Raw genomic sequence first — 71,382 nt, 5'->3', positions numbered from 1 at the left:
ACCACGAATGCCGTCCAAGGTGCAAGGATTATCAGCAGACAGATTGTGCTTACTTGTGTTTCCATTCTCACTTCCGATTTCCATTCTACCATTTTCTAAAATGATACCTGAGGTTTCAGCCATTACAACCATTTCTGATTCAACAGGCATAGATGCAGATGCAGAGGTCTTGTTATAAACGGTATTGTCAGGGGATCTTTTGGAAATAACAGTAGGCGCAATATCGATATCATGGCTGTGATTACCATTAGGATTGGTAAATGGGCAATGCTCCACAAAGTCCATTCCGTCCACACTTTCAATTTCCATGCTCTCATTTTCTATGACACCTGAAGCTTGTGGTTCAACAGGCACAGATGAAGATGGGGAGGTATTGTTATATACTGTATTGTCATCACATACTTTTGAAATAACGGCGGGATTGACTTCATGGCTGTGGAGATCATTAGAATGGGGTACTGTGTATTGCTCCACAAACTCCATTGCTGAACAAGGGATATGAAGGGAGAGTGGATCCGTACTCATCACATTTTTTTCACAATTTTCATCTAACATATCATCCTCATATTCACTTGACTTAGCGAGAGGATCATCTGCGGGAAGCAGATCTTCAGTTTCTGTGTTAAACAAGGGCCTCTGTCTGCTTCCTGAGAGGACACCACTAGACACAACGTCATCAACAGAATGTAACCCAGGTGGAGAAATACAGATGGATGATGGGTCAACATCCATCTCAGAAGAAGTGATTTCTTCTCCACAACCCGCATTATATATACCATTTCCACATGCAACCAGACTACTTGTTTCAGTACCCAGTACCCACAGCAACATGCTCATCCGCACAACTATTCTCATTATGAGATAATACTTCTTCACTTACTGGGCCCTCATTTACTAATTCTAGATCTTTATCGGCGAAAGCTGCCTGATCCGTTGTGCTATTGCTGCTTTCCAAATTAGGTCCATTTAACTGGTTCTGTACAAAGACCGCTAAAGAAACAGCGTGATCACGAATTAAAGAATCATGGTGGGCAATGGAGCATATCAAGTAAGGCCCGGTGGAACTGCAGTAAGCTAACAGATGGCACGGAATGACTTCTTTTCCTGCACACTAACTTGAGTATATGCTCACACAGGTTCCCCATGTCTACCCAACTGCAGTTGCAAATACTGAATTGTGAACCAGGGTTCCAAACAACATAAGCCTTTTCTTGATTAAGCTGGTCTGTTACTTTTGCACGTGTACCTTCAATGACAACATTAGAGTCTGGAATCTCCAAAGCTGTTCGCCAAGATGTTAAACCGTTCACCCACTCATCTTTCCAGTATCGTGCAAAATCATCCTTCTCAGAGTATTCATCAAGCCAGAAATAGGAATGCATTTGGGTACCCAGCTTATCAATCAGCCAATCAACTCTTTGGTAGACACTGGGTTTCTTCTCATTCAATAACCTAAGCTTGAGTTGGTTGTGGTAGAATTCCATTGCTGCACATGTTTCCTTGGCTAGCGAGAGGAAGACTTTGTAATGCAGTAGTCCACTTCCCTAAGTCAAAAGAAAATTTCTTGAATGAGTATTCAGGAAAAAAAAAGAAGAAAAAAAAGAGAGGCTCTTAAAAGAGAAGGAGATAAAGAAAACAAAACGACAACAGAAGCCCCACTGTACTTAAAAACCTTGACCCCATACTATAACTTGATCTTTCAAAAACTAAAGATTGCCATATAACCGGCTGCCCAATCCATAGGACATAAGTAAACATAAATACATAGTAAACAGCATTCACGTATGAAGAGACCAAAATATACACACATTCCCACAGTCATTATTATATATGTAATTAAAATGTACGACTGTGCATACATATGTATGCATGTATGCAGGTATATGTACATCAACCTGTATGTATGCAGGTTAATCTTCTGTTTAGTTGGCACGGCACTAAACATGAATTTATGTTGTGATCCAACTACTAGACATGTTAGCTTATATCATAGGGTAAAATTTACCTCTACTTAAGATGATAGTGAGTAGTGACCAACCTATTGTAGGATACCAAGTTGCCTTAGAGTAATCCACAAAATCTGATGCATCAACAAAGACTTCCATGAAATCTGCAAACACACCATCTGTTGCTCGTAGTTGACATATGTTCTCTACTGCCTGATGAAGCCTTCTTGATATTGTAGCTCGCATCTCGTCCTCCAAATATTTCTTTACCAAGTTTTTACGCCATGCATGATGAACCCACCAAAAGCTTATCAGCACTGAGCACTGAAATACATCCCTGCGTTCAATGAAAATAAAGGAATTCCATTAGCTTCAACTCATTGATTGAAACAAGAAAAAGAAATACAGCTCCAGATTAGTTCAAATAGTTGCCTGTATTGCCACTGACCCAAACCCCAAAAGGAAACATCATTAAATAAAGAATGAATATTCTTCAGCTTTCAACTTCAAAACTAAACATCCTTTTACAGGGCAATATATCTTATCAATCTTAAATTATTCATTGACAAAACCATTTGCACTAAAACACACAATCCTGGTGTATCAACTCAAACTCTGAATGAATAAACACCTGGATCCTATTATTTAGCGGGCAAAGAGGAAATCTACAGTTCTAGGAAGTAGTATCTTAAAGTTTCAAGACTGGGCATTGATTTCAAGGACCCAGACCACCTGCTTATCATATCCAAACTGAAAACATATACTTCTCCCTATAAGTAGAAAACTGAAATTGAATACATTGCAACTAGGTTAATCAAGAAATGATAATTGGTTTCACATTGCCACTTTCATAGAAAAAGATCTATGGACTATTTTCTAGGAAACAGAACAGTAGCTTATAAGACCATCTATTGTCAGCTTGAGGTTTAAACAATGACTGAGCACCTGATAGTGTGTACATCAGCCTGAGGATCATCCACTATGAACCCAGCCACCTTCCATGAAGGATCTTTCGTCTGAACTCAATTGCAAAGAGCTCTCATCCATTTATGGGTATCAGAACTGGCAAATTTTGGACTCACTATCCATGCTACCGGAATGGCCTTGTTGTCTTGGTTAAATACAAGGAGACTGTGAACAGAATACTAGATAGCATTCCAACATGAACATGGTCACTTTATCATTTTATTAAAAATACTAATTAACAAGAAAAGGTTACAAACAAAACAGACCTTTAATTTGTTTGTTCCGAATCTTGAATCAGAGGCTATAAGGCTGTGATTGCCAAAGCGAATCATCTGTTGCAGCTGCCAGTCTGTTTGAATGCCCAAAGTGAAAGGGTCCGTCTTGGAAAAATCCTCATAGAAGAAAATGCTATTCTGATGGTTTTCCACCCACATGCTGATGCTAACTGCATCGTCCTCATCCAATTCATATGTAGAACGTCAAATGTTCCTCTCCTGTCTGCAAACATACCTATGGGTTAAGAGGTCATCATGATTACATGGACCACCCTGTCTCTCTACAGATTCAGTGTGTCTCTGCATTATGGTCTCGACGGAGACCCCCACCCCCACATATAGCAAAGATAGCACCACGAAGGCGTAGATCCTCAAAGTTGTATGGGGCAAACATAGTGCGCGTTCCAGCAGCCATCTTATCTTCTGGGCCATGGCATGGCAATCCTTTCTTATCCACATGCTTAACAGAATTATATACAAGAAGTGCTACTGATGGTTCAGCAATTAAGCGTTTCACCATAAAGTGGCAGGTACAACCTCTCTTGGTGTTTGGTCGACCAGAATTTTTCTTCTTTGGGACATAATTAGTCCTACTGGGTCATATAGAGCCGCCCATCCTGTGGTCATCAGGACCAAAAGAACACCAATATCTACACATTGAAAAGAAGACAAAGTTAAGCTGGAAGGATGCAGGACACTGGCTACAATGGACAGAGAGAACAAAAAAATAAGAACTTGCACAATATATTCAAGGATGCCATCAACCTTTGGTTTGCAATTAGTCTTTGCCTGCCGCCGCCGCCTCACTTCCACATGAAATCTTGTTGGACACTTTTTGTTCGAAGATTCACCCCTCACAGAAGCATCAACTCTGGTATAGGGGATTACAGCAACTCTTGTCACGCCAACCTTCCAGCTTCGACCACACAAGATCAGCAGCGGAAAACTCCAAAGTTGGAAGATTCTGTACAGGAAGAGACAGAATCTCATCCCATCTAGCCATCTACAATGCACCCAAGAGAACTAACACATTTAAAAACAGATCACTAATACAAAGTTCATTCTAGTAAAACATTCACCACAAAATCCACAAAAGTTTCCAACTTCAAACTAAAGTAGCTCGGCCTATAATAATACTGAATTCAGCTGAAAATCAAGTAAATCATACAGTCCAACTTGTTGAAATTGGCTGTTCTAATCCTACTCGCAACTCGTATCCCTATCATCTAACAATAGCCAATCGAAAACTCACCAATTTCTTAAAAATTTAAGCAAGCTACCTCAATTGAAGTCACCAATTTCTAAAAAATATACAAGTGAATCGTGTAAGGAAGACCATTAATTAACCACACACACGGTTTTCATTTCCATCTAGCACAGGTTTCCTCATAAGTTCTGACCATCTCTTCGGGAGAAGGCTTGTTATCTCTGGGGAAGTCCATGACGATAAGCCAGTGGTTGTAATCGCAGCCAGTGGTTGTAATCGGAATATAGAATTTCATTCAAAACGTTCGGATATTACATCTAAACAGTAAAATATGACCTCATTAGAAACCTACCCGATCAAAGCAAGTAAAAAAAAAAGCATACCCCCAACCCCCCCAAATATTTAGATTATTCAGGAGAAGAGTATGAAGCCAAGGAGGTCGACCTCTTTCCAAAAACTAGTGATATCAACTGGCTAGCTAGTGAGTGTGCAACTTTATTACAGCTACGAATTACCCTCTTCCAAATTTTTCGCAAGAAAAATCATGGGCCTGATGAGCAAAGACGGCCCATTTAACTTTAGGTTCCAATTTGGGCGTCACAATAGAGAGAAGGTGGCGGGAGAGATGGAAGAGAAGCAGAGAGTAGCCACTGGAATTGCAAATGATATGAGCTTCATCATAGACCAGAACAAGAAGAAGACGACCAAGCCAGAGTACGACGTGCCGTTTATTGAGCGTTGGCCGTCGCTAAAGCCCTTCGTCAATGGCGGACTCGCTGCGTTTCTTCAAGGCTTGACCCTTTATGTTCCTTTCGCTGCTATCTACTACTCCCCATTGTTATCTCCCATTCGCCGAAGTCCCATCTTTTTCACTTTCAGGGTTTTGGGTTTTGAGTTTTGAACAAGAAAGTTAACATCTTGATGTTGAATTCTGACAAGGGCTTTCAAGATTAAACTTGGGTGAATTTCATTGTTGTTTGCAGTCGTGTCCTGATGGGATTGTGATCCGTACTTTATCTACAAGCCTTCAACTTGGATTATTCGAGTAAGTTTTCGAGTCCCCAATGAGCCAAAACATTAAGTATTCACTGTAATTCTTTACCGATTTAGTACTGGTTCTTATGACACATAGAGAAATGCAAATGTTTGTTTTTCGGGTTAATTAGTGATAACCTTTGTTGTTTAATGAGTGTAGATGGCTATTTATCTGGTTCAAGTGTAACTAGTGTTCATCTGATTTAGAATGTCCCTATTTGAATTATGATTTTATTGCCTTTGTGCTATTAGGACTCTAAGAAACAAAGCAATTGCTACCAATGATGGAATGGCATTAACTCTTTATCAGGAAGCTTCTTGCGGGTTGATTGCCGGGGCAGCTGAGGCATACTTCAGTTTTCCATTTGTTTCTGCATGTCTCCCGCGGGTTGATCCCACGACTTTATCAGTAGTGCTGCGTGCCAAATACAGAAACATATTTGATGCTCTCTACTCTATGAGTGCCAATAAAAAAATTTCAGCACTATGGACAAATGCCGGTCCTTATGTGAAGACAAGAATGGGGACTAATGTGGGTATGCTCACATCATATAATCCAAGCCTTTGTTATCTCAGAGACTCATGTGGTTTAAGCGAAACAAGAGCACAGCTGGGTAAAAATCCTCTCACAATTACTTGATTTTTCAGGCATTAATAGCTTAATAAAAACTTATCTGTAGCCTCTATACACTGATCTCACAACACAATTTTGAAACTCCTTAATCACAGCAGAATGACACATATGACATTTACATTTCCAATATCATATAATTTGGTTATTATTTTGTTGTTGGTATTTAGATTGATGACCAACATATGCAGTTCTTACCGTTGTCAAATGGATTTATGCCTTTCCTTGTAGTTGCTCTCCCCCATTGGTTTAGGTGCATAGGTTCTCACCTGTATGTGATAAGGGAAAAGAAAAAAAGGGGAAAAAGAATTATTCATGAAAAGATGGTTAGACTTAACAAAACTGAAACACATAAATCTCCTGAATGTAATTCAAGTTTTCTATTTTTGTTTCTAGAGATCTGAAATTTTAGAATTCTTAATCATAACCCAACCAACTATTTGGACCTGAAGAAGAACACATGGCATGCTAGTTATGTTGCATGTTAAATTTACTGAGCTGTGCCCTTCCAACTAGTAGCTCCTAAGATCTGTCTTGTATTGGTAGATTTCTGATATCTCTACTATATTTATTACATAAAAAAGAATGGTATTATTACAAGTAATATATATGTTTACTTCAAATGTTGGAAGTTTGAATTTGATAATTTTGGCACTTTTTTAACAGTAAACTTCGACGCATTCTAGATATAAAACAGAATGCTCTTGATGGGGTACTTGTTTTCTTGGAATTGGGATAGATTCTGCTCATTTATAAAATTGCATGATCCCACAATATCTTGTTCTTGGTTTATAAGTGATAATAGTGTATTCTTTTATTCAGGTGCAAGTGCGGTTTCAGCGTTCTTCGGTGCAGCATGCTCTGTACCAGTAAAAAATGTTCTAGCACAAGGGAAAAGTGGCTCCTCCCTGGATTGTGCCCTTAAAATTCTAAAATCGAGAGGACCCCTTGCATTCTTTTCAGGATTTTCTAGACAGTTTGCACTTGTTGGACCTCCTATCATGGTACTCCCTCCCTCATAAACACACGCAGACATTTTATTTGTTTCTCTGTTTGCAAGTAATTGGTTATGATATCTTGCTTCATGGTTGCAGATTCTGTGGTTTGCTTATGAAAATGTTCGGAAACTCTAACGATGATGGAATTGGACTGGAGCAATCTAAATTCAAGATATTTAAATGTGAAATTGGTATCCCACAGATGCTGGCCGAACTCTCTGGTTATCGGTTTTATACTTTTATTGATCAACTTCGTTTCTGGCCTCAATATTTTGGGAGTTATGAATGTAAGCAAGCTGTAAATTACATATCCGTTACAAGAAACTACTCTCTGACCTTGTTAATAGGGAGGAGGACCTGACAAGACAATGTAAAGGAGACAATCTTGATGCAGTGTTGACGTGTTGTAATTTTTTTGTTCTGCATACAGTAGCAGCGCTTTGCTATACAATCGCATAATCAGTTTATTATATGGGAGCTACAGAACTGTTGACTATTCTAATTCACAGCTTGTAGGTGACTTTCTGATCCATAAGGATTATAACGAATTGATGACTTATTTAGCTTTAAGCATACAAACTACCAAAGAAATAGGAAATTCTAAAATGTTCATCCATATAACTTATTTAGTTTGAATTATTTTCATTGCGAGCCCTCATTTCCATTTTATAAGCCACAAGTGATCTGATTGTTATGGGACATTTCAAATTTTTGGCAAAGCATAAAGCCATTCCTTGATCACCAGAACAAACTAATGAGATACCTTACAGCTTCAATTGAGTGGTCTTCAATGTTCAAAATCTGGTGGAGTGAACAAAAACCTTATTGTTGTAAATGTATCAATGAATTGAAAATATGCTTCTATAATATATAAGTAATTACTGTTTAAGGATATCTCTATTTGTGTTTGGCCCAAACTCTAGGTTACTTGACCTAATGGTAATAGGATTTAATTAGAAGGATCTAGAATCCTAATCAATGTAGAATTACTTTCCTTGTATGATTGAGATTCTATGCATTGTAATCCTCTATATAAAGAGGCCCCTATTATCAATGAGAAGACAGCAGCAAATTTCTCTCAATTTCAGTTTCTCTACAACACGTTATCAGCACGAAGCTCTAACCCTGAAAACCCTAATTTCGTAACCTTCAAAATCCTGAAACCACCGCCCCACATATCGAAGCTCTATTCCCAAGGAGCCCAGAACCGGCGGCGGAACCACCGGAACCGGCCGGAAACCCCCTGAACCGGCCGTCGGAAAAATCAGACCGGCCCCTGCCTTGTGCCTGCCCCTGCGAGCCCTGCCGAGCAGCTGCCGAGATCTGCCGAGACCTGCCGAGCCCTGTGCCTGCATCTGCCGAGAGCTGCCGAGACATCTGCCGAGACCTGCCGAGAGCTGCCGAGACACCTGCCGAGACCTGTGCCTGCCCCTGTCGACATCTGCCGAAAGCTCCGCATAGCACCTGCCGACACCTGCCGACACCTGCCGAGCACCTGCCAAGCACCTGCCGAGCACCTGCCGAGACCTGCCGAGCACCTGCCGAGACCTGCCGAGCACCTGCCGACACCTGCCGAGCAGCTGCCTACCAGCCCTGCACAGCCCCTGCACAGCCTCCGCATACCTCCTGCACAACCCCTGCAGCAACCCTGCCTAGCTCCGGCCACCAGTTTCCGGCCATTTTTCCGGCCACCTCCGGCAACCTTTTTCCGGCCACCTCCGTCATCTTTTCCGGTCAAGTTTTCCGGCTATTTTTCAAGGTAAACTTTTCTAAAAGTTCCCGTTTTTGAAGTTTTTCAATTTCTTCTTCTTTTTCTCGGGGACTTCCAACATCCCTTCTTCTACCCCCCTTTCTTCTTCATAGGGGAGACCAAAAGCCGAACTGTGGGGGTTCGTGCTCACTCCAAGCTTAGAGCTTGTAGAGTCCTCCAAACTTAGAGTTTGTTGAGAAGAAAACGATCGACCACATACATTGTCGTTTCGATCTAATCCAAAACCCCTCTTGGAAACGGATTTTCTTGGAAGCGACTACGCTCAGAAAATCCCTAATTTCTTGGAAGCGACTACGCTCAGAAATTTTATAGTTTTTCGTGGTAGCCTTTCTCGCTCCGAAACTAACCCTATTTTCTTGTTGTTTTTCAGGATGAGTAACCTGAACAAGTTGAGCTTCGCTCCACTAGAGACAACAGGCGCAGGATACCACAAGTGGGTCCGTGATGTGCGCCAGCATCTTAAGGCTGATGGGATCCTGAGTACGATCCAAGAGCCAAGTCAGGACGTGCGTACTCCTCAACAAGCTGCTGCTTTTGAAGCAAATAGAGCTACGAGAGAGGCGAATGAAGCCAAAGCCATCATTCTCATGACAAGGCACATGAATGACGCGCTCCAAAATGAGTACCTCAATGAGGAAGACCCAAGAAGACTATGGGTAGAACTCGAGCACCGTTTTGGCAACGTCCATGATTCCCTGCTTCCAGACTTAGAAGTGAGATGGTCTAGCCTCCGCTTCTGTGATTTCAAGTCTGTACTTGACTACAATTCAGAAGCACTTCGTATCAAGTCTATGATGGAATTCTGTGGACAGAACATCACTGATACGATGTTGATCGAGAAAACTCTCTCCACCTTCCCCGTCTCTGCATTGATGATAGCCAAAAACTATCGGATTGATGTCAATGCCAGACGCATCACAAGGTTTCATGAGCTAATTGGTGCCTTGAACGTAGCTGAAAAGCACGACAACATACTTGTGAAGAACTATAACTCCAGACCCGTGGGAACCAAGTCAATTCCGGAGTCTAATTATAGTCGCGCCTCCAAGGGAGGACGCAAGGAGCGAAACCCTAAGAGTAGGGATAATTCTGGACGTTCTGGTCCATATTCTCGCCCTAAAGAGGAAGGAAATCGCCAAGATAGGCGTGCACGGAACCGTGGAGGTAAACGTGTGAAGAGAGAGAGAGGCCAAGCCTCCGGTTATGGTGGTAACGCCACCAAAGGCAATAACCGCCAACAAAACACTCCCAGAGCGCCTCGATCAAGGGAACCTGACCATAATGATGCTTGTCTCAGATGTGGATCAAGTGGACATTGGGCAAAGAAGTGTACTGCATCCCAGAACGTTGCAAACGCATACAAGATGTATCGTGAAGCAAGGGAGGCAAATTACATGGAACAAGAAGATCAAGATGGAGATCTCGATCTAAGGGTGGAAGACTACAAGGATCAAGACCCAGAAACTGGCGATTTTGATTAAGTCTTTTTATTTCCAAGAGATGTAGGCAATTGCCATATTATTTTTGTAGTAGATGCCAATGCTATTAGTCTTTCTTCAAAGTAGGCGTACTCAATGTGAGTGTGATGTCTAGGAAGGTTTTGAGATAAGTGGTACTTAAGTGAGCCTCGCTCCACCGACATCTCTCTACTCACCTGGTCACATTTACATTGGAATTACCGAAAGGAGTTAGACGACTACCATTGTTTTGCATTAACTAGTTTATTGGATTAGATTTTCTTTGGTTAAAGAAACGATGATGTAATTCCGTTAGGCTTATTAATAAAAGTTGAGTTCTTTTCTTTATGACTCCTTTTTAATTACGAGCTTTTCTTTTAGGAATGGATGAACTTCAATGTCTTGCGGATAGTGCGACTACGCACACCATTCTACGACATAGGCAATTATTCTTGGAGATGTTGCCTACATATTCATCTGTGACTACGATGGCTGGGCCATCAGGTTTAGTTCAAGGACATGGAATGGCCCAATTCCTTTTGCCTAATGGCACCTTGATTAAAGTCACTGAAGCTCTCTACGCTCCTAAGGCAAATCGAACCTTATTGAGTTTTAAAGATATTAGAGCCAACGGATTCCATGCGGAAACGCATAGTGAGAACGGAATAGAATTCCTTTGCATTACCTCTAATGATTGCGGAAGAAAGCGCATCTTAGAGAAGCTTATGTGTCAATCTAGTGGACTTTATGTCACTACAATTCGACCAATTGAATCCCACAATGTCATAAGAGAAGATCTCTTGGATTCAGACACATATTGGCTTTGGCATGACCGACTAGGACATCCTGGTCGTGATATGATGCTCCGTATACTAAAGACTTCACACGGACATCCATTCTTCAGAGTGAGAAGAAGCAAGAATCAAAAATTGATTCCAGGACTTAGCAAGACCGCAACAATTGCAGCATCTGGAGCTGCAGCCGTCTTGGGGCGCCATAGGGCCGCCCAAGTCCCATGTGATGACGCCATTAATGGCGCCAACCATGAGCATGACGCCATGGTTGTTCCTCCTAGTGGCCATGACGCCACACACACCAATTTCCATGGCTCTAACGCCATAATGGGAGATGTAGTCACACACTTTGCTTCTAATAGCGCTACAGACGCTCAGACCCAATCAAAATCTTCATTGGTTGCTTCTAAGGCCCCTCGCTCTTTCTGCAAAGCCTGTTCCTTCGGGAAATTAGGACCGAGACCGTCCTACGCAAAGGATCCCAAAATACTCATTCCGTTCTTACAGAGAATCCAAGGGGATATCTGTGGACCAATTCAACCACCATGCGGACCCTTTAAATACTTTATGGTATTGGTTGATGTGTCGACACGCTGGTCACATGTCGCGCTACTGTCCACTCGAAATGCTGCTTATGCTAAACTCCTCGCCCAGATTATCCGTCTACGGGCTCACTACCCTGACCATCCTATCAAGTCAATTCGACTTGATAATGCTGGGGAGTTTACATCGAAAACATTCGATGACTATTGCATGTCACTGGGGATTGATGTAGAGCATCCAGTTCCCCATGTTCATACCCAAAATGGTCTCGCAGAAGCCGCTATCAAACGACTCCAGATGATAGCACGGACATTGGTTATGCGCACCAATCTCCCTGTTTCTGCTTGGGGATATGCAATATTGCATGCAGCGACGCTAATTCGTCTACGACCCACTGCCACCCAATCTTACTCTGCGTTACAGCTAGTGACTGGGTACGAGCCCGATATCTCGCACTTACGCATTTTTGGGTGTGCCATTTATGTGCCTATTACGCCGCCACAGCGTACTAAGATGGGTCCACAACGACGAATGGGCATTTATGTTGGATATGAATCTCCAACGATCGTCCGCTACCTTGAACCCTTGACAGGCGATCTCTTTACCGCTAGATTTGCGGATTGTCACTTTGATGAGACAGTCTTCCCATCGTTAGGGGGAGATAAGAACACATCTGTTCAACAGGAACGACAGGAATTGTCGTGGTCTGTCCCCACTATGTCTCATCTCGATCCCCGTACCGCACAGTCCGAACTTGAAGTGCGAAGAATAATCGAGCTCCAGAACGTAGCAGACACTCTGCCTGATGCGTTTTCTGATGTTGCCAAAGTGACGAGATCACACATACCTGCTGCAAACGTGCCTGCAAGGATCGATGTCCCAAATACTGGACATCACGCCTCTCCTGTGACACCAGGAGATGGCGCCATTGCCCAACATGGCAATGATGTGGCATCTATGGCCGCAGGTCCAGCAAGAAAGCGCGGTAGACCGATTGGTTCGAAGGATACTCGCCCTAGAAAGAGAGCGAATGAGGCACAAACAAATCCTTTGATCATCGATACTCAAAATCCGTCCCATGAGAATGTTCCGGATTATGGTTATGTCCAAGAGACATCATTGGGGGACGCCTCAATGTCAGAACCTATCCCTGAGAACGTAGAGATCTCTGTTAATTACACTAGTGTACATGGGACATGGGAAAGAAACTCCATCATCATTGATGATGTATTCGCGTATTCAGTGGCGCGTGAGATTATTGAGACCGATGACATCGAACCACGCTCCGTTGATGAATGCCAACGTAGAGCTGATTGGCCAAAGTGGAAAGATGCGATCCAGGCAAAACTTGATTCTCTAGCGAAAAGAAAGGTATTCGGACCGGTTGTGTCAATACCGCCCAACACCAAACCAGTTGGTCACAAATGGGTATTCGTTAGAAAGCGTAATGAGAAAAACGAGATTGTAAGGTACAAAGCTCGCCTTGTGGCGCAAGGTTTCTCACAACGCCCTGGAATCGACTACAAGGAGACCTATTCTCCCGTAATAGACGTCATAACGTTCCGCTACCTTGTCAGTTTGGTAGTTTCCGAAAAACTGAACATGCAGCTTATGGATGTGGTTACTGCGTATCTATATGGGGATCTAGATACAGAGATATACATGAAGATTCCAGACGGAATTCAGTTACCCAAATCAAGTGGCTCTAAACCACGGAGCGCGTTTGCAATTAGATTGAAACGCTCACTATATGGATTGAAACAATCCGGACGGATGTGGTATAACCGTCTAAGTGACTACTTGATTGGAAAGGGATATGTCAACAATGAACTATGCCCATGTGTGTTCATAAAAAGGACAAGTTCCGGATTTGCAATAGTAGCGGTTTATGTCGATGACATGAACATAATTGGCACCCTTAAAGAGTTAAGGGAAACCGCTGAACACTTGAAATCCGAGTTTGAGATGAAAGATCTTGGGAAAACACGGTTTTGCCTCGGTTTAGAACTTGAGCATCGTAGAGATGGTATCCTGATTCATCAATCAGCTTATACCCAAAAGATGCTTAGGCGTTTCAACACTGATAAGATTAAGCCTTCAAGCACCCCAATGGTCGTCCGTAGTCTTGATCCAAAGAAGGATCAATTTCGTCCAAAAGATGACGATGAAGAAGTGCTAGAGGCAGAGGTGCCCTACCTAAGTGCAATAGGCGCATTATTGTACTTAGCTCAATGCACAAGACCGGATATCTCATTCGCTGTGAACTTGCTAGCTAGATATAGCTCTGCGCCTACACGACGCCATTGGACTGGTGTTAAAGATATCTTTCGATACCTAAGTGGTACGATCGATATGGGCTTGTTCTATCCCTACAGAGAGAAGATGGATTCGGACCCATCAAGTGCCAGGGACGCCACACATGGTGGACTGCGTCCCCTATCCCCATCCCAAAACGATATAAGTGTTTTGGAAGGTTTTGCTGATGCTGGGTACCTCTCTGACCCACACAAAGGTCGCTCCCAAACTGGTTATGTTTTCACCATGGGAAAGACTGCGATATCTTGGAGGTCTACAAAACAGACCTTAGTCGCTACTTCTTCGAATCATGCAGAGATTATTGCTCTTCACGAAGCAGTTCGTGAATGTATATGGCTTCGATCCATAGTTACGCATATTCGAAGAAATTGTGGTTTGAAGTCTACCACAGATGAGCCAACGAGCATTTATGAGGATAATGCTGCTTGCATTGAACAAATGAAGCAAGGCTACATCAAAGGCGACAACACCAAGCATATATCGCCCAAATTCTTCTACAATCAGCAACAACAGAAACTCCTCAAGATCAAAGTGAACCAGGTTCGATCTGAGGACAATGAGGCAGACTTGTTTACTAAGTCATTGCCCAAATCCACGTTCGAGAAACATGTGGCAATAATTGGCTTGCGGAAATTATCTGAACTCCCATGATCGTAGTCATCAGGGGGAGGCGCAGACATCAGGGGGAGATGTCTACATGTTCACCTCGAAACGTGAAGGGTGTGTTGTGCTCTTTTTCCCCTTCGACCGAGGTTATTTTTGTCCCACTGGGTTTTTGTTACTCGGCAAGGTTTTTAATGAGGCAACGAGAGAAGCACCGCGTTTGGACAACACAAAGGGGAGTGTTTAAGGATATCACTATTTGTGTTTGGCCCAAACTCTAGGTTACTTGACCTAGTGGTAATAGGATTTAATTAGAAGGATCTAGAATCCTAATCAATGTAGAATTACTTTCCTTGTATGATTGAGATTCTATGCATTGTAATCCTCTATATAAAGAGGCTCCTATTATCAATGAGAAGACAGCAGCAAATTTATCTCAATTTCAGTTTCTCTACAACAATTACAACAATAATTTATACAATAATATATAGATTACAATACACAACATGTATCTGAGATAAAAGAATTGTAATTGCAAGAGAAACTGACTTGTGATTCGATAGAGGCTTGCAGATTGGCAATGTCCTTTAGACAGAATTTCACCCCTACTCAGTGCTTGTAGTTCGTTAGGCTTCTGTCCACCAGGATACAACTATCGATAATCCAAGAGCCTAGCACCAGACCTTAGATTCTAGCGAACGTACTAAGTGTTTTTCTCTCTGAAGGAAAGGAAGGAAAAATAAATCTGTATATTGGAGAGGAAGACCTGTTGGGTTTATATAATGTTTGAGACACCACTTCAGTTTAAATTGAAGAGGTAAGTTGCCTTTCAATAACCTCTTTAGTTCAAATTCAAAAGGTAAGTTTATCAGACTTGTGCTTTTGAATTCAACCGTCAAAAACTGAATTCTATTCCACCACCGTTTGGAAATCTCATTGAGGAAGATCCAAGTGAGGTGAAAATTCCCTTGAGATGGATCCGAGTGAGGAAGAAAATCTTGGAGAGGTAACATCCCCTTGAGATGGATCCGAGTGAGGAAGAAAATCCCTTTGAGACAGATCTAATCCTCCTCAATAGAAACCGATTTCTATTCAAACTCTAACAATCCCCCACATTTGAATAGAAAGATGAATATAAGGAACTATGGCAGACTTGTACTAATGATGAAACATTTCGAGAGAAATTTGGAATTGATACGCATCAGGAGAGGTGTCTTTTGGACTTGAACCTACCTTAGTGAATACTTATCGGACGTACTTGGTGACGCAGTGGATATAAAATCTTGAACTGTTCACCGTTGTAGTAGGCCAAGACAACAAGCATCACACGTATCACTTCCGACACTTTTCAGTTCATACGTTTGTGTTCATTTTAGTCCTGAACAAATCCCGGATTCATGAGAGCTTTAGAGAATTTAGCCATGTAATTCTCATAAATGCGACCCCACATTTACTCTCGTATAGGTGACACCTAATTTATGAATATCCTGCTATATTCCTCTTGAAATGTAAGAGATTAGTGTCATTAAGAATATTGAATTCAACCTTTCACTTCGTCACAGGTAACACACTTCTCCATCTTAGGAATGAGTTTTGTTGTGTGTTCAAAGTTTTGAATCTCACTCAACTAGTTTGCCTATTGAACCTAGACCATGGGATCTCCAATCAACTAGGTTAGGTTTCCGCCAAGTTTGATTCATTGAATTGGCTTTAAACCCATTCACCTCGATGTATACTTTACTTGCTCTCTAGGTATACCCTTTGTAAGAGGATCTGCAATATTCTCTTTTGATTTAACATAGTCAATGGAAATAGTTCCATTTTTGAGCATTTCCTTGATTGTATTATGCCTACGTCTTATGTGCCTTGATTTCCCATTATATATATGGCTTTTTGCTCTACCTATTGCTGACATGCAGTCACAATGTATGCAAATAGGTGTAAGAGGCTTAGGCCACAATGGAATGTCATCTAAGAAATTGTGAAGCCATTCTGCTTCTTCTCCAGCTTTATTTAAGGCTATAAATTCAGATTCCATTGTTGATCGTGCTATACACGTTTGCTTTGATGATTTCCAAGATACTGCTGCTCCTCCAAGAGTGAAGACATATCCACTTGTGGATTTAGATTCATTGCAATCTGAAATCCAATTAGCATCAGTATAGCCTTCCAATACATGAGGATATCTTGTGTAGTGCAATCCATAATCAATGGTATACTTTAAGTACCTTAGTACTCTTATTAAAGCCTCCCAATGATCTTTTCCAGGATTGTTGGTGTATCTACTAAGCCTACTTATGGAATAAGCTATATCTGGCCTAGTACTATTCATAATGTACATTAAACATCCAATTACTTGGGAATACTCCAATTGTGATACACCTTCACCAACATTTTTCTTTAACTTGCAGTTGGCATCAAAAGGAGTTACGGCAGGATTGCTATCAAAGTGACCAAATTTCTTGAGTACTTTTTCCACATAGTGGGATTGAGTTAAAACATATCCATTTGCACTCCTTTGAATGCGAATGCCAAGAATCACATCAGCTCTTCCCATATCTTTCATATCAAACTTAGAGTTCAACATTTTCTTTGTGGAGTTTATGACATCTAAGTTGGATCCCAAGATGAGCATGTCGTCTACATATAAACATATAATGACACAAGAATTTTTAAAATTCTTTATGTAAACACATTTGTCACATGCATTGATCTTAAAACCATGTGTAGTCATTGTGTGATCAAACTTTTCATGCCATTGTTTGGGAGCTTGTTTAAGTCCGTACAAGGATTTGACAAGTCTACAAACCTTCTTTTCTTGACCTTTTACCACAAACCCTTCCGGTTGCTCCATATATATTTCTTCATCTAATTCACCATTTAAAAATGCAGTCTTCACATCCATTTGGTGAATTTCCAGATTGTACACCGATGCAATTGCAATTAGCATCCTTATAGATGTAATTCTTGTGACCGGTGAATAAGTGTCAAAGAAATCCAACCCTTCTTTTTGACGATATCCTTTTGCAACTAGACGAGCTTTATACTTGTCTATGGTACCATCTGGTTTCAATTTCTTTTTGAAAATCCATTTATATCCAATTGGTTTATTACCAGGAGGTAAGTCAACCAATTCCCAAGTGTTGTTTTGCAAAATGGATTCAACTTCACTATTAATTGCTTCCTTCCAAAAAGGAGCATCTGGAGATGTCATTGCATCTTTGTATGTTTGTGGTTCTGACTCAATTATATAAGTAAGAAATTCGGGTCCAAAGTCCTTGGCAATTTTGATTCTCTTACTCCTTCTTGGTTCCAAGTCTGATTCTTGATCGTCATTATTGATAGCATTTGGTTCCAGGTCATTTCCTTGTACACCAGATGATGTAGCATCATCAATATGACTTGAATCATGTTTCCTTTTATTTGAAGATACTCTAGTTTTGTATGGAAATATATCTTCAAAAAATTCTGCATCCACAGATTCTATAATAGTATTTACATGTATATCAATCACTTCTGATTTAAATACTAAGAATCTATATGCTGCACTGATAGGAGCATAAAATGTGACGTTTATAATGTTTAAACCCTATATTTTGCTAAGCTATTTCCTTTATCTTGATCAATTTAACTTAGTTAGTGTTTTTACAGGTAAAATGGAGTTCTAATGACACTAGGAATCCTGGTGGTGCTAGGAGATGCTATGGCTTCAAGATGACTCAAGATAGCTCAAGAATATTCCAGAATGCACAAGAAATTTCGGCAATTGAAGAATGGGCTTTGAAATTGTCCAATTGAGAAGTCTGGCCCAAAGATTGAAGCATGTGACTTGCACATGAGTTTCTAGACTCTTCTTGACATCTTGGAGGAGTCCTAAATCAATTCCATTTGTTTTTTTCAGTGAGAATAAAGAATATTCAATAAGATTTCGGAAATCCCAAAAAGGGAGAGTTTTTAGGAATCTGCCTGTGCAGATCAGTCAACTTCAACAGAGCCCTGAGGACAGCTCAGAACTCAGAAAATTGTTCAGTGAGAATAAAGAATATTCAATAAGATTTCTTGGAGGAGTCCTAAATCAATTCCATTTGTTTTTTTCAGTGAGAATAAAGAATATTCAATAAGATTTCGGAAATCCCAAAAAGGGAGAGTTTTTAGGAATCTGCCTGTGCAGATCAGTCAACTTCAACAGAGCCCTGAGGACAGCTCAGAACTCAGAAAATTGTGATCTATATATGGTTGGAAATCTACGGATGTCTAGTTTTCAGAAATTTTTACAGTGCATCAATATCTATTTTCTAGAAGAAGTTATGACTATTTTAGTGCACTGAGGTCAAATCTGCCGGAAATCTGTTTTGTGTCAAAGAAGTTCTAACTCAATTTGGTTTCTACAACCTAAAAGAGATATTTAGGGAGTTCTAAATCAAATTGATTTATACTTGCTTGTGGCAGATTCCTGTTGGTCAAATTATGAAGCCATAATCATGATAAATAAAGAGAGGAAGGGGAGCAGAAAATATATACCTTCCTTAATCCATCTCATGTTCTTTGTCTCTCCATCTCCTCTCCATTTTCTGTTCATTCTCTAGTCTTCTAGTTCTGCATTTTTAAGCAAAGAGAAAGAGAAGCCATGCAATACATCAATTTCCTAGACGCCATCCACCCTTGTGTCGTCCCTAGAAGATTGCTTGCTTTCAAGGATCTTCAAGTTCTTCGTCTCAAGGCTTTATCATTCATCTTTCAAGGTGTATTATATCATTTCTCTTGTTTTCTTTGTTTGATTTTGTAAAACTATGAATTATAGTTAACATAACGTTAAGGGCAAAGTTTAAAGCCCGTTTATATGTTTTGAAATAAAGTTGTGATTTCTATATGTTGATTTATATGTTGCTTATGTGAGATTGCTTGATTGATTTTGGATTACAGAAAACTTTTGCATGTTTATGTTCTTTGGTGATCAACTTAGGATATATGCATATAATTGGAGCTAGATTTAAGTAGTGAAGGCTTTGGACAAAAGTCGAAATCAATTAAGGAGGATTGCAAATAGATGAACTTTTTCATATTAGGTTGTGCACTTTGGTTGACATCCTTTCTTTGTTCTTCATGCATTGAATGTGTTCTTGATTAGCTAGCTTTCTAGACTATGATTGCATATTCAATAGGATTGATTTAGGTGCTTTCACTTAGATTGATTATTCAAGGAAAGTAAAATATGGGAAATCATTTGCTTACTAACGTTTCACATGGTCAACTTATTTCTCATGACATAGATAATCAACTATAGAAATTGTAATTGGATTTCATTCATATGATTGTGGTTTTGATCTTTGTTCCTTGCGTTCCACCCTTGTAAATGTGTTTTTACATTCTCTTTATTTCATTTAATTTTAATTCCGATTCTATAATCCCAAAACCCCCCTTTTTACATTAACTTGTATATATATTTCTATTCTTTGTTTTATTTTTGTACATAATACTTTTTACTTTATTTTTATACATAATTCTTTATTTTTTTATGAAATTAAAGGAGTACCCTCAATCACCGGACTGAACGATCCCTGCTTATCCTATACTGACAACTACATTTTGCAGGGTTAAATTGACACTCATTTTTAGCGTATCATGCACTATTATTGGCAAATCCAATAAACACACAGTCAATTGTTTTTTGTCCTAATTTGCTCCTCTTTGGTAAAGGAATTTGAACCTTAGCAAGGCACCCCCACACTTTTAATGTTTTATACGTAGGCATTCTTCCTTTCCATATTTCATATGGAGACTTATTAGTTCCCTTGTGTGGGATTTTATTCAAGATTGCATTAGCAGTAAGTAGTGCTTCACCCCACAAATTGTGAGGAAGTCCAGAGCTATTTAACATGGAGTTTATCATATCTTTAAAAGTTCTGTTCTTTCTTTCAGCAACTCCATTTTGTTGCGGGGAATATGGTGCAGTAGTTTGATGAATGATGCCATGTAAAGAGCAAAATTCTGCAAATGCATTAGATTCATATTCACCTCCTCTATCTGACTTTAGGATTTTAATTTTCTTATCAAGTTGATTCTCAACTTCAGCTTTATATGTCTTAAACATATTCAAAGTTTCATCTTTGCTATGTATTAGATAAACATAGCAGTACTTACTGCAATCGTCTATGAAAGTAACGTAATAGTTCTTTCCCCCACGAGTTGGTGTGGATTTAACGTCACATAAGTCACTATGAATCAATCCCAACACCTCATTTGATCTACCAAAAATTGATTTAAAAGTTTGCCTTGCAAATTTTGATTCTGTGCAAGTTTCACATTTATGTGCAGCATCTATAGTGCATTTTGGTAACAAACCAAGATTAATCATTCTATGTAAAGAACGAAAGTTGACATGTCCTAATCTAGCATGCCATAAATTAGAAGACTCAAGCAAATAAGTAGAAGCATTATCTATATTATTATTAGCAACATCATATACATACAGATTGAGTTTGAAGAGCCCCTTTGCCAGGTAGCCCTTTCCTACAAAAGTTCCTCCCTTAGTGGGAACGAACTTGTCAGATTCAAAAACAAGCTTAAATCCTTTGTTGCTCAACAAAGGACCAGACATAAGATTTTTCCTAATTTCAGGAACATGTAGCACCTCAGTTAGAGTGAGTTTTTTCCCAGAAGTGAATGTCAAAACCACATTACCCTTTCCAGCAACACTTGATGCAGATGCATTTCCCATGAACAATTGCTCCTCACCATTAAGTGGTTGATAGGTGGTAAACAGATTTCTATCTCCACAAATGTGCCTTGTCGCACCTGTATCAATCCACCAGTCCTTATTGTCATTCACCAAGTTGACTTCAGAAACAACAGCCACAAAATCCTCCATAGCCACAGCCACATTTGCTTGGTTGTTGTTGTTCCTAATGGCGGTAGATGCATCTTTCTTGTGACGACATTCTTGTGCCTTGTGTCCAGGCTTTCCACACACCCAGCAACTACCTTTAATTTTCTTGAAATTCTTGGTCTTTGTTGCATATTTGACAGCATGTTTATTGCCTTTGAATTTCTGACCTTTGAATTTTGGTTTGGAAGTTTCTCCCTCAACCATATTTGCTTTGGCTTCGATGACAGATCCATCGGGTTGCTTCTCACTTTTCAGTTGGTCTTCTTGAACTCGTAGTTTCAAAACCAGATCCTCCATGGTCATTTCACTCTTCTTGTGCTTCAAATGCACTTTGAAATCCTTCCAAGAAGGTGGTAATTTTTCTATAACAGAACCAACTTGAAAGCTTTCATTAATCAACATACCTTCAGCATGAAGTTCATGAATAATCACCTGGAGTTCATCAACTTGACTAACAACAGTCTTGCTGTCCACCATCTTATAGTTCAGAAATTTTCCAATAATGAACTTCTTTGAACCTGCGTCATCAACTTTGTATTTTTTCTCCAAAGAATTCCAGAGTTCCTTTGCAGTGGTGTATGACCTATATACATCATACAAAGTATCATCCAGACCATTGAGAATATAATTCCTGCAGAGAAACTCACAATGTTTCCAAGCATCAATTGCATTCAATTGTTCTGCAGTCACGTCATCTCCTTCTGCCTTTGGAACTTCTTCCTTCACGACATGAGCAAGGTTCAATGTTGTCAGATAAAACAACATTTTTTGTTGCCAGCGTTTAAAGTCCACGCCCTTGAATTTTTCTGGTTTCTCAACATGAGTTTTCACACCATTCACTGATACTTGATCCATGAATTCTGTCTAAAGATTGTTGTAAATGTATCAATGAATTGAAAATATGCTTCTACAATATATAAGTAATTACAACAATAATTTATACAATAATATATAGATTACAATACACAACATGTATCTGAGATAAAGGAATTGTAATTGCAAGAGAAACTGACTTGTGATTCGATAGAGGCTTGCAGATTGGCAATGTCCTTTAGACAGAATTTCACCCCTACTCAGTGCTTGTAGTTCGTTAGGCTTCTGTCCACCAGGATACAACTATCGATAATCCAAGAGCCTAGCACCAGACCTTGGATTCTAGCGAACGTACTAAGTGTTTTTCTCTCTGAAGGAAAGGAAGGAAAAATAAATCTGTATATTGGAGAGGAAGACCTGTTGGGTTTATATAATGTTTGAGACACCACTTCAGTTTAAATTGAAGAGGTAAGTTGCATTTCAATAACCTCTTTAGTTCAAATTCAAAAGGTAAGTTGATCAGACTTGTGCTTTTGAATTCAACCGTCAAAAACTGAATTCTATTCCACCACCGTTTGGAAATCTCATTGAGGAAGATCCAAGTGAGGTGAAAATCCCCTTGAGATGGATCCGAGTGAGGAAGAAAATCCCTTTGAGACAGATCTAATCCTCCTCAATAGAAACCGATTTCTATTCAAACTCTAACACTTATATAATTAGAGATTTTTTTAATAGTATGTACATGAACCCAGTAACCCAAGTCCACAGTTGCACAAACCCAGTAACCCGTCCTCCAAACCCGCTGCCCCACCACCTGCGTATGGTCACCATCGCTGCCCCACCATCGGCGAATGGTCTTATTTCTTTTTCTTTTTGGTCGGTAAAATGAGATTTCTTGACCTCTTTTGGTTGAGTAGTCAACTTTGAACCACATTAGTTCTGTAATTATTCTCAGAGTCTTGATTGCTTCATCTCCAATCACCGACGCTGCTTTCTTATGATGAAAGGCAATAGACATGTACACATGGACATGCATCAACGATCAGACTGGAAGACTTTGAAAACTCTTTGGAGGTTGGCTTGACCTATATATTTTCGATCAATCAATCTAAACCACCGACGCTGCTTTCTTATGAGGAAAGGCAATAGACAATTAGACGTGTACATATGGACATCAGCGATCAGACTGGAAGACTTAAGTGCAGACACGTTTTTCATAACATGGAAAAACTTTTTGGAGGTTTTTTTTTTTTATGACAAACTTTTTGGACGTTGGCTTGACCAATTTTCGATCAATCAATCTAACGATCAGACCGGAAGACTCAAGGTTTCATAGCATGACTGGAAGACTCAAGTCAGTCAAGTGCAGACATGTTTTTCATACTCAAGTGGACCTATTTTCGATCAATCAATCTAACGATCAGACCGGAAGACTCAAGGTTTCATAGCATGACTGGAAGACTCAAGTCAGTCTGTTTGAGCCCAAAAGTAATTTTGGCAATATCCTTCAGTGGATCTAGCACTGCGGGCCGATACCTGCGGCCTAAAAATAAACATACTTGGTTTTGGGTTACAACTCCGCCTATTCCGGAATCCATGAGGAGAGCAAAGTCCTATTGGAATCAAGTAATAGAGATTGACTAGGAAACTCCAGTCAATAATCCTTTTACGACAAGGAACGGTCGAAACCCTAGGTATATATACCAGGTTTCAAGGACAGATTAGGCACCTCTCTGATATCAGTCAATCCCAGCGATTACAAAGCCTCCCAAGAGCAAACCCTCAACCTCGTTGAACCCCGGTGACCGCGATACAGTCCCAGTCTCCCAGCGAGCCGACTGCTAGCATCACCAGATCAACCCGGCGACCGTACTTCCAGTCCCAGTCTCCCAGCGAGCCGACTGTAAGCGCAACCGCCACCGTTACTTCCAGCGAAGCAAGGGTAACGCCCTCGCACCCAGCGAAGCTAGAGTCACGCTTTAGCGCAACCCCGTGCTTCTCCCAACTTCCCAGTGATTGCTCTGCTTAGTCTACAACACTAAGTATCGATTCGGTGAACGCAAGAGACCACAACCAAAGCCCTTACCCAGTAAGGCAAGAAGTCCTTCTCCGGAAGGCTAGAGAAGAACCCCATGACGAGGTTGGTGCTCTCCTCGTCCACGGTCGCTTGAAGAAGAAGTCAGGTCAAGGGACTACCCCGACGACTGCACCCCACGGTGCTGGCACGCCTGCGCAATCACACGCTCAAAAGAGACAGTTTGCAAGCCAACTGGTTTTGGAGCCAAACATTTTGGCACGCCCAGTGGGACCAAACTAGTGTCTCTTCGTGAACGGTAGCCATTGGGAAGTCAAGCGAAAACCCCTACCAAAAGGTTTACGCTAACTGCCCAAAGCATAAGACCTCTAGTTACAAGCCGCATTCTCGCACGGATTGTCGTGGTCTTTCTGAGCAACAAGTGACTCAAAGATTCGCTCTTCATCCCCATCCAACCGAGATGTCAACGGAAAAAGGAGAGAATCGTCCGACCGCTACTGAGGGTCAAACTGTCACTAACAACCAGTCCCGCGAGCCGGTTGACACTGTCGCTAGCTCCAACACAGCGACGAGTGTGCAAAGAGAGGCTTTCGTTCCGAAGCCTATCCCAGAAGGGGCCTCCTCCGAGGTCGCATTCGCAATTATCCTGGAGAATATCGAAAACCACAGCAAGAAGATAGCTGCTGACCTTGCGAGGGATAATGCGAGAGCCGACCAGGTCATACGCGAAATAAACCAGCGTATTTCCCAACAAGCGGAGGAAACTAAGCAGCAAATTTCACAGACTGAGAATGCTTTGATGGCCCATGCTTCAGGTATCGCAGAAGAGCAGAACCAGCGCCAGAAAGGAATAATAGAGGCTATTGCGAACCATACGAAGCAAACAACGGCTGACATGGCTGGTCTCCGTAAAGATGGAGAGATCCTCGCAACCGAGGTTGCCATGCAGAGGGCCGAGCTGAACCAGGCTAAGGAGGTATTAAACCAGACCTTGGGTGATCCCAATGCTATCCTTGGTTCTCTTGGCCAACCATCCGGTTCGGGCAAATACGTGCCACCGAACCAGCGCGAGAAGGTTAGCAGCCATACTGCTATACCTGCCGCAACTGTTGCTGCCACGCCGCTGAAAAACAAAGACCAAGCGCTAGTTATCGGCGGCAGCAAAGATAAAGGTACTGCCTCAAGTGGGCAGACTACCAGGCAGAAGCACCAGGCCTCAAAGGGCGCTGGAACCTCGTCCGATTCTACGTTCGTTCAATACGACAGCGACGGGGCAGAGAATGTATATCAAGAGCTGCCGGGAAGCTACTATGGGATTGACCAGGCTGGTAATCCGGTTAGGATAACAGCGCTGGCAAAGGAGATGCCCATACCAGCAGTGACTCTTCAACAACCCGCTACAACCCGCGTTGTGCACATAGGAGAAGGGACTGCGACTGTAAACCAAGCAATACCTGTGCAGCCTGTTCGCCATGCAGCGGCCATACCACCTCCTCCTCCTCCGGGTCCAGAATATGTGAGACGAGACGAAGTAGAGGAGATGATTAGACAGGCTAACCCCAGGGCCCAGATGGATGGGATCTATGAGGGACCTTTCCCGCCGCATATAATGCTCGCGCCTTTCCCCAGGGGCTATAAGAACATTATATTTGCTACCTTCTCAGGGGAAGACTCCGAGAATGCGGCAACCCATCTGGCTAGGTTCAGGGTACAATGCGGCCAGTACCAGAATGATGACATCCTCAAGTGCAGGATTTTTGGCACTTCTCTCTCAGGAGCTGCCTTCAGGTGGTTCTCCAAATTGCGGCCAGGAACTGTAGCAGATTGGCCTGCAATGGAAAAGCTTTTCAGGGAGACTTTCGGGGCCACAGAACCTGAGGTAGACTTGGCTTCTCTCACCCAGATGGCCCAACAGCCCACAGAGTCCGCTGTGGCCTATCTTCAACGCTTCCAGATTCAGAAGGCCAAGCTGAATGTGATCCTGCCAGAGAAAGAATTGATCAAGTTGGCGATCAAGGGCCTAGAGCCTCGCCAGCGAAAGAAGCAGCATGGCAGCATGATCCAGTCAATGGGAGAACTCATCACAGAGGTGGGAAGCTTCGAACACCTCCTCAGAGAAACTAACGCCAGGAAGAATGCCTCCAGAGGCACATACGTACCAGGGAAACATCGCACTGTAGCGGCCCTGAGCTACCAGCCGGCTACGTATGATCCTTACTACCACTATCACAGTGAGGAAGTGGCTCAGGAGGACGAGGAGGAAGATGAAAGCGACATCGCCGCTTATGAGCTGACAGGGAGAAAGAACTCAGCCTTAAAGCAACTGAAAATCTCCAAGGAACCTGTCAAGCTCAAATCGATGGCCTTCACTAAACCTGAATTCGCGACATATACATATGATGCCAACAAGGCACACGAGATTCTAGATGAGATGATCGCCGCGAAGATGGTGAAGACCGACTTTGGACCTTTTCCTCGACCAGATCAGCTGAAAGGGAAGAAGTACTGCAAATTCCATAACCTGTGGAACCATAATACAGCTGATTGTGTGAAGCTCAAGGACCAGATTCAGGTATGGCTCAACAACAGTAGTCTTCAGGTGGAAGCTCCAGTAACTGCAGCAGCGCTTGTTGACCTAAACCCTTTTCCTGATACTGGGATTAACGTGGTCGATGTGAACTGGACCAAGCAGAACCAGAGGAAACCAACTCTGGATTTGTCCACGAAGGGACAAAAAATAGAGCCTAAAGAGGCTCCTGCCCAGAAGAAGACTAAACCATTTGGTCAAGCCTCGCCAGTAGTGTTATGCTCGCGGTGCAAAGAAAAGTGTGGCATTCAAGCGCCGCACGAAGAGGTCGAGCAGACATTTCGTTTTGGCTCTCTCCCGCCCATCGAGTGGGCTTCGCTATCACGAAGCTACCAGCCTTCCAGCCCAAGAGAAAAGGAGAGAATGGAGTCGCCTACATCGCCAAAGGATTCCAATCTGTTCAAGAAGCTGAAGGCAGCTACGGCTGATCAAAAGATGGAGGAAAAGGTCGCGAACAAGCACAAAGACATTCTGACCAAGCCTTACATACCACCTGCTTCAACCGCTACCCTCAAAGAAGGAAAGTGGTACACCAGGGAGAAAGGGAAGGCAGTGGAGATAAGTCCTTCCAAAAAGCGAAAACTGCAGCGCAGATTTGGTGAAGCCAAGCGCGCGCTAGAGGCTTTAGACCAGGGCCTGATCAAACCTTCACAGTTGGTCAAATCTCCTGAGCAGTATCAGAAGGAGATGGAAGCGCTCGCTGCCAAGCCATTAGCGACTCCTCGCAGTCTGCGAAAGCCGGCGAGCTCAGAATCTGGGGCATCTAAGCCCACTGTTTTTTGTAGGATTACCAAGGAGAGAACACCTCCGCTGGCCAGAAAGGAGAGCTCGCCGTCCAGGCGACCACACGTCAGGCGCAGGTTGTCTCGCGAGGAACCAGAAGCCAAACCCTCGGTTTTCGAGAGACTGGGGGGCAAAGACAAGACTACCGACACTTTACAGTGGAGACCTAAGAAAGTCCAGAGTTTGGTGGTCGCTCCCCCAAAGGCGGACATTGCTAGGGAACTAAAGCCAGATTCCCTTGAACAAGCTTCAGTGGTTCAAGAGCTCGAACAATGTGAAGTGAAAGGCCTCGCTGAGGAATCCTTAGTGGACAGATTGGTCAAACAATTCAACACGGATATCCCTGTCCACGAACCCAAGCTTAACCTGGAGGACGACATAGATGAATTCGAAACGTCCTGCAATATGGTTTATGTGCTTCCAGCGCGGTATGCAATGCCGGTCGCTGCTCAGGAATGCGTAGAAGCTGAGGAAAGTAATACACAACCCCTGCAGATCACGTCAGCAGTCCCAACACCGATAGAAGAGTTTGTTTGTCTGGAAACAGAGGACGCTAACGGTAAAGAATTCTTCATGAGCTTCACTAGGCCAACGCCTGCTATGGTCCAGCACATGAGACCTTTATACATCACGGCGGACATTGGCGGTACCAAAGTGAGCAAGATCATGGTTGATACCGGAGCTGCTGTTAATGTCATTACTACCAGGACCATGCACCTGCTAGGGATCAAGAAGGAGAAAATCCAGTCCACGTCCCTCACTCTCAAGAACTTCGCGGGGACTGTAACAAAGACCTTGGGATTGCTTTTCTTGCGCATCAAGGTAGGTCCAGCAGAGGGAGTTTATGCTTTCTTTGTGACAGACTGCTATGCGGCCTACAGCGCTATCCTGGGCAGAGACTGGATTCACCGGAGCTACTGTGTTCCGTCAACCCTCCATCAGGAACTTATTATGTGGAACAGGGAGACACACAAAGCTGAGGTGATCAAAGCGAACCCTCGTCCCTTCCTAGTATCCGCAAACTATGTAGATGTCAGATACTACTTGGAGCCTATCGCTCCATTGCAAGTCAGTGGCATCGATAACAAAGGCCGCCCCACAGGGGTGACGGCCTCTGAACTGGCACAGTGGGGGCTTACGCTCGCAAAAGAAGGCTTAGAAAGGCCTGGCCACGCTGTGCCTAAACCCTTGAACGATTAATGGATTACGACCTTCCAGAGGAAGGGATAGAGGCCCTCCACTCGCTACATGAAAGATTATCATCATATCTAGTGGAGAAAGAGGCCTATGAGCAAATCGCGACTTTGGAAATCGTTGAAGAGGGACTCTCTGATCAGGAACAAGAGGATGAGGTAGAAATCCAGCTCGCTCCGGCAGCGTTGGACGACACGCCTCCTAAGGTCAGAGATCCTACCGAGAAAGTCAATCTCGGAACAGCAGATGAGCCTATGGAAGTGGCTATCAGCGCTTACTTAGAGCCTAGCGAGAAACAGAGGCTTATTGACTTATTACTAGAATTCAAGGACTGCTTTGCGGAAAAGTATGAGGATATGCCTGGCCTGTCACCGGACTTGGTCTGCCATCAGCTACCAACACTCCCTGACAAGAGGCCTGTGAAACAAGAGCCGCGAAGAATGAATTCAGAGACTCAAATCCTCGTCAAGGAAGAGGTTGAAAAAATGCATAAATCAGGCATTATCAGGGTAGCCAAGTACAATCAGTGGCTATCTAACATAGTGCCTGTCCGCAAGAAGAATGGCAAGATGAGGGTCTGCGTGGACTATAGAGACCTTAATACTGCTACGCCTAAGGATGTCTACCCCATGCCGGTCGCGGATATGTTGGTCGACGCCGTTGCGCGACATGAACTATTGTCCTTCATGGATGGCACTGCAGGATATCACCAGATTCTAATTGCAGAAGAAGACAGACACAAAACCGCGTTCCGCTGCCCTGGGTTCGCGGGCGTTTTTGAATATGTGGTTATGCCTTTCGGACTGAAGAACGCTGGCGCGACTTACCAACGAGCCATGAACCTGATCTTCCATGACATCCTTGGAAAGATTTTGGAGGTTTACATTGATGACGTGGTTGTCAAATCTCAGAAAAGAGGGGATCATATCACAGACCTCAGGAAAGTGTTCGAGCGCATGCGACAGCACAAGCTTAAAATGAATCCTGCTAAGTGCGTTTTTGGAGTTCAAGCAGGAGACTTTCTGGGGTTCATTGTCCATCAGAGGGGAATTGAGGTCCCTGAAGACAAAGCGAGCGCAGTCATCAACGCATCTCCGCCACGCACAAAGAAAGAGCTACAGCGCTTGCTTGGTAAAATCAACTTCCTGCGACGCTTCATCTCTAACTCTGCAGGCAAGGTCCAGCCTTTCTCTCCTCTGCTGAAGCTGCAGGGCCAGAGCGAGTTCGTCTGGGAGCATAAACACCAAGAGGCTTTTGATCAAATCAAGGCCTACCTGGCGAGCCCACCAGTGCTCGTTCCTCCTAGGGCAGGATTCCCATTAAAACTATATATTTCAGCAGCTGAGGCTTCCATTGGCAGCCTGCTCGCCCAAGACGATGAGGATGGTGTCGAACATGCTATATTCTATCTTAGTAGGACACTCACAGACTGCGAGACAAGGTACACTCCAATGGAAAAGTTGTGTCTCACATTGTACTTCTCAGCGTGCAAGCTGCGCCACTACATGTTGTCCTTTACCACTTGCATCATCGCTCAGACTGACTTAGTCAAGTACATGCTGTCGCGGCCTATTTTGAGAGGCCGCATTGGCAAATGGGTATTGGCTTTATCTGAATTCTCGCTTCAGTACGTGCCACAAAAGGCAGTAAAGGGACAGGCTATCGCTGATTTCCTGGCACACCACCCTACCTTGGACATCCCCGCAATGAAGGAATTAGAGATAGCAGCTGTAACCATAACTCGACCAGATTTAGCGCGCATCCCAGAATACGCTATTCGGTATCAGGCCACAGTCTCTTTGCAGCCCTGGATACTGTACTTTGATGGTTCAAGAACGGAAACGTTAGCAGGGGCAGGGATTGTCCTGGAGAATCCCGCGGGCGATCGTTTTTCTTATTCTTTTCAGTTGGAGTTCAAATGTACAAACAATCAAGCAGAGTATGAAGCCCTGATCATTGGCCTAGAGGTTCTGCTAGAGTTGGGAGTCAGGGATGTTCAGGTACACGGTGACTCTTTGCTTATAATCAATCAGCTCCAAGGAAAGTATAAGTGTGAAAGCCTTTTGCTTATACCCTATTTGCATCGCGCCATTGAGCTTCTGGATCAATTCGATGAGGCGGATTTGGAGCACATACCCCGCGAGCGCAACTTTGCGGCCAATGAGCTCGCTCAATTGGCTACAGGCATTACATTGAAATATGGCGTTCGCGAGCGCATCCTGAAGGTCGAGCGCCGCACACTGCCTTCGTGGCTCGCGCGGCCTGATCCACCGGATGATCCAGTTGTCGCGGTTCTCGAGCCTATTGACGTCGATTGGCGCATACCGCTGGTTGACTACCTCAAGAACCCAGACCCTACAGCAGACAGGAGGACTCGTTTTCTCTCCTTGAATTATTTCCTCAGAGGTGACGAGTTGCGACGACGTGGGGACGATGGCGTAGACTTTCGCTGTGTCTATGGCCGCGAAGCCAAGCGATTAATGCGCGAAGCGCACACAGGAGTATGTGGAGCCCATCAAGCGGACCCCAAGATGCGTTGGCTTATCAGAAGACATGGGTATTATTGGCCCAGCATTTTGAAGGACTGTATCGCGTTCGCGAAAGGTTGCCAAGACTGTCAGGCGCATGGTCCAGTGCAGCACATTCCCAATATTCCCATGCAACCTATTATTAAACCTTGGCCTGCCAGAGGCTGGGCTTTGGACTTGATTGGGATGATTCACCCTCATTCTTCGCTCCAGCATAAGTTCATCATTGTAGCCACCGATTTCTTCACGAAGTGGGTTGAGGCTGAACCTTTGAAGGAAGCTTCCGGCGCTACCGTTCGCCAGTTTATTTTTCAGAATCTTATCTGCAGGTTCGGTATTCCAGAAGTGTTGGTCTCAGACAGGGGGGCAGCATTTATGGGCGGCGAGGTAGAGAAACTTGTCACGGACTTGGGCATCCAGTTCGTCCACAGCACACCTTATTATGCCCAATCCAATGGTCAAGCAGAGGCCAGTAACAAGATCATTATCACCTTGCTCAAGAAGATGCTTGTTGAAAACCCGAGACAGTGGCACGAGACGTTGTATGAGACCTTATGGGCTTATCGTACCTCCAAGAGAAATCCCACTGCTACGACCCCCTATGCACTGATGTTCGGTCATGATGCCATCTTACCGTTGGAGATCAACGTCCAGTCTCTGCGCGTCCAAGATCAGCACCATTTGATCGGGGAAGATTATGTTCAAGCGATGTGGCAAGAACACGAAGATCTCAGCGAGCAACGCTTGGCAGCTTTGGACAACTTAGTCTTGGAACAGCAGAGGATTGCTCGCGCCTATGATAAGAGGACACGTGGCCGTAGTTACAAAGAAGGTGATTTGGTTTGGAAGGCTGTTTTGGCTTTTGGCGAGAAGTTGACCGGTCGCGGTAAATGGACTCCGCGATGGGAAGGGCCCTTCGTTGTTCATCGCATTCTGGAACGCGGGGCCTTTCACCTCAAAGATTTGGATGGCGGCCTCCACCGCAATCCCATTAACGGGCGTTTCCTGAAGAAATACTACCCTAGTGTTTGGGAGTTTGACGATCCACCGGATCAACCTTCTTCTCAGACAAGGGGGCAACCTTAGTCTCCCCAGGTTCGCTTCATCCATATTCAGGCCTTTCCTGTGGCCTTAGTATCCTGTACTTGCTTCACCTACGCATACTAGGGGGCAACACTCTGTACATTCAAGCCTTATTTGAGGCTTTTGGTTCAATTCAGGCCTTATTTGAGGCTTTTCGTTCAAAAATTTTCAATAATTTCCAATTTCAATGTTTCTTTTCTTTGACCTTATGGTGTTAAGAATGCATGTAATGGCCTATACCTGAGGCCTTATTTTATACTTTGATTTGCAAAAAAGTGTTAAAAACTTTCATTCATAAAGTGGCTTTGCGGCCAAAAGCAGTACAAAGTGCAAATCAAAATAATTACATTTGCGGTTTACAAGGCCAGAAGTGGCTTAGAGTAAAAACCATAAAGTTACAGATCTACTGAGAGTTTCTGGATCTTGTGGTAGCAAAGGGGCTGTGCTCGGGCATTCCTACTCTCCCTCTCTTCACCCACATGCCTCCTCTGCTTTGAGTTGCAGCCGCTACCGTCTGTACCGGACCAAAAGGAAGGAAATAATCCATCGCAACCTTTTGGGAAGGATTATCCTCCGGGATGGAGATGGTCTTCACAGAGAAGCGCGACTCACAACCACATCTACCTCTAGGGGAAAAACATAAGTCACGCAGTCAGACCCTGGAAGTAGGCGACGGAGCAAGAACAGGCGACCCATATTGGTCTTCCGCCCTTCTTCCTCCTGCTCCACGCGGGCAATCTGAGAGAGGAGACCCCTCAGAATCGGGTTCCGCCGCTACGGGAGCACCACATGTTCTTTGGTCTAAATGAAACCGGTGGATTTCACCGCGACTTCCAGAGACCAAAGACATGAGGTTGGACCTGAGGTTAGGCCATAAGACCTACCCAGGTATTGAGGTTAAGCCATAAGACCTAGGGGTTTGAGGCTAAGGCTGATATCGTGAGGAGAAGATCTTAGAAACTGGAGAAAGAGAAGTAGAGATTGCGATACTATTTCTGGGAGAGCCATATTGCGTTTATGTCTATCATCTTTCCAGAGTGCAGGTATTTATAGCGCCAATCTCAGTGGCCTCAACCGTACGATGGGCAGTTGTGATATTCTCACTGTCATCAATGAGCATATCAACAAGGTTAAATGCGAGGATCTCGGGAATGAAGGTAATTGAAAGCGCGTGGAAAGTGGGAGCAGTCTCCAAGGAGGTAACCGCTTCGTTTCGAGATTATCTTTTCAATCTTTTCAAACGGTTTTAAAGCAATAAAGGCAACTTAAAGCGTTGAACCGTTTGAGAGAATAAGTTATTATTCGGGCCAAGCAAAGTGGGCTAAATAGTAAGTTAATAATAATAATAATATTGTTCATACAAAATATGGGCCTAATTCTAGGGGCCCAAAAGTCTTCGGCCTGCATGGGTCAGGCGAAGGAAGAGTTCGTCCAAACGAAAACTGGCGTCCGCAGCAGCTTGTGCGGCTTGTTGGGCTGCCACGCGTGCCTGAGCCAGTTCCTGGGATAGCGTCTCGAGAGCAGCGAGGGGTTGTTCCAACTGAGGCTCTGCATGAACGAGCATAGCAGTAACATCGGTTAACCGGGCTTGAAAGGCCTGAATTTGGGACCTCAAGTGGTTCCTCTCGAGCGTAAGTTCCCTGATGAGGTTTGCTTGGTCACCCAAGAAGTCGCGCGCGGTCTCCGTTTGCTGAGTAAGGTTCTGATAATGCATTTCGGTCTGCCTGGCCTGCGCATTCGCGACTGCCCGCTCGTTGAGCCCTTGAGGAAGATCCTGCAACAGTTGATCGATTTCCTGGAATTGTTCCTCAGTGATGGCTCCCTCGCGGAGGAGCACCCTCAAGTATTCTAAGACCCTCACAGGCGCACCAGGAATCAAGATGTCAGGGCCCAGGAGGCGGCGAAGGCCTTCTCTGACTTCATCTACGACCCCAGGGGGGGCACTTCAAGTACACGAGCTAATCTTTCCAAAGTAGAGGGAGTAGGAGGCTCAGCGACAGGGGCCTCAGGAGGTTCAGCGATAGGTACTTCTGGCACTGGTTCAGGTACCTCCGGCGCTGGTTCAGGAAGGTCTTCCAATTCTTCAGCTTCAGCGACTTGGGGGGCAGGGGGAGGAAGTTCCTGATCAACCACGTTAGGAACAGGCTCAGCAGCTTCTGCTTCTACTGCTCCGATTACATCGTCCCCAGTTCCAACGACGTTCGGAACCTGGAAGAAGACATTATCAGAATACTTGAACCAGGAAATAATGATGAAATAGTTGGTTAGGAGGAAATAATGATCGCGAGCATTGTCTCTGGGCTAGCTTCGCTGGGAACAGGAATTGAGTCAGGCGCTATCTGTTCCAGGACAGGAACGTCGCTTGGTTCCTCGCGAGGGGCGTCCAGTGGCAGTACTCTATTTTCAGCCTCCGGCGAGCTGTCATCTATGATCTGCACTGGTATCAAGGCCAATTGTGCATTATCTACAGCGCCCGCAGGAGTTGGAGAGTGGTGCACAACAGTTGGCGCTGGAGCTTGGGAGGCAGATGTGCCTTCACCAACAGTTGAAGATCCTTCTTCAGCATGTCTCGAGGACCTGTGGCGAACCTGCAAATGAGGATTGTTACAGAGTCACACAGAATGAAAAAGAAATTTCTAACAAGTGCTTAGTGTGCTTGTGTCTTACCAGTCGGTCAGCGATTGGTTCATCTTCTGCCCACAGGTCAGTTCGAGGATCAGAACGAGCGCGCTTCCGAGCCGAGAGAGCAGCGATCTGTTAGAGGCAGGGGATTAGGTATGACTCGTAAAGAAAGCATGACTTGTACAAACAGAAGGCTCTTACCGTTTGCATGTCATCATCATCAGAGGAGGATTCTTTGTCCTCAGGCTCTATCATTACTGCCTTTTGCTTCCCAGACTGGCCAGCGGCTTGGGAAGCGTTGGTTGCGCGACTGCCAGAAAGTGGCGCGCTCCCCTGGAAAAGCAAAGTTTGAATTTAAAGGGGGAGGGATAAAAGAACAAAAGGGACAAATCATGAGTCAAGATTAGTTACCTCTTGAAGGGATTCGCGGATTACGATACCAGCTTGGGCCTGACGTGGGGCTCGCGCGGGTCGCGGAGCCGGTTCAGCAGCAGGAGGGGGAGCTTGTGCAACGTCTTCAGGGATGCGAGCAAGTTGATCAACGTCGGCGGCGTAGGGATATCGCAGTTCCCCGAAGATGGCAGCGAATACCTCATCGTGCTGTTGCCGCCAGCAGTTAACAGAGACTTCTGCCCACCATGCATCATATCCTTCCTCGGTCGCGTCCACAGAGTCAATCTCTTTGGCCCAATCAGGAAGATCAACCAGCGCGAGCGTGCTTTGTGCTGGCGGAGGCCCAGAAAGGGGCCCAATTCTACGCCAAGAAGTGTTGTAGTTCCAAGCATCATGTAGAGGGAATGGCACTAATTGGACAAGACCAAGTTGACGAGCAAAATGGTTGGGAGCGTAGAGCTCATAACTGAGTTCGTCAGCGGCAATCCTGATGTCGGAACAGGAGATCGCGCGGCGAAAAGCCAAGCGCGCGCGATCACTGTAGCGAGAGGCGCCAGGGAGGAATCCATGTTCAAGCGGGGCTGGGAATCTCCTACTCAGCACTAAGTCGCAGTACGGCATCTCGTGCAGAAAGTACAAGTATGTGAAGCACTCAAAATAAGGAGGGGATGTGTACCTTTCGCCGCGACTGAGCCATCGACCCAAGAGTTGGTCAGTAGGCGGAAGTAATGGGATGTCGTCGCGACGAAAGTATGGAAAGTAAATTTGAATCCAGAAGTCAAGGATCCAAAAGGGGCCAGAAATGCTAGTCTCAAAGGGATGCATTGTGGCTTGATACAAAGTACGGTAGAGGGCACCTAATACTGGTTGTCCTAGTCCCACACGGTGGCCGTTGTAGAGGGCCGTCGCCAGAGAAGTCCAGGCACCAGTGGGCTTACAGGAGGAAGTGCAGAAAATAAATTTACAAAGCCAGTACTCCAAGAATGCAATCCTGCCAGTCGCATTGTGCTCCTGGCGGTAATAGGCCAGCCACCGCGGATAGGAGCCGCTGTGGGCGCCGCGACCATGTTGGGCCATGGTGGAGGTGAAAGTATCAGAGTCAAATTGGCCATGCAGATAGGGTTCACCATCAATGGGTAGGCCAGTAATGGTGAGAATGTCCAATAAAGTGACACTCATTTGGCCAAATCGAAAATCAAAGGTGTTGGTAGCAGTGTTCCAGAAACAAAGAAAGGCAGCGAGTGGCGAACGATTGCCACCGCGCGGAAGACGAAAACAAAGATCGATAGTATGGGTGATACCTGCTGCGTTCCAGCGGGCTAGATCTCGAGCGCGTGCTTCCCGGTACCAAGAAAGCTCTTCCGCACTGATGGAGGATGGCCAATGCCCTATTTTCGATCGATGATTAGGGGCACTCCAGCTGGTAAAATCCCCAGGAGTCCTTCGGAGGACGGGGATGGGGCGACGAACAGGTAGACCATAAAAGGCGACGGCGTCGGCCGGGAAAGCATCTCGCGGCGTTGGGCCCAGTCCGGCATGGTGGTTCGAAAGTCGGAGGAGCAGAGGTCTTTGGATGGTGGTCTGGAGAATCAGGCTGGCGCCAATCCCAGTTCCCCAAGAGCGTGCAGCCTGTTCATTCAGTTCTTCTTCTTGGTCGATAACCATCTTTTTCGGGGGAGCCATTTCTGGGTTTCTGTGAGAAGGATATGTGCAAAAGAGGGTTTCTGGGTTTAGGAGACTAAAAGAGTTTCTGATGTGACAGGTCTGAAGTGGCTGCGGATTTAAATAAGAGATTTTGTGAGGGAAACGATGCGACAGAAAGGCGTTTTCGCGAGCGAAAAGACGCAACCCTCATTAATGACATCGTTTCGAGCATCGAACGCATCGTTTTAGTCCCCTTCAATCAGTTACACTTTCATGGGCCTAATTTCGAGGCCTGGGGGGCAATGTTTGAGCCCAAAAGTAATTTTGGCAATATCCTTCAGTGGATCTAGCACTGCGGGCCGATACCTGCGGCCCAAAAATAAACATACTTGGTTTTGGGTTACAACTCCGCCTATTCCGGAATCCATGAGGAGAGCAAAGTCCTATTGGAATCAAGTAATAGAGATTGACTAGGAAACTCCAGTCAATAATCCTTTTACGATAAGGAACGGTCGAAACCCTAGGTATATATACCAGGTTTCAAGGACAGATTAGGCACCTCTCTGATATCAGTCAATCCCAGCGATTACAAAGCCTCCCAAGAGCAAACCCTCAACCTCGTTGAACCCCGGTGACCGCGATACAGTCCCAGTCTCCCAGCGAGCCGACTGCTAGCATCACCAGATCAACCCGGCGACCGTACTTCCAGTCCCAGTCTCCCAGCGAGCCGACTGTAAGCGCAACCGCCACCGTTACTTCCAGCGAAGCAAGGGTAACGCCCTCGCACCCAGCGAAGCTAGAGTCACGCTTTAGCGCAACCCCGTGCTTCTCCCAACTTCCCAGTGATTGCTCTGCTTAGTCTACAACACTAAGTATCGATTCGGTGAACGCAAGAGACCACAACCAAAGCCCTTACCCAGTAAGGCAAGAAGTCCTTCTCCGGAAGGCTAGAGAAGAACCCCGTGACGAGGTTGGTGCTCTCCTCGTCCACGGTCGCTTGAAGAAGAAGTCAGGTCAAGGGACTACCCCGACGACTGCACCCCACGGTGCTGGCACGCCTGCGCAATCACACGCTCAAAAGAGACAGTTTGCAAGCCAACTGGTTTTGGAGCCAAACACAGTCAAGTGTCAATCAATCTAACGATCAGACTCAAGTACTAAGTATTTTTTGCCGCATGCCCTTTCCTTCCCTCCTCCAATCACTCTCTTCGATCCTTGGATCTAAAAGGAATTCATATGAAAGATCGATGGTGACATGCGAATCACCGTGGTTTATTCAGGTTTTCTAATAGAATGCATCTGAAGTTGCTCCAGATCTTCGAAATAACAAATGCAACCTCCTTTCCCCGTCCGTGGTGGATTAGGAATCATTGAATCAGCCTGAGAGGGAGTCTAATTAATGCCAGTTGCGAACTGTAAACGATATCGTTAAAAAAAAAAAAAATTCAGGCCCTGCTTTCATGCTTCATGCACCGCTAAGATATTGCATTTTATTTTAGGCAGTGATGAAATTGGCTTCTTTTCTTTTTCTTTTGCAAACTATATCCTCGTATATATCTTTACTTTTGTATGTGTCTTACAATGAACATGTGCATTACAGAAATAAGAGGTGATGTGAGTCAAACAGAACAAAGACAAAGGGAAAGTTTGGGAATTTCTGATGTATTGATCTTCTCCAAAGATGGAGTACATATACAAAGTATACACATCCCTAATAGGAAACTAATTACACCGTGATATTCTCCCCCTTAACTACATGATATCCTCCTTAACTATACAATCCTAATTATACTACAATTCCTACAATTATGGAGAGTAACTCACGCCAACAATGTGGTTTACAAAAAATCGTGTCGATTTCAATCCTCTTTATTTTTTAAGATTATCGATATTTTATAAAACTTGGTTTATGATAGATTCTTAGACTTTAAGTATACTTTATCCAAAACACATAAAAAAATAAATAAATAAATAACAAAGCGAAAACAAAGGAGAAAGCTTTAGGGTTCAAGTGCTCAGCTCTTGCATGCGATTAATTAGTTTCCCAATTGCATCAGTTCATTGAGATCCCACGTAAAAAGAATATAACAAATTACATATAAGTTATTGACAAAAGATGACTTAACAAATACATCATCTGAAGATTGAATTAAACATATAAGGACTAAATCTTACAAATAAGGACAATGTGCTCTCCACTTGCCACATGTCATGAGTTAATTTATTTTTTTTACCCTTAATTACTTCTTTTGACTTCTAATCCCTTTATAAGGATTAAATCTTACAAATAAGGACAATCTGCTCTCCACTTGCCACACGTCATGAGTTAATTTAATTTTTTACCCTTAACTGTTTCTTTTGACTTCTAATCCCCTTATGTTGTTTTTTTTTATTTTTTTTCTGAGAATAATTTCTTTATGTTACATTTTTTTTAGAATAATCCGTTTATGTTACTTTTTTTTTTTCCTTGAGAATAATCCTTTTATGTTACTTCACAAAACCTCACTCTCCTACTACTCTTATCTCATCGTCTAATCCTGCTACTGCACTCGTCCAATCCTGCCACTACACTTATACTCATCCAGTTCTGCTACTCGTGTTCTGCTACTGCACTCGTCATCGCCTAATCCTGCTACTACACTCGTCCAATCCCACTATTGCACTCGTTGCACCCATACTCGTCCAATTCTGCTACTGCACTCGTCATCGCCTAATCCTACTACTGCACTGGTCCAATCCCGCTACTGCATTCGCTGCACTCATACTCGTCCAGTTCTGCTACTGCACTTGTACTCGTGTTCTGCTACTGCACTTGTCATCGCCTAATCTTGTTACTGCACTCGTCCAATCCCGCTACTGCACTCGCTGCACTCATACTCGTCCAGTTCTGCTACTGCACTTGTACTCGTGTTCTGCTACTGCACTCGTCATCGTCCAATCCCACTACAGCACTCGTACTCGTCAAGTTCTGCTACTGGAAACTTTTTCCTACATGCTAGAGTTTTTCTTCTCACCTACACAAAGTGGCCAATTTGAACCATAAACAATGAATATCATATCATTAACATAAACCATAAACTATAAAGTAGCAGAACAATTCAATCTGAACAGTAGCAGATCTATCATTGACAGTAGCAGATCCAGCAGCTGGAAAACATATCATCGGCATAAACTATAAACTATATAGTAGCATTCGATATGAAACAAACCAATGCAGTAACAGAGAAGTGGAAGCCAATCAAAGTTGTAGCTGAAAAAGAACATGGTAGAAATTTCCCCAGGAGCTTGAAATAGTAGTCTGGCTATGAAATAAATATATATCCGAGATACATAGTTGTATAGTTAGTTTCTGTTAACCATTTTAATGAGAATATTTAAGTTTACAAAGACTAATAATGTTGCAAGTTCCAACCGCTGGGTGGTAAGTCATTCCTAGCAGTTGAGTAGCTTTTTAGTTAGTTGAGGAGCTGTAATTAGTTAGCATATTAGAAGTATGTGAAGTGGTGTGAGGGCTCTGTTGAAAGGAATGAGGTGTATGAATAACAATGATTCAAGGAGAAGAATTCAAACATAATATTCACAGAGAACTCAAGGATTTCAATTAACCAAAGTACAGCAAGAAACCATCACTTTAGTTACTTCAAAAGCATGTGGGGATAAAATTTCCGTGCTTAATTCATAGATTAAGTCTAACATGCTTAATTCATGAATTTGCTCCTCATGTATATCGAAGTAAACTACAAAACCTTTGATTAACAAAAGACCAAAACCTTCAAATAAACTTCACAAATACATTCATGAAGAATATGTACTGCACATATAGTAGCACACAACAATAATATGTACTTCACACATACACTTTATAAGTGATGGGATAGTGAAACAGTAGATGATCCCACAGAAGTGAAAATCATATTTTAGGCTCCATGTTTGGTTTCAAACAAAATCTCCAACAAAAGAAACGGATCCAAGATGTCTAGTTTCATAACCTTTGCAATATGATAAGACAATGCTACATATCGTAAGTAAATCTGATTAATAATATCACTAATCTAAACAAAACATATACATATAATATAGAGCATCAAAACAATGAATTTTTAAAGGTAATAGCAAATTAAGTAGCTGAGATATGAAATTGGCATTACTAGTAAACAAAACAAGAAACATATTATGCATAAGGAGGTTTTCAATGTGTGTGTATCTCAGGTCTCACATATAGCAAGATAAAAACATTGATATAACAAGCAAGATAAGAACAATTTCAGTCTTTTCTAAAAAGGTTAAACTGTCCTACAGCATTACAAACAATCAACTTTACTAATCAAGCCTTGGCCTATTCGAACCCAAATAAGTCTACACCATAAATTCAGTACCTAATCCAAGATAGCATTATCAATACCTTTCGCAAATTATAACTTTCAAATCTTAGCATTCCTTTGTATGTTTACTAAAACCCCAACTTCAAATAGCAGTAGCGCTGAGAATTAAACTATCAACTATCACAGAAACATAAAATAAGCCACAAAAGAAGCAAGGTCGTCTAATCGGAACCCAATTTCACAAAATCAAAATCCTCTCGCTGAGCAATTTCAACTGTGCAGCCTCCTACTGCTACCACCAGTACCCTAGTTCTGTAAAAGAAGTCTGTAATGCAGAACCCATATCATAGGCTTTGATAACCATAACAGCATCCACAGCATTTCATAATTGGGCCATCAAAAATCCTTCAACTCATCTAAATTAACTCGAAACCAGTACTTAAACCAACTTAATAACATCCAAATTATCCAAACCAAAATACATTTAACGAAAATTTTAGTTTATCAAGAGATTGAAAAGAAGAGCCTCACTGAACCTCCACATTAAGCATGATACTGCTACCACCAGTACCCTAGTTTCGTGATCAATTTCATTGGTACTAATCAAATGAGGAAATAATAGCTAATCAACTACTCGAAACCAACCCAATACATGAATTCAACAGCTCTCTAGACACCATTGAAAGTACCCACGAAAGAAAAAGAGCAAAATCAAGCAAATTTCCACTCTGAAACTACCAAATGCAGCTGAAAACCAAAACCAACTCAAAGATTGCAACTCAAATCTTCACATCCAACCCACGAAAGAAAAATGGCTTACCTTATCGACCTCCATTGAAGCCAAATTCGAGCTGAGCACGGAATCGTAACTGCTACTGCGTTGGCCGCTGGGTATTTGGGCGTCTGTTTTGGCGTTTAGATCGGTTTAGGTTTTGGGTATTGGATAGTGGTATTGTCGTAAATTGTGGTGAAACTCGAGCATTTTGGTCATTTTCCATTAAAATGGGGAATCAGGCTTGCATTATTTGACTTTTGAGCTTGGGCTCATGTCCTTATTTGTATAAATCTTTTTGTAAGTGGGTTTTTTGTGTTTACATCTTTGGTCATGCGCTACTATGTAATTTTCTAAAAAGAATAACTGTTAGGATCTCAGTTCAATGCATGAGGACATGCAACCTCTCTGATAAATTTGTTATTCCTAAAAAAAAATTTCCTACAAATTAATTCATGAACCTGCTAAACTTTCATTCATTCAATAATACTTGTCTTTTCTTTTTCCATTTACTTTTATTCATCACTTTTTTACATAAAAAAGAAAAAAAAAATCATTAAATGCATCTTTCACGCACTTGTTCAAACAGTACATGCAATAGGGACGTGGAATATTAGTTAGTTAATTCAATAATTTGCAGCAGGACGGTCTATAAATATGTCCTTTCATCTTCTCCAAGTGCAAACCAGATTCATCAAACTAAACATAGATTTTATTATGGGGTTATCATCTCTATGTTTAGCATTTGCGTCGATGTTTATCCTTTCAAAATTTGTCTCGTCACATCTTGTCGTGGCTGACTCTTTGCAGTCATATACTCCTCCTTGCCATGATGATGAGATCTCTGCCTTACTGCAATTCAAGCAAAGCTTTGTCATCAACATGTCTGTTTCAAGTTATGAGGGTGCTTATCCAAAGATTTCTTCATGGAAATCAAACAGCAATTGTTGCTCATGGGACGGGATCGAGTGCGATGAGGAGACTCATCATGTGATTGGACTTGATCTTAGTAGCAGTTATCTCTATGGCTCTATCAACTCCAACAACACCATCTTCCGCCTTGTTCATCTTGAGAGCCTCAACCTTGCTGACAATGATTTTGATTTCTCTCAAATTCCTCATACCATTAGGAACTTTCCAAAGCTCAGGTATCTCAACTTCTCTTTCTCTGGCTTTTCTGGTCAAGTCCCGTCTGAAGTTTCACAATTGACCAAGTTGTCATCCCTTGATCTATCTCAAAATATTGATATGTTTTCGAATGATGAATTGTTAAGAAGCTTAGCTCAAAATTTAACTGGCCTACAAACACTTGATCTTTCTAATATTAACATATCATCCACGGTACCTAATACCTTGGCCAATTTCTCACGTTTGACATCCCTCGTCCTAATTTCATGCAACATGTTTGGCAAATTACCATTTTCTCTTGGTAATCTCAGACATCTCATTTATTTGTACCTTTCAGCTAATGAGTTCAGTGGCCAAATTCCTTCATTTGCGAATCTTACCCAACTCACACATCTTTCACTTCGGCAGAACCATATTAGTGGCACTATCCCATGTTTTTTCGGAAATCTTACCCAACTCACATATCTTTCACTTGGGGAAAACCATATTAATGGCACTATCCCATGTTTTTTCGGAAATCTTACCCAGCTTGTAACACTTCGTCTTGATTCAAATCAATTATCTGGTCCAATCCCATCTAGTCTAGGTAATCTTGGCAAACTCACATATCTTTCACTTGGGCAGAACCATATTAGTGGCACTATCCCATGTTTTTTCGGAAATCTTACCCAGCTTGCAACACTTCGTCTTGATTCAAATCACTTATCTGGTCCAATCCCATCTAGTCTAGGTAATCTTGGCAAACTCACATATCTTTCACTTGGGCGGAACCATATTAGTGGCACTATCCCATGTTTTTTCGGAAATCTTACCCAACTCACATATCTTTCACTTGCGGAGAACCATATTAATGGCACTATCTCATGTTTTTTTGGAAATCTTACCCAGCTTGCAACACTTCGTCTTAATTTAAATCAATTATCTGGTTCAATCCCATCTTGTCTAGGTAATCTTCGCAAACTTACTGTTTTAGATCTTAATTTCAATAAATTTCAGAGAGAGATTCCTGAGTCATTATTCAATGTAGCAAGTCTCGAGAGACTTCTTCTAGCTTATAATAATCTCAGTGGTAGAGTGGAGTTCCTCAAATTTCTTAAGCTACCAAATTTAAAGTGGGTCGATCTATCTGGTAACAGCTTGGATGTGATCACTGAAACCAAAACTATGAATGCATCTAGCATTGCAAGGTTAGAGTATCTAGGATTGGGTTCGTGCAACATAAGTGAGTTCCCAAATTTCTTAAGATATCAAAATACATTAATGTACTTGAACCTTTCTCGGAACGGAATGCATGGCCAAGTACCAAAATGGATGTGGAACACAAGCAGAGAGTCTTTGGGGTTCTTGGACATTTCTCATAACCTCCTTTCAGGCTTTGACCAGCCTCCAGCTGTCCTTCCCTGGGTTAGACTAGAGGGGCTAGATCTTTCGTTCAACAAGCTTAGTGGCCCAATGTTGGTACCTTCGTTACAATACCTGATGTTCTATCACATTTCAAACAACAAATTAACTGGAGAAATTTCACCTTTGATTTGTAATGCCAGTTCTCTTATTTCCCTTGATGTGTCAAGTAACCATTTGAGTGGTATGCTTCCGCGGTGTCTAGAAAACTTCAGAAGTGATCTTCAAGTTTTAAGTGTTGGAAACAACTATTTTCATGGCACTCTTCCTCATATAGGCACCAATGGAAGCGATTTGATAATGATTGATGTCAGTCGTAACCAACTGCAGGGGAAATTACCGAGGTCATTGGTGAATTGTTTAAGCCTCGAGTCTCTCGTTCTGTCTAGCAATAAGTTCGATGATGTATTCCCCGTTTGGTTGGGAACTCTTCCGGAATTAAAAGTTTTGGCAATGAGGAATAGTGGGTTCCACGGTGCTATTCCGAGATATCAAAGCAATAACGATGGTTTCCCCAATTTGCGCATCCTTGATCTGTCTCAAAATAATTTTACTGGTCAGTTTGCATTTGAATTCATCCTCTCTGGAAAATCAATGAGAGGTATCCATCTAAACGGATCGGCGTACATGAAAGCATTTGGACTCAAGTCTTATGAAGGCGGCGACCGTGATAGGTATTATACAGCTAGTTACAGATTTGAGTACTCAATCACGCTGATGAATAAAGGTTTAGAGAGATATTTCCAAAAGATTCGCGAAGACTTTATGGCCATCGATCTGTCGAGCAATAGATTTGAAGGCAAGATTCCAGATTTTTTTGGGAACCTAAAGGGGCTTCGCTCACTTAATGTATCCAGTAACATTCTAAGTGGCCGCATCCCACCATCCTTGGGAAACTTGACAAATCTTGAAGCTTTGGACCTTTCACATAACAACTTCTTGGGTGAGATCCCTCCATCACTGTTGCAGCTTTCATTCCTCCAAATTTTCAGCGTCTCGCACAACAATCTCACAGGTCGAATACCGGTTGGAAATCAGTTTAGTACCTTCGACAACACTTCGTATGAGGGAAACCCAGGTTTGTGTGGAGTTCCATTGCCAAAGAAATGTTCACGTCCTGAGGAGGGGCCTGAACTTCCACCTTCAACAGCAGAAGAAGAAGAAGATGGAGTTGAATTGGATTGGAAATTTGTTGCGGCGGGGTTGGTGAGTGGGTTGGTGGTGGGAGTGGTTCTTGCTGACTTTGTGATCACGAGGTTCAGTGAGCGGTTCATTGAGATTGTTGCATTTCTGATCAGACTGATGAAAAGGATGAGAAGGCCCAGAAGTTGAGTTGACCAATCAGACCAATAATCATGTTGCTCTTTGTTGTTTGTTTGCTTGTTTTTTTTTTTTTTTTTGTTGTTGTTTGTTTTGTTGAAGAAAGGCTTGTTGTTTGTTATGTGTAATAGATTTATACATGAGGTTTTGTAATATTAAAGTATGAATAACTTTGGAATTTTTCTTGGAGGATTCAGTAATTCCCTGTTTATAACTTTTACGTTTGATACTAATCTTGAGATCAAAAAGGGGTATATGCACGTGTTAGATACAGGCAATTCCATGCGTCAAATGCCATCAAATTAATTTCCCAAATGTTCAAGTAGTAAGCTGGCAAGAGATGTATTACACCAGTGATTTGCAGTATAACCAGCTCGCTTGAGTTGAGCGAGGCAATGTATCACTCATCAAGGTAACTTAGGACCTATTTAATTACATAAGGGTGTTGTTAAATGAACTCAGCAACCAAAATTGCCATTACCCTTAAACAAAAAAGGAAAAGAAAAGAAAAGCCTGCAATACACAGGCCTCCTCTTCAAAGTTTCAGAACAACCAAATTCACATTACCTGGCTATCGTTTTCCTTCCTCCATGTAAGAACATTACAAGAAATATCTAGGGAAAATACGGTAGATTAGTCTTATAGTTATAAAATATTTATATTTTCTTGATCACCAGAACAAACTAATGAGATACCTTACAGCTTCAATTGAGCTACGTTGGTGGAGTGAACAAAATCAGGTGGAGTGAACAAAAATCCTATATAGTTGGATCTATTGAAGAGTATGTACATGAAGAAATACCCTAAACGCTATGTTTTTTTTTCCTTGTTCAAGGACCCTAACACTCATTGAAGCACCAATATTTTACCCCACCTGTCACGTCTGTTGAAATCCAATAGTCAAAAGGCATTAGCAGATTCACCTCGAGCATTTCCCTTTACAGAAGTAACATTGATGTCACTGATAACTGACTGGTGGATCACCTCATTGTTGTTGATGATTTCGGCACCCTCTCGAAGTTTTACACTTTTTAAGATGAGATTCAGTGATTGAAGATGGCTTCTCACCAGACCCAGTTTCAGTAGCCCCATTCTCAACAGGCAGCTCTTCCTTGTTGCAACTTGATGTTGATGAGAACTTGAGCACTGGTTCTGGGTACACAACCATTGCATTGCCAACTGACTCAGAATCCCGACTACAATCTGAACCATTTATCATACAACCACGGACGCCGTCCAAGGTGGAAGGATTATTAGCAGACAGATTGTGCTTACTTGTGCTTCCATTCTCACTTCCAATTTCCATTCTATCATTTTCTAAAATGAAACCTGAAGTTTCAGCCACTTCAACCATTTCTGATTCAACAGGCATAGATGAAGATGCAGAGGTATTGTTAAAAACAGTATTGTCCGGAGATCTTTTGGAAATAACAGTAGGCTCAATATCGATATCACGGCTGTGGTTACCGTTGGGATTGGTTAATGCGCAATGCTCCACAAAGTCCATTCCATCCATACTTTCAATTTCCATGTTCTCTTTTTCTATGACACCTGAAGCTTGTGGTTCAAGAGGCACAGATGAAGATGGGGAGGTATTGTTATTAACTGTACTGTCATCACATACTTTCAAAGTAACCGTGGGATTGACTTCATGACTGTGGAGATCATTAGGATGGGGTACCGTGCATTGCTCCACAAACTCCATTGTTAAACAAGGGATATGAAAGGAGAGCGGATCCGTACTCATCACATTTTTTTCGCAATTTTCATCTAAAATATCATCCTCATATTCACTTGGATTAGTGAGAGGATCATCTGTGGAAAGCAGATCTTCAGTTTCTGTGTTAAACAAGGGCCTCTGTCTGCTTCCCGAGAGGACACCACTAGACACAACCTCATCAACAGAATGTAACCCAGGTGGAGAAATACAGATGGATGATGGATCAACATCCATCTCAGAAGAAGTGATTTCTTCTCCACAACCCTCATTATATATTCCATTTCCACATGCAACTGGACTACTCGTTTCAGCACCCACAGCAACATGCTCATCCGCACAACTATTCTCATTATGAGATAATACTTCTTCACTTACTGGGCCATCATTTACTATTTCTAGATCTTTATCGACTAAAGCTGCCTGATCCATTGTGCTATTGCTGCTTTCCAAATTAGGTCCACTTAACTGGTTCTGTACAAAGACCGCTAAAGAAACAGCGTGATCACGAATTAAAGAATCATGAGGTGGGCAATGGAGCATATCAAGCAAGGCCTGGTGGAACTGCAATAAGCTGACAGATGGCTCAGGATGACTTCTTTTCCTGCAGACACTAATAACCTTGAGTATATGCGCACACAGGTTCCCCATTTCTGCCCAACTGCAGTTGCAAATACTGAATTGTGAACCAGGGTTCCAAACAACATAAGCCTTTTCTTGATCAAGCTGGTCTGTTACTTTTGCACGTGTACCTTCAATGACAACATTAGAGTCTGGAATCTCCAAAGCTGTTCGCCAAGATGTTAAACCGTTCACCCACTCATCTTTCCAGTATCGTGCAAAATCATCCTTCTCAGAGTATTCATCAAGCCAGAAATAGGAATGCACTTGGGTACCCAGCTTATCAACCAGCCAATCAACTCTTTTGTAGACACTGGGTTTCTTCTCATTCAATAACCTAAGCTTGAGTTGGTTGTGGTAGAATTCCATTGCTGCACATGTTTCCTGGCTAGCGAGAGGAAGACTTTCTAATGCAGTAGTCCACTTCCCTAAGTCAAAAGAAAATTTCTTGAATGAGTATTCATAATAAAGCAAAAAAAGAGGCTCTTATAAGAGAAAGGAGATAAAGAAAACAAAATGACCACAGAAGCCCCACCGTACTGAAAAACATTGACCCCATACAGTAACTTGATCTTTTAAAAACTAAACACTGCTGTACAATCAGCTGCCTAATCCATAGGACATATGTAAACATAAACACATAGTAAACAGCATTCACATATGAAGAGACCAAACTATACACACACGCCAGTCATTTTTATATATGTAATTAATATGTACGACAGTGCGTACATATGTATGCATGCATGTAGGTATAAGTATATGTACATCAACCTGTATGTATGCAAGTTAATCTTCTGTTTAATTGGCAAGGCAGCTAAACATGAATTTATGTTGTGATCCAATTACTAGACACGCATGTTAGCTTATATCATAGGGTAAAATATACCTCTACTTAAGATGATAGTGACCAACCTATTCTAGGATACCAGGTTGCCTTAAAGTAATCCACAAAATCTGATGCATCAACAAAATCTTCCATGAAATCCGCAAACAAACCATCTGTTCCTCGTTGTTGACATATGTCATCTACTGCCTGATGAAGCCTTCTTGATATTGTAGCTCGCATCTCGTCGTCCAAACATTTCTTTACCAAGTTTTTATGCCATGCATGACGAACCCGCCATAAGCTTATCAGCACTGAGCACTGAAATACATCCCTGCGTTCAGTGAAAATAAAGGAATTCCTTTAGCTTCAACTCATCAATTGAAACAAGAAAAAGAAATACAGCTCCAGAGTATTTCAAGTAGTTGCCTGTATTGCCACTGACCCAAACCCAAAAGGAAACCTCATTAAATAAAGAAAGAATATTTTTCAGCTTTCAACTTTGATATTAAACATCCTTATACAGGGCTATATATCTTATCAATCTTAAATCATTCATTGTCAAAACCATATGCACTAAGCACACAATCCCGGTGCATCAACTAAACCTCTGAATGAATAAGCACCTGGACCCTATTATTTAGCGGGCAAAGAGGAAGTAGTATCTTAAAGTTTCAAGATTGGGCATTGATTTCAAGGACCCAGACCACCAGATTATCATATCCAAACTGAAAGCACATACTTCTTCCTACAAGTAGAAAACTGAAATTGAATACATTGCAACTAGGTTAATCAAGAAATGATAATTGGTTTCACATTGCCACTTTCATAGAAAAAGATCTATGGACTGTTCTCTAGGAAACAGGACAGTAGCTTATATGACCATCTATTGTCAGCTAGAAGTTTAAACAATGACTGAGCACCTGATAGTGTGTACATCAGCCTGAGGATCATCCACTATGAACCCAGCCAACATCCATGAAGGATCTTTCGTCTGAACTCTATTGTAAAGAGCTCTCATCCATTTATGGGTATCAGAACTTGCAAATTTTGGACTCACTATCCATGCTACCGGAATGGCCTTGTTGTCTTGGTTAAATACAAGGAGACTGTGAACAGGATACTAGATAGCATTCCAACATAAACATGGTCAGTTTCTCATTTTATTAACAATACTAATTAACAAGAAAAGGTTACAAACTAAACAGACCTTTAATTTGTTTGTTCCGAACCTTGAATCAGAGGCTATAAGGCTGTGATTGCCAAAGCGAATCATCTGTTGCAGCTGCCAGTCTGTTTGAATGCCCAAAGTGAAAGGGTCCGTCTCGGAGAAATCCTCATAGAAGAAAATGCTATTCTGATGGTTTTCCACCCACATGCTGATGCTAACTGCATCATCCGCATCCAATTCATATGTAGAACGTCGAATGATCCTCTCCTGTCTGCGAACGTACCTATGGGTTAAGAGGTCATCACGATTACATGGACCACCCTGTCTCTCTACGGACTCAGTGTGTCTTTGCATTATGGTCTCCACGGAGACCCCCACATATAGCAAAGATAGCACACGAAGGCGTAGATCCTCAGAGATGTATGGGGCAAACATAGCGCGTGTTCCAGCAGCCATCTTATCTTCTGGGCCATGGCATGGCAATCCTTTCTTATCCACATGCTTAACAGAATTATATACAAGAAGCGCTACTGACGGTTCAGCAATTAAGCGTTTCACCATAAAGTGACAGGTACAACCTCTCTTGGTGTTTGGTCGACCAGAATTTTTCTTCTTTGGGACACAATTAGTCCTACTGGGTCGTATAGAGCCGCCCATCCTGTGGTCATCAGGACCAAAAGAACACCAATATCTACACATTGAAAAGAAGACAAAGTTAAGCTGGAAGGATGCCGGAAGACTGGCTACAATGGACACAGAGAGAGAGAGAGAGAGGGAAAAAAAAAAAAAAAGAACTTACAGAATATATTCAAGGATGCCATCAACCTTTGGTTTGCAATTTGTCTTTGCCTGCCGCCGCCGCCTCGCTTCAACATGAAATCTTGTTGGACACTCTTTGTTTGAAGATTCACCCCTCACAAAAGCATCAACTCTGGCATAGGGGATTACAGCAACTCTATCTTTCTTGTCACGCCAACCTTCCACCTTCGACCACACAAGATCAGCAGCAGAAAACTCCAAAGTCGGAGGATTCTGTACAGGAAGAGACAGAATCTCATCCCATCTAGCCATCTACAATGCACCCAAAAGAACTAACACATTTAAAAACAGATCACTAATACAAAGTTCATTCTAGCATAACACTCACTACAAAATCCACAAAAGTAGTTCGGCCTATAATAATACTGAATTCAGCTCAAAATCAAGTAAATCACACAGTCCAACTTGTAGAAATTGGCTGTTCCAATCCTACTCGCAACTCGTATCCCTATCATCTAACAATAGCCGATCGAAAACTCACCAATTGCGTAAAAATTTAAGCAAGCTACCTCAATTGAAGTCATCTCTACCTTCCTCAAAATCATATTTAATGCATAATAAACGCTTCTCATTCATAACAAACCTTCTATGGAGCTCAATTATAAACACTATGTAGGTTTATTCAAACAATTACAGGCAAACTATCATAAAAATTCCATTAATTCAGTCAGTAAAGAAAAAAGTCGAGAACTTTGAAGAACTAGTGCAGTTCCAGAAAATTGTTTGGAAAAATTTCATTTCTTTTTTGGTTGTAGTGAACTCTCTGGAAGCAAACAAAGTCGAAAAGCAAAACCAGAAGCAGATAATTGAAGCTTTCGAAGATGAAGAGAGAGGTATTGTGAGAGTTAGGGTTAGGGTTACCTGCAACAGAGAAGGCGAAATAGGGAGGGAAACCGGCGCTGCCTATCAAGATTGAAACAGACGCAGGAGGAGAGGACTGAACCCCTAAAACCCTTTCTTTCTCATTTTCTAATGCTTTTTGTCATTTTATCCTAACTTTACATTATTTGCAAAACAGGTCCATTATTGTCTATAATTCTCTTACGGGGACTAGGACCTGAATTTTGGTAAAGATAGCCCCAGTTACGTACACAATTATTTAAGTTGAATTGCATTGAAACAATTAGGATACCGAAACTGGACTAGACCAATTGGCAAAGATGAAGAAGGAGAGTATTTTATCGGAGGATAATTGCGGCTCTGTTGTCTCTGTTTTCTTTCATGCTGGCAATCTGGTTTCCAAGTGAAATTCCAAAGTGGTACGTTCACCTACCGTACGTATGAGTTTTAAGAGGTTGCCCTAGCCTAATTAGGATGTCAATGGGACAGGACTTCAAGTTCCAAGTATACAAGTTCAAAATTGAATTTCCTGTAGATTTCAAATTATGGGACAGCAAAGCAGGATTGGCTTTCCATATATGCTCAAATTGATATAAAGTCCATCCGCCAGCCGGCTCCATTTTTCAGATTACTCACAATCTACATTAAGCGGACCGCCGTTCGGTGGATGTTGTGTGGTCATATATATGTGGTTATACTATACTCCATTCGGTTTCGGTACAACAATAAGACGGCTCAGCGAGGCTGGCATTGGCTTACCGCCACCTTCCAATATTTGTCTTGTTAACTTCGAGTTTGAATATCAAATTGGGAGTATCAACTACACCGGGGTTCATGTAGTAATGCCAGAGTTTGATGAAGATGATGGCGTATTTGTAACTTGTGCATAATATATCACAATATTATGGTTTCCTTGACTCTCATTGGTTTGAGTTTGACTGTTTTGAATAGACCTGTAAATGGACCAGATCAAAATCCGCTACGGGTATGCTTGCACCTTATAATCCAAGTCTCCTTTATCTGAGGGAAAACTATGATTTTAGTGAAACCAGTGCGCAATTGGGTGAGTATTCTTTCCTGATTACTGATTTGGACATGTAGTTGGTATTGTGTGATTGTTAGAGCAACGCTTAAATATGATTTAATTTGGTGGATTCTAACCTCTGTTCGATATGAGTGCTTCTTTGGCTTCTGCATGTTGTTGTTTTGGGGGTTAGAAAATGGGGAAAAAGAATGAGGTTTTTGGAAGAGAATTGGGTGGGGGAAGCAACCTTTTGTGTTCTTTACCCTTATCTCTATTGGCTCTCTGAATATATAACAAAGCTTGTCGATTCCTAGTGAAAATTAGGAGAGTATGGAGGTTGTTTCTATTCTGCTTGTTTCAGATAAACTTGAAAGGAGAGCATGGAGTTTAGAGTCTTCTTGTTCAGTAGCTTCTTCTTTATGGCAAAGTCTCTTCAAGGAGGCTAGTGCAAGTTTGAGTGATCCTCGTTCATGTCAGGCAATATTCTGCGAGGGAGTGTATTTTTTTGGGAGGCGAGAAAAGGGGTGTGGTTTTGGAGAGATGTGCTATGTTGGCAATGTTCTGGGCTGAATGGATGGAAACGAATATGAGCGTTTTTGAATATTGTGAAGGGTGCATGGGAGGTAGAACAGATATGGTTGTTTATAATCGAACAAATAACTGCTATATTCTCATTTAAGTGCTTAGTTATTTTCTTTTCCATTTCAGTGATCTACCTTCAGGGTTGAATTGCCTTCAAAGGGGCTTTCTTTGCCACCGTGGTCGTCCAGTTTGTAAGTACAGTTACAAACCTCATATGATGTAACATTCTAAGTTAAAATGCCTCTCTGAACATTCTGTGACAACTTCTTTTGTATCTTTGCACAGATTATAACTTCATGATTAACTGCAGTGGTCCTCGGACAACGTTATCCAATGGAATTGCGTATGAGACGGACACTGAGCCCCTTGGTCCAGCTACATATTATGTGACTGACACAAACAGATGGGGAGTTAGCAATGTCGGTCTTAACACACGGTTTGTGGGTAATAGTTCTTCATTTTGTTCTCCTCCATAAGGAGTTTGAAATATCTATACCAAGCAGGAATTTACATGAACTAAGCTGTCATGAAGCTTTCAATAATATTAGTTGCCTCAAGTCAGCTACGATAGCATATTCTAATTTAAACTCTAAAAATTAAACATTCTTAGTAATCACACCAAGGTTCCTCATCAAGTTTGTGCATAGATGTCTTGAACGCCAAAAATTGTCTAGTCAAGAATGGAACGTTCTATTTTACACTACCTTTAATTTGTCAAGATATTATCCACCTGTTGATTATCTGGCATCTTGTGTGAAATGAAAATCTGTCCTCACTCAAGCTTTTACTTTTAACTTAATTCTTGTTAATCAATAATGCCAACAGCTGCATCATATTTGACTGGGACCAACAATCCAAGGTATACAATATCCACTTCATCTCCAATCGGAAGTACTTCAGACCCTACGCTATTTCAGAGTGCAAGGATCTCTGCTTCATCACTCAGATACTATGGCTTGGGTCTTGAGAATGGAAACTATACCGTGACGCTTGAATTTGCAGAACAAGCTATCCTAGATACTCCTACAAGAAAAAGTCTTGGAAGACGTGTGTTTGATATATATCCAGGTCTGTATGATCTCAGATTATTATTATTTTAATAAAACCAAGCTCTGGTAAAGATGCACTTTAAATGTACGTGATAGATATTGAGTATCACTGAATGAAAAGAATACCAGCACCAAGATCTTAATTCTGGTCTATTGTCTATTACCTTTAACCATAAGATATTTCTTATTTATGCACAAAAACATCACATATATGATATATATGCAGCAAGATGTTATATGTTCCTCATCTATCTGTCTTCAGGACGTTCTTGTTGTTAAAGATTTTGATATACGAAAGGAGACAAATAGGACATCTTTGCTAGCTATTGAAAAGGTATACGAGGCTCAGGTGGTTTCAGAGAATTACCATGAAATACATTTCTTCTGGGCTGGAAAGGGGACTTGCTGTATACCAGAGGAGGGTACATATGGACCTCTTATTTCAGCCATCAGTGCTGCACCTGGTAAAGTATATGACAATTAAAGTGAAAATTACAGTCGGACCAATGTATTTGTTTCCAATGCTATCTTTCAGTGTGCTCCATGCTGTTGACTAAAAAGCTTTAATTTCTACGGAATTCAAACCTACCGTTAAAAAGACCCACATGAGTACTCGGGTTGTGGGAACAATGTAAGATCTCAAACATTTTGGCCACCTTGTTTTCTTGTAGTTCCTCATTTCGTTTTTAACTCAAAGTATATGTTGGGTCAGTTACAAATAATAGTGCATGCAATTGTTAATAATGCAGTGGGTATCTTGCACCGGAATATGCTATGCGCCTATGCGTGGACACTTGACAGAGAAGACCGATGTGTTTGCCTATGCTGTTGTCATTATAGAAATTGTCAGCGGTAGGCCAAATTCTGATCCAAGTTTGGAAGGCGATATGGTTTATCTTCTTAAATTGGTAAGAACTTTATGCTTTTCAGATTTTGACTTTTGACATGTTCAGCGTGTCATGATTAATGCTGTTACACTGTTCTGCGCCAATGAAGAGGTTTAGGTTTACCATAACACATCTTTTAGTTATCTTCAACATTGTTTCACTTCATAATACTATTGTGTTCTTCCTCCTTAGGCTTGGAACTTGCATGAAAACAAACGTGAAGTTGATCTAGTAGACTTTAGATTATCTGAATTCAATAAGGAAGAAGCAAGACGAATTATCAACATAGGACTTTTGTGCACTCAGTCATCACCAATGCTACGACCACCTATGTCTCGCGTGATCGGAATGCTTGCAGGAGATATTGAAGTGACTCCTGCTATTTCAAAGCCTGGTTACTTGACAGACTGGAGATTTGATGATGCAACTACCATCACCAGCCAAACGAAATTTGGTGATGGGAGTACCGGCAACAGTCTAGGAACTGATATGTCAACTAGCTAGAGGAACTGACTTCAGCTTTTACAACTCGTCGGCAAGTACAAGCGTGATGGAGGATGCAGGGCAATTACCTTCAAATGCCACTCTTCCCATACTCGATAATACGAATGGTGGTGGTAGGTGAGTTTTGAAGGAATAGAATAATCGGTACACTGGAGTGATTGATTATACACTTCTTTTTCTCTTGATACATATAGCTCTTGATTCTTGATCATGTACATACACATTACGTTTTATTCTTGATGATGTATGTTTTTAAAGTAATTGAATTTTTGTAGTGAAAGATAGAAGGCTTCCTTTAGTATTGAGCACTTAAAAGGCCGGGGTCATGGGGGAAAATTTACCTCTTAGCGGCCTTCCTTGGAAGTACTATATATACACTGTTGCTGAATTATCAATTGCATAATCTAAACTGCAAGTCTAAAATTACATGCATATATAATAATTCAGCCTTGCTCCAAGAGGCAAGAGCCATGCCAAAAGTTCATCATCTCCTCTGTACAACTACAAAGAAACATTAGATTACCCCTATTAAATTCATAGGTTAGTTTTAAGCAGCAAGAACATGCACATAAATCCCCAAAAACAGATCATAATTAATGAACCTGGCTTTTGATGAGTGCCTAGAGGAGGTTAAGCTGAGGGAAGGAATTACTAAAGCTCCGGATTCCCTTGCTAGCTAGTTACGACAGTTAAAACTGACTAGACAAGCTAGCTCAGGACATCAGTACGTATGCACGCACCTCTCATAATGATCAGTGACGCAGACGGAAAGTTAACTCTAGGTTTACAAGCAATAAACCTAAAACAAGAATTCTGGAGGCCACCAAAGATAAATGAGAAAACTCTCAATTTGATTGATAATTAGACAAAAGATAGATTCTGCAGCCGTTTAAGGTTGCTTATATATAAGAAAAGAAACCCTAGAGCGACTAACAATGAATCCCTAAAGCCCACGGGTTAAAACAAATAAACAAACTAGAAAACCGAAAATTCTGAAAAATAGTAAATCGCAGTTTTGAGTAGGGGTGGGCGTCCGGACCCGAAATACCGAGGACCCGACCCGAACCGAGGAAAAAAGACCGAATCGGTTCGGTTTTAGAATAGAAATTTTCGGTTCGGTCTAAAGCCCGACCCGAATTTATGTAATCGGTTCGGTCTCGGGTTTCATATTTTCAGGGCCCGAAAGCCCGAACCGACCCGAATACTGTAGCACATGCCACATGTCAGTCCATGATTAGGTGTTATAATAATAAGTTAAATATTTAAAAAAAAAAATACACAACCCTAAAGGCCTCGGTGTCCTCCAGTCCACTAACTCAACCTCAGCCTCCCTCTCTTTGCGACTTTGCTTGTATCGACCTCAGCCCCAAATTTCAGATATGATGAAATCTCCCTCTCACTTTCTCAGTCCCTCCCTCACCCTTCTCTGAGTTGTCTATCTCTCTCTCCTTCCATTACCAGCTCATGCTCCGGTCTCGATCTCCGAATATCGAAATCCTCCTCTGCTCTCTCCGTCACGGAATCAAAACTGAAGGTCAAGGCTTGACCGTTACTTTTTCTCAACGTCTCTCTCTCTCTCTGTGATCAAAGCTTCTTCTTCTTCTCTGCAATACCCAGGTATGTTTCTTCTATGTTATCCATTTTACTTATTCATTTGGAGTGTTTTGTTTCTGTGTTCTGCAGTTCATTTGGTAGAACAGTCTTACCAAAGCTGGGTTCTTTTTTCTTTTTCTTTTTTTAATCTGAGTTTCTTGAATATGGAAGCTCTTTCTTTCTACTCACCCCTGTTTTAGTTCAGTAGTTTCAGATATAGATACTGTTTTTTACATGTGAAATGGGTTTTTTGTTTTGAGATATTCTGTGTTCATATTCACTACAAGCTGAAAAAAAAAAAAGTGATTGGCTTCTCATGTTTCTGTTAGTATCAATTTTAAAGCTTGACTACCTATGTTTGTATTCATATTCACTAATATTCTGTGTTCATATTCACTAATATTCTGTGTTCATATTCACTGTTTTTGCTAGTTACTCACTTAAGTGGCTTCATCTTTTAGATACTTATGGAGCTGGTAGCAGTCTCTACCCTCATGAATATTATGGTCCTGAACTCCTGAAGTAAGCAGTTAATGCCTATGTGTTGCTGATTTTCAACGTATGTTATCATGATGATGATTTATTATTTAATCTCATTTTGCAGTCTCATTATGGTCCACATTCATCTTATTATGGGCGCAATCAATCATATGGTGGGGGTCGCTATTATTAGACCCTAGAACTATTCGGTAATACAAATGGTTTGCATTTTTAAGTTATAACTTGTCATTGTGAATTACATACATGTTTGTGTTCATATTCACTTCAACTTGACTACCTAGTACCTATGTTTACATTGCTTTTTCAATTTTTCTTTGAATCCTCCCTTTTCATTTTCCTTTATTACCTGCTTTGAATCACTATTTCATATTGAATTTGTTAGTTTTGAAACCCTTAGCTCATTTGCTTTTGGTTTATTGGTACCTTTTTCTTTTCTCTCTTTTCTGAAAGTGGATTTCTTTTTCACCAGTCATTGTTTTTGCTTCTGGGTTTCTTAGACCACTTGTGTTTTGGTCATTGGTGAGTAGCTCTCGGATCTTTGTATCAGAAAAAAGCAATTTCTTTCATTCATTTTTCAATGGTTCTGATTTCTGGGTTTTGTGGCTTGCACTCTTGCAGGGTTCTACTCTGCTTTTCGGTGGCTCTGTTTTCTTTAAGAGTTATGTTTGGTTTTTGATATTGGTTAATTTAGGTATGTGAATTGGATTTTTCTAATTGTGTTTAATTGACTTTCTAGCAGTCATGTTTGGTTTTTGATATTGGTTAATTTACTGGTTATTTTTTTTTTTTCAAATATTTCTCTATAATGACACTGCCATGGTTATACTTTTGTGGGACCATGTTCTTAAACCTTCTTTGTGACTAAAATATAAAGAAAACTACCCAGATCTTTTCCAAGTGTTTTTAGTCCTATAGGAGATTTTAATTATGTGTATGTTGGTACTGAAAATTTGATTTCTCTGCAGATTCTTTCCTCTTCTTTGTTTCTTTTGTTTGCACATGCAAACATTCTTCATGTTGGAGCAAGGCAGCAGGCCGAGCAACTATAGCCTAAAGGCCTAGAGCAGTGCAGCTTCAGTTATTTCTTAGTTGGACAGTTTGACTATTTGTGCAAAACTGCAAATTGTGTTTATGTTTCTGTTGGACAATTTGGATTGTTTTCTGTTGGACAATGTATTCTGGACTGTTGAGTTTGTGTTGTAAACTGTGGCTAAACTTGATTATTGCAAATTGATTATAGTTATGTTAATGAGTTTATTTCACAGCATTATAATTTGATATGCATTCCAGTCTTCCAGGTACCAAAACTGGCAAAACTGGCATTTTGGGCCCGAAAAAGCCCGAAAACCGAACCGGCCCGAATGGGTTCTGTTTCTGTCGGTTTTCAGTTTACAAAAAGCCCGAACCGGCCCGAACCAACAGTTTCTGGTTCGGTCTCGGTCTCACCAATTTTCGGGCCAAGCCCGACCCGAGCCCAGCCCTAGTTTTGAGGCTCGAAACGATCCCGAAAGCCCCAAAAAGCCCACACATTGTGGCAAAGCCACGAGTTTTGTTCCTGGCGTCGTTCCCTTTCCGAAAAGGCAATCATGATTCGGACACCGAATGCCAAATTTGCAGCAAACTGGGTTTTCCTTTTGATTGATCGAGCTGTTCTTCGATTCTTCTCGCCATCCGTTCTACATCAGTCTCCTCCACCTCCAAAGAACTCAACCCCGAGTTCTCTTCAGGATAAAGAACCTCATCTCCATGAAACTCATGCATATCAGCAACATTAAAGGTGTTAGAAATGCCCATGGAATCAGGAAGTGCAACAACATAAGCATTGTCATTGATCTTCTTCAGCACCTTAAAAGGACCATATTTTCTTGGCTTCAGCTTGTTGTAGGTACCAACAAGAAATCTCTCCTTCCTCAGAAACACCATCACGTCATCGCCCTCTTGGAACACTTTAACCCTTCAATGCTTGTCAGCTGCAGCTTTATACTTAGCATTAGTTTCTTCCAACTTGGCCCTAACTTCTTCTCTAACAGCCTGCACATCTCTAGCCATGCCCTCAGCAGCAACACTAACACCGCGAACCTTGGGGATGGAATTGTTCATAAGGAGATAGGGATTTAGAGTACACAATTAACTAGTTAGCCGGCCCGCATGTTACTGCGGGTTTGTTAGTCGCAATAATAATTGGTGTATTGTTGTAAAAAATTCGAATGAAAAGACATAAGAATAGCAAAAAAGTTTTTATGTGCGTTGATCAGTATATATACAAAATGTCTGTTGTTTTAGTTGATTGTTTTTCAAGGACCGTTAGCATTACAAAAAACATAGAGAATGGTCCTTATCGAAAAAAATTACATAGCATGACAAAAAGCATAAGATTGCAAAGCAAAAGTGGCTAGGTAAGGTCTTTTGTGTCAAATTGAACCAATGTATTTGTGTTGGTCTGATCTGATGGTGTTGTTTCATCTTCATAGTTGTCACTGAAATATACAGAGCATATGAAGATCATACATAAAAGATTGGGTCATTAACTAAGGGATGACTAAATTTAACGGACAGAGTAGATAAAATGCAAAAACTAAGTGGAAAAGAAACTGCACACAATGAGTACAGACCCTAAATTAGAATTGAAGCGAAGATTTTAAAACTTGCTTTTTTGGGTTCTTGCTCGGTTTTGCTTTGAACAATTCCTTCCTTTCTGGTGATCATCTCTTTAAACTTTTTTTTTTTTTTTCTGAATGAGCAATAGAACCAATGCTAGCTGATTAGCCACAATCAATTCAAATGTCAATTAATTCCTTGTCTTCAAAACCATGCATAAAAGCCACAATTTTGTTTAAAAGCTCTCTGAACTCCTACATCTGCAACAAACCACCTGACCCAAACTTACCTTGCCTAGCAATTTTATGGGACATAAAAACAATTACAAAAGTACGGTTGATCTCAATCATTATATAATCCAAAAATTTTTTTATCTCATAAGCTTTGGAAAGGTGGCTGGAAATAATTAATATGATCAAAATTTAACAGATTTTATTTTTACATACTCTTACCCTTCTTGACATTGTAAAGCGGAGAGTGCTTGTTTCCATCCAGGTGCTCCATTACTTGTTGATGCAATCCGGGGGCAGAAATGTCTATGATGCTTAATAGAATTGAACTCCATCATGCCACCTGGTGATGCATGCCTTCGATCTTTCCCTAGAAGAATAGACAAAGCAAATAATTTAATTAGCAAACTACATATACCCCCTTAATAGGATTTCAAAACACAAAAAACTCCACAACATTTGGTTTTGAACATTTAAGGACAAAAGTTTACACTTAAGGACAATATGCTCTCCACTTGCCACATGTCATGAATTAATTTACGCTTTTACCCTTAACTACTTATTTTGACTTGTAATCCCATTATAAGGATTGAATCTTACAAATAAGGACAATCTGCTCTCCACTTGCCACATGTCATGAGTTAATTTACTTTTAAACTCATTTTGACTTCTACTCCCTTTATATTATTATTATTTATTTTTTTTAGAATAATCCGTTTATGTTACTTTTTTTTTTTCCCTTAACTACTCATTTTGACTTTTAATCCCTTTATATTACTTTTTTTTCTTTTTCTGAGAATAATCTCTTTATGTTACTTTTTTTTTTATGAGAATAATCTATTTATATTACTTCTCAAAAGCAAAAAAAAAAAAATTATATATATCTTTCTTTTACACGTTGCTAAGAGAAAGAATCTCCGACCTCACTCTCTTACTACTCTCATCTCATCGCCTAATCCTACTATTGCACTCTTCCAATCCTGCTACTGCACTCATACTCGTCAAGTTCTGCTACTGCACTTGTACTCGTGTCCAGTTCTGCTACTACACTCATCATTGCCTAATCCTGCTACTGCACTCATACTCGTCCAGTTCTGCTACTGCACTTGTACTCGTGTCCAGTTCTGCTACTCGTGTTCTGCTACTACACTCATCATCGCCTAATCCTGCTACTGCACTCATTCAATCCTGATACTGTACTCGCTGCACTCATACTCGTCCAGTTCTGCCACTGCACTTGTACTCGTGTTCTGCTACTGCACTCGTCATCACCTAATCCTGCTACTGCACTCTTCCAATCCTACTACCCGATCCTGATCGACAAAGTTTGTTTTATTTTCCTGCCCCCCCCCCCCCCCCCCAATCTAGTGTCAAAGCTAAAGTCATCTCCAATACCATCCGCAACATCCTTAACCAAAAGAAAATGATAATTCAAAAAAATTAGAAAATAATGCAGTATCACATTGTTACCAATCAAACTATATCAAAATAAGGTAAAGATCCAAAGTGAAGTAGACCAAAAGAAATCTGCAGAAACCGGAGAAACTTAGTGATACTAAATTCATGAATCTGCTCCTCATGCATATCAAAGTAAACTACAGAACCTTTGATTAACAAAATACAAGAAACTGCACACAATAGCACATAACAATAATAAACTGCACACAGTAGCACATAACAATAATAAACTGCACAAATAAACTTCAATTGAACACAGTAGCACATAACAATAATAAACTGCACACAGTAGCACATAACAATAATAAACTGCACAAATAAACTTCAAATAAACTGCACACAGTAGCACATAACAATAATAAACTGCACAAATAAACTTCAAATAAACTGCACACAGTAGCACATAACAATAATATGTACTTCACACATAGCAAGATAAGAACATTGATATAACAAAACCAGAAGCCAGAACAACAAAAAGCCATAACCCAAAATGGGGTAAGTTCCAAAACTGCAATAGAAGATGTCTAGATAATCAATATACATGGAAACATGGTTAAGCATTCCCATCACATCACCAAATATCTACGGGTTTCCAGCACCTAGTGCATATATCAGTTAAGTAATCATCAGAAGCCCGAAAGACAATCTCTTTCGCTTTATTATGATAAATTGATCATCACTTCCAGTAACCCAAAGCATTCTATAAGTAACTATTGCAATCAAAACCTGTATCCATAGATAAATAATACAGAAAATCCATAAATTAAACAAAATAAATGCTTCATGCATCAATATAAGAATTAAACAAATAAGGAACACAATTCATCATAACCAGCATCGACCCAACTGAAATAAAGGCGCAAATTTTCGGATACCTTTTCAGGAAACGGCTCCGTACTGCCCTCTTCTTCTTGCCCAGCAGCCTTGTTAGCACTCAAGCCACCACTATCGTCAGCCATCACAGCTTTGTTCTCTTCTTCTTCTTCCTCCTTTTCACCCTCCGAATCGGAGTCTTCCTTCTCCGAAATCACAATCACGCGGTCCTTCTCCTTCTCCTTCTCCTTCTCCGGCTCTGGCAGCACCTCCTCCTCCTTCAACTTTTTCACAGCCAACCTCGTCCTCAGCCTCACCACAGCCTCTGCTACCTGTCTCGCGACCGTGGCACACGTCCTTCGAGACAGAGGCGGCGGCGGCTATATTTACGGCCGCGAAGCTTTGAGAGTCATGGACATGGCTGATATTTCAAGCTGAGTGCTGCTACTACGGAGATTTTGCAATGCGTTTAGGTTTTCTGATTTGGGTTTGGGCGTTTTGCGTTTTGCATTTTGGGATTTCAGGTTTTCGTTGGTGAGGATTATGGCAGTGGCATGAGCGTAAATTGTAATAAAAATTGAGCATTTTAGTCATTTTCTATCAAAATTCGAAGCCAGGCCTGCTTCATTTGGTTTTGGGCCTGGGCTTGTGTCCTTATTTGTATAAAACAAATTGAATGTGGGTTTTCTGTGTTTATATCTTTGGTCAGGTGCTACTATGTAATTTTCTATAATTTAATCCCATTTCTGATGAAATACGAAAAGTCAGTGATGAGGTAGTATAAAGGGATTATGTCAGCCATTAATCGACTCATACAAAAAAGCAATGCTTCTAAATGTCATGAGGTATATCCAAACAAAACAAAAACTTGGACAATAAAAGTTTTTGTTCAAAGATGATCGACTTAGTTTGTTTACATGGTTTTCACTTTTCAGAAAGGTAACTTATCAATGTATCTTACTACCAGAACGTGCTACTAAATGCAACTCAAAGGGAACCCATAAGTTTTTAACCATCAGGTTAAAGAGTCTTTTGACATTGCAGTTGACCACCAAACTTACCAAGTCTGCTTCAGCATTGAATCTCCATAAGACTTTCTCTTAAGTGGGTAAAACTAAAAAAAGCACCAGTTTAGCGGTGAGTTCGATATGCAACCTTCAATATTCTCTGTGAAAGCCTGTAAAAGAGATGTTAATATTTTCGCCACTTGACATCAAATTAACGTTTATGACACTATGAGGTTTACCAAAAGACGCGCGTTTGCATTAGTATGTGTATTTCCATTCCATATAAACTAATAAGTTTGGCTTTAATACAGAAATAACTTTTCTTTTCTTTTTTTTCCTGGTGTTTTTTTTTTTTTTTTATGAACCTCGACGAAACGAGGATAATTTATTGAATAAAAAATAAATACTTAGAGGGGGAACTATACCAAACCTCTCGACACTATCAACACAAATGGAAATTAGGAAGACCCATTTGGTCCCGATTACAAAAATTATGAATGATAGGCGGAGCCAAATCCTACCAAACTAAATATGAGGAAGTAGTTCCAAAATTTGCTAGTACGCATGCGGCTTAATTTCCTTCACAAAATATATAAGTAGAACGAAATTGCATTTGAGAAATACGATGCAAACAATTACCCCATTCTACATGAAATTGCCAACGTACAAGATGAGGAGATTGAAGAAAATTGAGAACAAGTGTAGAGTCCACTTCCGACCATATGAATTTCCAATCTCGGACCCATGCTAATTCTATTGCTTTAATAACCGCCATGACCTCTGACAAAACTAGGTATCTAAATTGGAGCAAAAAACACCCAAAACAACACCTTTATAGTCCCAAAACAAGCCACCATAACCTGCTTTCCCCAAGTCACTTTTCCATGCTCCATTTGTGTCTATCTTGATCCAACCAAATAACAGATGATGCCAATTAACTTCAGTGATGCGAGGAGTCTTCCGCTACCTACAAGGGGCATTAAACCTCTTCAAAATACATAGGTCATGAGTGGTAGTATTATGCATGTGACCAATGGCAATGTGACTAAAAGAACATATATGACCTGAAATCAGCCTACATGCTTTCCCCACGTCAATATTTTCACCGTCAAACTTGACCTTGTTCCTTGACTGCTAGATAAACCATAGAGTGTAAGTGAAGCATGCAAGCCATATTTCTTTCAATTGTGGACTACAACCAGCAACTAACCCACTTTGCATGATATTCAATAGAGAACCATGAAGCATGCGCAATTCAAATTTGTGCAACATAAATTGCCAAATAGCACCTACAAATAAGCATTGAAAAAACAAAGGCTCCAATGACTCACTGCTAGTACGACAAAGTAGACAGCTAGATGCAAGAGAAATCTCACGCCTTTGCAAAAAATCATCAGAGAGTATGCGACCCCGCAACACCTTCCAAGCCAACAAAGATATACGCGGAGGAAAGTATTTAGACCAAATTAGCTTACCCCAATCCAATGGAGGAGCACAGGCGTGTAAAGACTTGAAAGCTTCCTTAGCAGTAAGAGTTCCTGATGCAAAAGGAGACCATATTAACTTATCAGTTGCTTGAGCTTTAATAGATATGGGTACCGTGTTCACAATCTCACACAAAGCAGAAAAATACAGAGTGAGAAGAGGTGGAAGATCCCATGTACCATCTTTGACAAAATCTGCAACCATCCCCTTCATATAATTAGTCGCACCATCTGGAAGACCAAAGAAATTTGATAATGGAAGACCTGCAAAATTGTCATGCCAGAAAGACACACAACTCCCATCACCAATAAGCCATCTTCCGCTCTCTAAAACTTGTGGCCAAAATCTTTTTAATCCTGGCCAAATAGATGAGCTTGCATGTGACCGGTTACCATTCCTAGTGTGAAGGTTTCAAATTTCTCCGAAACTGCCGAAATTTCCGTCAAATTTCATATGCTATATCATTTCCGTCAGGAGTTTCCCAAAATTTTCTGAAATTTTCCTTACATTTCCACAAAATTCTTAATTTCCGAAATATCTACACACACAATATATATTTAAAAATTCACACCGAAATTTTGTCCGAAATTTCTCTAAAATTTTTGTGATTTATGTCACCTACAATGAATTTTTTACTTCATACTTTTATAGAGAAAATATGAAATTTTTTTTTTTTTTTTTGCAATCAAGTTGAATACAACAAAAAATCTTTTTGCTTTTATCTGCTACAAAGTTTTTTTTTTTTTTTTATCAAATATCTGCTACAAAGTTGAATGCTCCAACCACAACACGATTCCCTTTTTGCTTCGCCTCAAATATTGTATGCTTCATACACTGAAACATCATATTAGGTAATTCCACAATATCCGATATATGGATTGCATGTGGAAAGGGAACAACACGTGCACATACAATACCCATGTGATGAAGTACGAAAATCATTTCCAAAATTCATGTACTTGGGAGCAGTAGTGTATGATACTAAATGAAAGCAGTTCAACCAGCTAGATCGAACCACATCGTAGTAGCTTTTATATTCCTTTTGTTGTACTTGTTCATTTTCATTCACGGAGTTTTGGTTTTACGTGCCCAGCCCCGTTGTAATTTTCTAATTATTAAAAAAAGTAAATCATACTTACATTATCAATATACAACACATTATCAATACACATAGATAAAAACACTAGTTTAGCAACCTACTACAGTACGAGTTAATTACTCGTCCATATAAAATATCATAATTTTATTATAAATGTATAATTTTAGAGAGGTTACATTGTAAATAGGTTTATTATAGGTTAGTTTAGTCTATGTAAAAGTTTCATTCAAAAATATCATTTTATAAATGCAATTAATTTGATTTCTTTATTTTTAACCGAAATTTCTACCGAAATCGAAACTTTCTCTGAAATTTCCTTAAATTTGAAGTACCGAAATTTGAAACTTTGCTTGGTGTTAGCTTAGTTGTTTTTTTTTTTTTAAGAGAAAAAAAAATTAAAAGGAAAAGTCTTTAAGGGGACCACAATATATTTAGGAGACTACATTAAGAGCCAGGAGGCCTTGGACCGGAAGAGCTTTTTGAACCAAACAATGTGAGGTTGTGGTCGGTATAAGTGATAACATTCACAACTAAATAAGCTTCTGGATGAACATAGCCGAAGAAGATGTCTTCAAGTCTTCTAGAAACCACTTTAATAACACAAGTGAGAGAGAAAAGGCGCCAAGGGACTATTGCTTACGATTTGTTGATGCAGGTGATTACAAGCTTCCCCCTTCCACACTAATCCAACTAAAGTTAATTGAACTGAATAATTAGCTTAGTTGTATATGTTGATGACATAATTGTCATATGAAATAGCTCTGCTCATATTGACAAACCCATGAGTTATTCCTTACTCTATATCCATACTAAAAAAACATATTTGATTTGCTCTAACTTTGCAGGACGTCAAACTAAGCAACAGCTAGCATGGTTCCTCCTTTGCAATCTGGTCGGGAGGGCCGGGGAAGTCTCAATTAAAGCAAACCTTTTGCTTTTCTTGCTTTGGCCACTGACATATCAGTGATATCACCAAGTGAAATCTTAATCATTTTTTTTTTTTTTCAATTCAACTTCTTTCTATTAATTACTTATTTCTTTTTTCTTTACTTCTGTCGGAAAAAAATGAACATTCTCTCTATCTTTTCTGTTGGGTTTGCTTCAGCGAATCCAATTAATTAAGAATATTGCTAGCTAGCTAGCTTAACTAGTAAGCAAGTAAGAATATTATTAGGTTAGTTTAAATAGAATTCTGACATGTACGTACTACGAAGCTCATATGCATTGCCAGAGAGAGAGACTGGACATTTCTGTCACGAGCATCCATTAATGTTCAAGGACTGAAGGACGTCTTACAGGAGAAAGATGAATATGCAGATGCTGGGGTCCAGTAATTACTTGCAGCATGGTTGCAACCAATGTTCCGACTTCATCGTCCATAAATCATGTGCAAATCTACCCCGCGAGTGCATACTGCATACAGCACTCCAAGTCTCCAACCAATTATGGGTATGCTTGCCTGTCAACGTAATTACAATGACCCCACCACATCACGTTCATTTACTTCTGTTCACAATCTTCCTTCGATCTCTCTTCACCTCAGAATCTCGATCAGTTCGAATTGAAGCAACATGGGTATAAGAGCAAATGCACCAGCATACCAATTGGATGACCAATTGGAGAGAAAGAAGGAAAAGTTGAATGCAGCGGCAATAAATTGCCGGACTGATTTGCAGTTTTTTTGGGGCCCCACCTGCCCAGGCAGTTGGATGACTAAGGATCAGCAAATGGATTGCCCGATCGTTGGTGGTGGGCTCCACACCCACATGGGCCTGCTGCCAACAGCTGTTTTTTTTTTTTTTTAACTGTCCTTAATTGACAGTCACTTAATTGTGGCTCTTGGATCATGTGATCCAATGGCTGCAATTAATTGACAACGGTAAGATTTTTTCCACCCTAAAAAATAATCTGAATGGGGTAAAAAAATAATCAGAAATTTTTTTTCAAAAATTCTATAAATACCTAGTTCCTCACCTTAATTTCTCACACCAAAATTTTCAACAATTTTACCTCTCCATCTTCTTCCTCCATCAATTTTCTCTTCATTTCTTTCAATTATCATCCAACAATTTCACTTATGTAATTTTAATTTTATGGTCAGTTACTTGGTCAGTTACATGGTCAGTTACGTGACCAGTTACAGTTACTTGGTCATCGACATGGTCAGTTACATGGTCAGTTACAGTTACTTGGTCAGTTACGTGACCAGTTACATGACCAGTTACAGTTACGTGACCAGTTACAGTTACTTGGTCAGTGACATGGTCAGTTACATAGTCAGTTACATGACCAGTTACAGTTACTTGATGTGTTTCAAAAATTCTAGGTGAATGATGAGCAGAATATAATTTATAACCTTTAGATTTATCTTTAAAATTACAAAGAAAACCAAACATATTAATAAAGCCCACAAACATAGAATACATTATTTAAAATTACAAACCACCATTTATTCAAATCTAATTAATAAATTGTGGTGGTTCATACTCAATTACCATCCATGTTCCAGTTGTGGATCACCAAATCATCTTGTAGGCATTTGTGGAGGTAGGCCGACTCAACCATTTTATCATAACAATAACTTTTTTTTTTTTTCAGGGAACGATATTTATACAGCAAATACAATTTTATTTGTTTTTAAAACTTATGCATTAATTTTTTATTAAATTAACATTGTATGATTAATCTAATTGTTAATTGTTTAGTTAATTAAATTATAAGTTTAATGAATTATTCAAATTTGAAGTGTGAATAGTGGATTGGCAGGCAAATTGTCTTTCATTGGTGCATTGTATATATAAGCTGAAGGCAATTGCCAATTTGAGATGAATAGTGGATTGGTAGTACCAATTTAGTTAGCAAATCAGCAATTGCCCTTGGTTCATGGGTGCATTTGCTCTAAGCCAATCAACATCTTGAATAAAAGAGGAGATGATGGTACGCTGTGAAAAACAATTTCGAATATAACAGTGATCTCAGGAGAGGTTTGAAAAATTGTATATAGATGACGTGGTCTACTCCAAGCTGTAGAAATGTTTACATGGCATGGATTTTATAAACTTTACCCAACTTCACTGTTATTATCTTTCGAGAAACCTGATCTCATGAAAATTCTGAAAGTGTAGAATTAAAAGTAGGCAAAAACTATATGAGAAACGAGTTTGCAACTCACTAATCTATTCCCTGTGAAAACTTTAAATCTAGTGCTAACATGAAATGTTGAGGAAGCATATTGAACCAGAGGCATGTGTGAAGAAATAACAAACTAGGAGAGTTTGGAATGGGGGCTTTAACTTAACTTTTAGTTAATTTAGAGTTAAGGGTTTAGGAAATTTTGGTGGTCTAATTGTTCCTATTTCCTGAATTGTTCACTCCAATCCCATCTTCCATGGCAGTGTAATGTCATTCATTACTCACTTTATATATGAGCATGCAGACCATGTAGACTGTATTTTAACTTCCTACCCGATCGAGAAGGCATTCGAAGAGCACCTAGCTTATTTCTTTCCTTCATCATAACCAATTAGACAAGGCGCGTCCTGTTGTGACTTCTCTGATACAATTTCTTCTTCTTCAATACTTTTTCCAATCTCTATTTTATTTTATTTTTTGATAATTAAGTTCATTCTTTCCAATCTCATTAATCCTAATCTCGTAACCAAGTGATGCATATACAATACTACGTCCTGTAGCATTTTCAAATGGTAGTTGGGGCAATAAGGTTTCGAGGACCATCATGCTCTCAGTTGTCATTTCCATCATGGAGTCTTTGGCGGTACTTTTGATTAAGGTCCCTCCACTATGATAGTGGGTTTTTATTTCATTGCATGCATGCATGCTAGACACACTACGTACTACGTAGCTATAAATGTCACTTTTAGCTAACTAGGTGATACCGTGATGGGTGTTCAGACAAATTAATTAAAAACAAAAAAAGAGTAGGTGATGGGTATGGGGTCAAAAAGTAGCTACCTACGAGCCAGGTGATCCATGAAGGAGTTCATACTTGAATGCAATTTAAGCAACCACATTTGGCGCTTTAGTTTAGGTTGAAGGTAACAATTCCATATTTATTCACTGTGGTCCTTCAGCATATTCAATTAGTTCCAACTCCCTTAAACTTGGACCCGCAAGTATTAACTATTATATTAACAGAAACGTACTGAAATTGGTTGGCTTTTAGCAAAGATAATTAGGGTCCATGCAGAGATTGGTTGGCCTTGGCTGTGGACTATAAATTTCTGCTCTCTCTACTCCATTCTCCCTACATTACTCTCTCTGCTCCCTCTGCACCACTCTCCCTACATCACTCTCTCATTGGTTGGCTGTGGACTATAAATTTCTGCTCTCTGCTCCACTCTTCCTCCATCACTCTCCCTGCTCCTTCTGCTCCACTCTCCCTGCATCACTCTCTCTGCTCCACTCTCCCTGCTCCATCTCTCTACCATTTACTCCAAAACTCCACTTAATGGCTGGTTCCAATCCCTTCTATAATCCCTACG

The 71,382-nt window shown here is 41.2% G+C and overlaps 5 protein-coding genes and 1 pseudogene across 8 annotated transcripts; 3 read left to right on the top strand and 3 right to left on the bottom strand.

Moving 5' to 3' along the window:
* Positions 1 to 4,467, bottom strand: part of LOC133732473 (uncharacterized) — a 5,003-nt pseudogene extending 536 nt beyond the window's left edge.
* Positions 4,468 to 5,251: 784 nt separating this feature from the next.
* On the top strand, positions 5,252 to 7,451 carry LOC133733025 (mitochondrial dicarboxylate/tricarboxylate transporter DTC-like). Its single transcript, XM_062160633.1, has 4 exons — positions 5,252 to 5,439; positions 5,682 to 6,043; positions 6,883 to 7,064; positions 7,155 to 7,451. The coding sequence occupies exons 2-4, from the start codon at positions 5,719 to 5,721 to the stop codon at positions 7,191 to 7,193; spliced, it is 546 nt and encodes a 181-aa protein (XP_062016617.1). The 5' UTR covers positions 5,252 to 5,439; positions 5,682 to 5,718; the 3' UTR covers positions 7,194 to 7,451.
* Positions 7,452 to 42,957: 35,506 nt separating this feature from the next.
* LOC133734565 (receptor-like protein 6) lies at positions 42,958 to 46,065 on the top strand. Its single transcript, XM_062162189.1, has one exon. It carries the CDS (start codon positions 42,958 to 42,960, stop codon positions 46,063 to 46,065), a length of 3,108 nt encoding a protein of 1,035 aa, XP_062018173.1.
* Positions 46,066 to 46,666: 601 nt separating this feature from the next.
* On the bottom strand, positions 46,667 to 52,161 carry LOC133729397 (uncharacterized). The gene is made up of 6 exons (XM_062156914.1): positions 52,069 to 52,161; positions 51,188 to 51,459; positions 50,428 to 51,079; positions 50,141 to 50,340; positions 49,307 to 49,551; positions 46,667 to 48,819 (listed from the first exon to the last, which is right to left on the bottom strand). The coding sequence occupies exons 2-6, from the start codon at positions 51,457 to 51,459 to the stop codon at positions 47,039 to 47,041; spliced, it is 3,150 nt and encodes a 1,049-aa protein (XP_062012898.1). The 5' UTR covers positions 52,069 to 52,161; the 3' UTR covers positions 46,667 to 47,038.
* Positions 52,162 to 52,812: 651 nt separating this feature from the next.
* LOC133729398 (probable LRR receptor-like serine/threonine-protein kinase At1g56130) lies at positions 52,813 to 56,410 on the top strand. 2 transcript variants are annotated; one of them, XR_009856359.1, is made up of 6 exons: positions 52,813 to 53,110; positions 53,780 to 53,844; positions 53,939 to 54,721; positions 54,965 to 55,333; positions 55,452 to 55,610; positions 55,782 to 56,410. XR_009856359.1 is itself a non-coding variant. In XM_062156915.1 (5 exons), exons 1-3 carry the CDS (start codon positions 53,950 to 53,952, stop codon positions 55,184 to 55,186), a joined length of 594 nt encoding a protein of 197 aa, XP_062012899.1. In that variant the 5' UTR covers positions 53,858 to 53,949; the 3' UTR covers positions 55,187 to 55,333; positions 55,452 to 55,610; positions 55,782 to 56,410. The 2 variants fall into 2 exon arrangements, 1 of the variants encoding a protein (XP_062012899.1); XM_062156915.1 differs by lacking the exons at positions 52,813 to 53,110; positions 53,780 to 53,844 and having other exon boundaries at positions 53,858 to 54,097; positions 54,479 to 54,721; positions 54,984 to 55,333.
* Positions 56,411 to 61,237: 4,827 nt separating this feature from the next.
* LOC133734755 (uncharacterized) lies at positions 61,238 to 66,399 on the bottom strand. 3 transcript variants are annotated; one of them, XR_009858552.1, is made up of 3 exons: positions 65,961 to 66,399; positions 64,936 to 65,834; positions 61,238 to 61,385 (listed from the first exon to the last, which is right to left on the bottom strand). XR_009858552.1 is itself a non-coding variant. In XM_062162368.1 (2 exons), exons 1-2 carry the CDS (start codon positions 65,992 to 65,994, stop codon positions 65,431 to 65,433), a joined length of 438 nt encoding a protein of 145 aa, XP_062018352.1. In that variant the 5' UTR covers positions 65,995 to 66,399; the 3' UTR covers positions 64,389 to 65,430. The 3 variants fall into 3 exon arrangements, 1 of the variants encoding a protein (XP_062018352.1); XR_009858551.1 differs by lacking the exon at positions 61,238 to 61,385 and having other exon boundaries at positions 64,389 to 65,263; positions 65,772 to 65,834; XM_062162368.1 differs by lacking the exon at positions 61,238 to 61,385 and having other exon boundaries at positions 64,389 to 65,834.
* Positions 66,400 to 71,382: the final 4,983 nt, after the last annotated feature.

Source organism: Rosa rugosa, chromosome 2, assembly GCF_958449725.1.
Source record: "Rosa rugosa chromosome 2, drRosRugo1.1, whole genome shotgun sequence".
Taxonomy (NCBI): domain Eukaryota; kingdom Viridiplantae; phylum Streptophyta; class Magnoliopsida; order Rosales; family Rosaceae; genus Rosa; species Rosa rugosa.
The sequence above is the reverse complement of the archived record's forward strand: the minus strand, read 5'-3'. Positions and strand labels throughout refer to the sequence as shown.

Bases quoted from the DNA above. Each gene is read 5' to 3' on its own strand.
- LOC133729397 (XM_062156914.1), bottom strand. From the start codon at position 51,459: ATGGCTAGATGGGATGAGATTCTGTCTCTTCCTGTACAGAATCCTCCG. The intron at 49,552-50,140 runs GTGCTCAGTCAT...CACTGAACGCAG, and splicing joins GCTGATGTACACACTATCAG to GGATGTATTTCAGTGCTCAG. The intron at 48,820-49,306 runs GTTGGTCACTAT...CTTTTGACTTAG, and splicing joins AACCTGGTATCCTAGAATAG to GGAAGTGGACTACTGCATTA.
- LOC133733025 (XM_062160633.1), top strand. From the start codon at position 5,719: ATGGCATTAACTCTTTATCAGGAAGCTTCTTGCGGGTTGATTGCCGGG. The intron at 6,044-6,882 runs GTAAAAATCCTC...TCTTTTATTCAG, and splicing joins CGAAACAAGAGCACAGCTGG to GTGCAAGTGCGGTTTCAGCG. The intron at 7,065-7,154 runs GTACTCCCTCCC...TCATGGTTGCAG, and splicing joins TTGTTGGACCTCCTATCATG to ATTCTGTGGTTTGCTTATGA.
- LOC133734565 (XM_062162189.1), top strand. From the start codon at position 42,958: ATGTTTATCCTTTCAAAATTTGTCTCGTCACATCTTGTCGTGGCTGAC.
- LOC133729398 (XM_062156915.1), top strand. From the start codon at position 53,950: ATGATTAACTGCAGTGGTCCTCGGACAACGTTATCCAATGGAATTGCG. The intron at 54,098-54,478 runs GTAATAGTTCTT...TAATGCCAACAG, and splicing joins TCTTAACACACGGTTTGTGG to CTGCATCATATTTGACTGGG. The intron at 54,722-54,983 runs GTCTGTATGATC...TTGTTGTTAAAG, and splicing joins TGTGTTTGATATATATCCAG to ATTTTGATATACGAAAGGAG.
- LOC133734755 (XM_062162368.1), bottom strand. From the start codon at position 65,994: ATGAAGGGGATGGTTGCAGATTTTGTCAAAGATG. The intron at 65,835-65,960 runs GTACATGGGATC...CTTTTGCATCAG, and splicing joins TGCAGATTTTGTCAAAGATG to GAACTCTTACTGCTAAGGAA.